This window comes from Miniopterus natalensis, chromosome 10, assembly GCF_054644295.1.
Source record: "Miniopterus natalensis isolate mMinNat1 chromosome 10, mMinNat1.hap1, whole genome shotgun sequence".
In the NCBI taxonomy this organism is placed as follows: domain Eukaryota; kingdom Metazoa; phylum Chordata; class Mammalia; order Chiroptera; family Miniopteridae; genus Miniopterus; species Miniopterus natalensis.
In genome coordinates, this window is record NC_142090.1 from 6,941,521 (window position 1) to 7,007,115 (window position 65,595).

General features: G+C 52.3%; 2 protein-coding genes and 1 pseudogene across 2 annotated transcripts; 1 reads left to right on the forward strand and 2 right to left on the reverse strand.

Moving 5' to 3' along the window:
- Positions 1 to 24,167: 24,167 nt before the first annotated feature.
- LOC107523819 (small ribosomal subunit protein uS14 pseudogene) lies at positions 24,168 to 24,570 on the reverse strand (annotated as a pseudogene).
- Positions 24,571 to 35,637: 11,067 nt separating this feature from the next.
- On the forward strand, positions 35,638 to 50,745 carry EPHA1 (EPH receptor A1). Its single transcript, XM_087820972.1, has 18 exons — positions 35,638 to 35,735; positions 36,720 to 36,784; positions 41,062 to 41,343; positions 42,466 to 42,862; positions 43,101 to 43,256; positions 43,516 to 43,860; positions 43,988 to 44,115; positions 44,338 to 44,488; positions 44,948 to 45,041; positions 45,246 to 45,301; positions 46,121 to 46,246; positions 47,098 to 47,283; positions 47,440 to 47,501; positions 47,623 to 47,829; positions 47,975 to 48,124; positions 48,397 to 48,590; positions 49,965 to 50,120; positions 50,202 to 50,745. The coding sequence occupies exons 1-18, from the start codon at positions 35,648 to 35,650 to the stop codon at positions 50,278 to 50,280; spliced, it is 2,922 nt and encodes a 973-aa protein (XP_087677098.1). The 5' UTR covers positions 35,638 to 35,647; the 3' UTR covers positions 50,281 to 50,745.
- Positions 50,609 to 59,232, reverse strand: ZYX (zyxin). The gene is made up of 9 exons (XM_087820971.1): positions 59,025 to 59,232; positions 58,407 to 58,594; positions 58,179 to 58,271; positions 57,528 to 58,076; positions 53,460 to 53,580; positions 53,148 to 53,317; positions 52,849 to 53,027; positions 51,967 to 52,087; positions 50,609 to 51,184 (listed from the first exon to the last, which is right to left on the reverse strand). The coding sequence occupies exons 1-9, from the start codon at positions 59,230 to 59,232 to the stop codon at positions 51,080 to 51,082; spliced, it is 1,734 nt and encodes a 577-aa protein (XP_087677097.1). The 3' UTR covers positions 50,609 to 51,079.
- Positions 59,233 to 65,595: the final 6,363 nt, after the last annotated feature.

Genomic DNA, 65,595 nt, shown 5'->3' on the forward strand with positions numbered 1-65,595 from the left:
TTTTATTATTATTATCATTTCAGAGAGAGGAATGGAGAAGGAGAGAGAGAGAACTATAGATCGGCTGCCTCCTACAGGCCCCCTACTGGGGATCAAGCCTGCAACCCAAGCATGTGCCCTGACGGGGAATCCAAACAGCGACCTCCTGGTGCATGAGAAGATGCTCAACCAACTGAGCCACACCAGCCAGGCAGAATCCAAACTTGAAACTAAGCAAAGAAATGTGACCAGACAGCATAGCGAAGCAGAGGAAAACATGTCAACGTTTAATTTAGTTTTACCCCAGTGAATATGCTATTGATCTAGGACAGGGACAGACTGCCCAGAGCTCTGTGATTTTAAAGTCCTTCCTTCTGGCGTGTTGCCCTCCAGAGAGAAGCAGGGCTCTGCGGGGGCCTGGGCCTGGGCCTGTCGGTGCAACAAAGCAACACGGCTCCCCATCTGGGAGACGCCGCAGTTCTGAAATGATCCACAAAGGAACTGTTGAGCTTCCCCCATATCTAAAGAACTTCACATTCTTTGTAGCCACTCTGCAATGTGTGTCTCTTTCATGCCTCTGGTAAAAAAAAAACAACTAGTAATTTAACATGCTATCATGTTCCCAATTCTTTCACCCATTAGCACCTGTAAATACTTTCATCCACTGTGCCTCAGTGATTCTTCCTCAGTGTTCATCGCCACTTGTGTTCTGATTCTAAAAAGGATTCTCTCAAACAGATATGTGTGTGCCGATAGGCATTATCCCACAGGAGCCGAAAGGTGGAGGCAACCCAGCGTCCACCAGCAAATAAGTGGGTGAACAGAATGCGGCATACTCATGCGATGAACTATTATTCTACCTTAATAAAGAAGAAAATTCTGACATATGCTACAACACAGATGAAATTTGAAGACATTACGCTAAGTGGATTAAGCCAGTCACAAAAGGACATCTACTGTATGACTCTACTTACGGGAGGAACCTAGAATAGTCCAGTTCAGAGACAGGGAGTAGAATGGTTGCCAGGGGCTGGGAGAGGAGGGGAGATGAGTTGTTTAATGGAGACAGTCTTCATCGGCAGGATTAAAACATTCTGGAGATGGAGGGTGGTGATAGCTGCATACCAGTGGGACTGTACTTAAGGCCACGGAGGTATACAATTAAAAATGGTTAAAATGGCAATTTTATGTTACGTGTGTTTTACCACAATAAAAAAAGTATCTCCTCAAAGAATATTTTCTTGACACACTATAAAGTCTTAATCTTTTAATAACATCCTTCTTGGTCTACTAGAAAAGTACGTTATCCTTTTGCCTGGCCGGTGTGGTTCAGCGGTTGAGGATCCAGGAGATCTCGGTTCGATTCCCGATCAGGGCACATGCCCGGGTTGGGGGCTCGATCCCCAGCAGGGGGCGTGCAGGAGGCAGCCGATCAATGTCTCTCTCATCACTGATGTTTCTCTCTCTCTCTCTCCCTCTCCCTTCCTCTCTCTGAAATCAATAAAGACATATTTTTTTTAAAAAAAAAGAAAGAAAAGTATGTTATTCTTTTACAGAACAAAGACTGTGTCTTCTCCAGCCCCCACATCTCCCACAGAGAGGGCACTCAGGAAATACTTGTTGAGTGAATGAGCTTGGATGCTCTTCCTTTTAAAAATAATTTCTCTGTGTCACCCTTCTACAAATTGAATTACTGACATATTTTGCTACAGATGCTTTCAATATTTGGGTATTTGAGGAGACTGAGTCAGCAAGGTTTTACATAAACGCTGTGATAACAGAAGCAGGGACCTGTGCCTCGCTCGGCAACGCTGGGAAGAAACAGGCATGTGGTGTGTGCCTACCAGAGATGCTGCAGTCTTACTGGTCTTGCTACTAGAGGTTGGTGATGATCTCCCCCCAAAATGACAGACTAGTAAAAACTCAACTACAATAATACATGTAGCAAAAAAATGTCAAACAAGTATGAAGTAAACTGTAATGTTTTTTGACTCACATAATACTCACTGGCTGTAACCGGAGAGGTGCAGCTCGCCCCAGCTTCGTAGTGGATTTCTCTATTACAGTACCGAGGAGTTAGAGCCTAAATGCTTTCCAATTCTTATCTTTGGACCAGCTACTTTTCCTTCTCTGTTTGAAACTTCCCAGCAATAAGGACAAGAGTCACCTTGAATCTGACCCCTACAGGATTGAACGGATCCTACTTTTGGTGCTGACCCAAATCACAGTGCTCCCAACAAGTCTGTCAGTAGGGTGAGAAGCTACTAACCTCAAAAAAATCAAGTCTAATTACTTATTTTATGAAAAGGATAGTGCCCCTTGGAGGCAGAAATCCACATTTCCTCTCAAATTCTGTTGTCCTTTAGTTCTGATGTAAGAGGTGTCACATTTTAAAAAATCACCTTGAGCAAAATAAAGAACAAATAGTATTATGTAACTGTTGCATCTTAGTTTATTCAACCTCTTGTTTAAAAAATATATAGTGTAATTTTACTAAAAGGAAACGAAAAGTCCTCAAAAAAACCTGTCACGACCCACAGTTCTCTGCCACCCTAGCCTTGGGTTTCCATCATTACAGTGCAGGACAAGAATTATTTATAGTTAAAAGACGTGTCAGTTGGCTCAGCTTACTAAAGTTCAAAATGCATTTGGCTGCCCTCTGCTAAAGCCTAGTTTGAAAAGCTTTTTTATCTGTTACCAAGGCCAACCATCCAAACAATTGGAACTTGGATTCATTATAAGCCTGTGACTGAGGCCAACCCCAAGAGCAGCCACCAGGAGCCACCTCCTGGCTCTCTCCCTGCTGCACTCTTCTGACCTGGCTTCAAAGGTTCAGTTCCCCTCACAAGTCTCCTCCCATGCAAGCCTTTGTCCTTGCGACTTTTCAAATCTCAAGATGATCCCCCTTCACTTCAGTGACCCGCTCAAGAGTGGCCAGAGACACGGGCCAAAAATCTACAGGAATTCCGAACAGGAGGCCATCGGTGACATCCAGAAGTGTCACAACAGATTTGGGAAACCAACAGGCTGTTGTGAAAGAAAGACGGAAACTCCCCAGTATCACGAATTTGAGACATACCAAATCTGCAGCCAAACACTGTACAGAGCCAATGCCAGACAACCGTGCCTGGGTAATTTCCACTTCAGAATTCCCTCGGCGCCAGAGGCAAAGAAGAGCGATCGTGCCCGACTCAGGACCCCGTCGGCTCATCACTGGTCTGTATTCCTCTGACTGGTTTATGTACGTTACACGGCAGGTCTCTTAAATGTTTAGATCCTACTTTCCCACCCCCACTGCACTTGGCAGGAAGATACGTAGCTAGACCTCCAATGTCTAGATGTTCGGTAAATTCCTGGGAAATGTGAAAGAAGCACGGCAGCAATCCCTGCTCTCTAACGACAGCTTTGGAAACTGAAGGCTGGGTTACACCCGCGAGCCAGCCCAAATCTCCGGAGTGTTTGAATTAGTAAGAGAATATCAACTGGCGATTCAGCTCCCAGCAGCCACAGGTACTTCTACGGGTGTATATGTAATGGATTTTTGCATTAATAATCTAGTTAATTATAATCGGATAATGCATTCAGTGACTCGGCAAATATTTACTGAGCGTCTCTTCCACTTGCCAGTAGGGAACAAACCAGACACAAATCCCTGAACTCTTGGAGTCTACATTAGAGCGAGGGGAACAAATAATACAAAGTATAAATAAGTAAAATAGATGGTGACGGGCTGAGGAGGAAACCAGCGCTGGGAATAGCAGTACGGAGGACCGCGCTTTAGAGTGGCAGTGACAACGCCCGGAAGACGTGAGGGAGGGAGCCATGCCAATATCTGGGACGAGCATTCCAACCAGAGAGGCCACCAACTGCAAAGGCCCTGAGGCAGATGGATGCCGGGCATGGTCAAGAAACACTGAGGAGGCCCAAGTGGCAGGAACAGTGTGAGAGGAAGCTGGAATAGCAGGAGATGACATCAGGGATATGGGATGGGGGACAAAAATCATAGAGGGCACCGTAGTGCATTATGGAAACTTAGGCTTCTACCCCAGGTTGAAAAGCAAATGGAGAATCATGACAGAGATATGAGACATTTTGAAAGGATCCTGCTAGCTGACAAGCTGAGAATATACCAGAGGCTAATGAGAGCGGAAGCTGAAAAACCAGTTAGGAGGCCACTGCAACAATCCGAGCAAGAGCTAAGAGTGGCCTGCACCGGAGCCGGAGCGACGGGGAGGTGACGGGCGGCAGAATGACAGGTTCGTGTTGGAAGCAGAGTGAACGAGTCTGACCCTAATTTTTCGTGTCAAGGGCTGACTTTCAATAGATCGCAGCGAAGGGGCTACTTGCTACATATAAACACCCCCCCCCCAGGTTAAACAGTCTGGCATCAGAGTTGCCGAGCGACTGAAGGCGGGATGTAAAAAGGTTTGTCCAGAGCAGCTGGAAGAATCGGAGCTGTGACACTGCAACAGGAAGGACACAGAGCGAAGCGTGTGGGAGCAGGAAAATACTGGGCGCTGCATTCTGGATCTGTTTGAAATGCCTGCTAGACGTCCATGCGATGCTTCAGAGGGGATGTAAAGTGTGGCGCAGAGAAACAGTCTGAAGGTCGCCCACTTAGATCCAGCTCTGCAGAAATGGGGCCTGTGACGGGGGCTCTTTTTGAGGATTTGCTTTCAGGAGGAACCTGTAGGGAACTGAAGGACACCAGACAGGGCAGGGGAAGAAGCTAGGCCCCCAAAAATGAAGTGGTTTGGGGGTGACTCTAGACTCAGTTTGATACTATGGGAGATCTGGAGTGAAGATTGCAAGAAACCTGAACCTCTAAATTCTGTCAAATCTTTACCGACAGAGGCAACCCCTCCTTATCAGAGGAAGTTGGTCATCCCACCCCACCCATGGCAGGTGGTATTTACTTCCCTTTTTAAAAAAAATATATCTTTATTGATTTCAGAGAGAGGAAGGGAGAGGGAGAGAGGGAGACAGAAACATCAATGATGAGAGAGTCATTGATTGGCCGCCTCCTGCATGCCCCTAACAGGGGATGGAGCCCGCAACCCGGGCATGTGCCCTGACCGGGACTCGAACCCCGATCACCTGGATGCTAGGTGGATGCTCCACCGCTGAACCACACTGGCCAGGCTTACTTTCCTTTTTTAAGTATCTTCTACCAAGAGCAGGCATTACTTCTGTAAACATATTTGAAACGAGCTTGTTTTTAAGAAATAATCTGTTATCAAGAGAGGCAAATACTACAGAGACAAGGGAAGATGAGAGCTGAGGATATCGAATGGAGGGATCAGGAACTCATGTGTGTCCTTTAGAAACACATTTCAACAGAATGGGGAACAGAAGACGACCGTGAAGGGCTGTGGGGAGGGGGGAACTCTGGGCAAGTGACTAATTAGCAGGATGATCACTTGAGTGGGTAAGAGAGCCGAGTGGATCTTTTTCAAGAGAAAAGTTAAGAGGTACATTTGTTGGAGAAGGGAAAGGCAATAGGGAGGGAAAGGTTGAAGATTCGCGCAGAAGTGAGACTCTGAGCAGGGAGCAGAAAAGAAGCCTTGAAAAGCCAAAAGCGGGACGCGTCTCCAGGTGCAGAGGAGAGAGGGAGGGGAAAGGGGAGCCGAGGCCGAGAGGTGTTAAAGCCGACAGAGGGAAGTTTAGGGGTCTCAGTGCGAATGGTTCCAGTGGTAACGGAGCTTAAGGGAGGTCTCAGCAGATCTGTGGCGGGCAGAAAACGCAGTCTTCCTTCTTCAGCACATCACTCCAGGATCTGGTTCGTTTTTTCTTCTTAAAATCTCAAGGGTCAGACAGGTGGAGGGGAAACTCTCCACGTCAAGATTTCCGTGGGTCTCAACGTCAGCAAAAAAGAAATCGCCTCTGGGTGCGTGGACCTTAACATGTACAAAACCAACTAAGAGGCTGGGCTACTGTGGAGAGCGCAGACAATACATAAACCATAAAGCACTAGCCCTCAGAGGGCCCTCAGAAGGCCGTCTGCAAATATCCGAAGCCCGGTAACACTCACTGCCACGCACACGCACGAACCCCCGCAGGCCCTGGGAGGACTCGGCCATCGGGGGCCCCTGCAGGGAAGGGCAGAGAGCCGCACTGCGGGATGTGGCTGGAACACAGGTAGGTGATAAAAAAGGAAATGCGGTCTGAAGCGCGAGGCCAGAGGACAACTGAGGGTGCAAAGATCTGCCCGAGTCCGACTGAACAGACACAAATGGCCTGCTGTGTCAGGATCCGCGCGTCCGGTGTTCAGAAGGATAATTTTAAACACCGAGAGGGAGACCGCAGGGGAAGTAAACGTTTCCTGAGTCTCAGCCACATCAGGTCCCACGGGGAGCACAGCCGTATCAGGGAACACGCCTGCTGAGTGTGTAAACCAGCGATGCCAGCCACTATTTCAGGACCTTCGATCTCCCCTTGAAATCCCGTTTCATTGAAGTTCCTCTCCTCATCATGAAATGTGGCAAAGAGGAAAAGAGCATTAAGGGTGGTGGCAAAGGGACTGAAAGAAGCAGTGTCCCCATGCCTTCTGCATTAGAGTCTCTGAGGGTTTTCATCCGTCGCGACTGAAGATGCCCCGCACCTGAAGGAGCAGCCCCTCTCCTCTCCAGCACAGTTCTCAGCCTGGGGTTGCACCAGTAGACTGGGGGTGGACCGCTGTGCGCAAAAAATCATCACCTTCCATTTACACTCCCGAGATGGGAAGACACCCACAGCGCTGAGCACCAGTGACAGAAAAGAGGTGCAGAGGATGGCAAAGGAGATGGGAGCCAGGAGAGCCTTGATGTGTGCCCGAGCGCTGGGGCCGTGAGAGCCCGAGACAGCGAGGAGGGTCTTCTCGGCGGGTCTTCCTGGAGATGTGACGAGCAAAACCAAGCCAGTGAGGAAGACAATGGTAGGGAGTGTCCAGGTAACAATTTTTAGAGGGAAGGAGTGGAATTTCTCATATGTCCTCTTGATAGTATTCCCAGTGGCATTCCAATTTGCAGGCCTCTCTTTGATAAATGCTTGGGGTGCCTATGAAAAATAAGATGGTACTCAAGCTGGAGAACCTCACGGAGCTCAGCAGCATCCCTGGCACCAACCCAGACGCCTTCTGCTTCAGCCAGAGGAAGACAGGGTGAGTGAGGGCTGCAATTTTCACGCAGCGGAAGAGACCGAGCCAGCTGGAAAGCCATAAGGTGGCCGCGGTAAAGAAGTCCCTCTGCAGGGCTAGGAACTGGATACAGGGTTGTACGGGAAGGCCTTTGGATACAGGAAAACATAAATTCTCTCACTGATCACCACCCATTGCAGACAAAAGCGAGAGACCCCAGGCTGATGAATAATTTATCTTTTGCAAGGTGACAATGTTTGTAGCAAACACTGCATGCCCAGTGCTGCAGTGATGAGGCCACTGTTCACCACAGCCACGGCCACCAGGCACAAAAGGACTGAAATGATACCCAAGACGATGGCTCTCTTTGTCATCTCCGGAAGTCCTGGAACCATGTCAGCCCCATTCACCACCCCTGTGGACAAAGCGGGTGCCCAGACTTCAAGATCTATTCCCATAGGGCTGCTCTGAAAGTCCTGGGTGATGGCTGTCCCTCCGGCGGCCCCAATGCAGAGGGCGGAGTAGCAGATGCAGGCGATCTGAGCAGGGCAAAGAGGTTCTTCCCAGAATAGATGCAAATATTGTTAAGGCTCGGTTTCCAAGGTCCTCCCTCCAGCCCTTGAATTTGCCTGCTCTCTCTCTGCCTGTTTTCTGCCCGTGTCAACCTTGGTGTGATAATACGTCAGGCCCTCGCATTTAGCATCCCTCACACGGCAGTCGATACACTTCTTAGAGCTGACACCTGAGGCATGATCCTCGCTCTGTGGGCAACTGGTGAGCAAATCCATAGGGTGCACCCCCTACGGACACTACAAATCTCTGCCCACGCCTAAGAAAGAACTAAGGCGATGACAATTGTTATTATAATGACTGTCTTCCACTCCATCTATCCTGCAGGGTCACACGTAGAGTACTAGGGATGTAGTCTGGGCCCAGGGAACTAAATATTAGACCATCTACTTTAACCAGAGGAAGGCAGAGGAAGCAAAGGCCACATTTGCCACAGGAATGAAGTTCAAAGAGAAATAAACAGATACACAAACCATCAAACCAACAAGCAATCAGGTGAGCGCTTACTAACCAGGTGAATGTTAGCACATTAATGTGTTGCAGGAAGGCAGACAAGCAGAAATTGTCCTGAATCAACTACGGCAACACTGCCTGGCCGGTGTGGCTCAGTGCTTGAGCGTTGACCCATGAACCTGGAGGTCATGGTTCAATTCCCAGTCAGAACACATGCCCAGGGTGTGGGCTCCTCGATCCCCAGTAGAGGCGGCCGATTGAGGATTCTCTCATCATTGAGGTTTCTGTCTCTCTCTCCCTCTCCCTTCCTCTCTCTGAAATAAATAAAAACATATATAATAATATATAATAATATATAATAATATAATATAAATGTATGGGGTGTGTGTGTGTGTATATTTTATGTATATATATTGCCATATATATATATATATATATATTGCTTGATCCTGAGTGGTCAATGTTGCTTGATCCTGAGTGGTCAATATTTTGGCAATTGACCACTCAGGATCAAGCACCATGACAGCGAGGGAGAATTTCAGGGTACATTCGCCTCCTGACTAGCATCATATCTTGCCAGTTCATGCACAGAACTCCACAAAGAGAGAGCAGTGTGCAGAACATGCAGCATCTCTTTCCAGGTCCAGGTGGAATTGTCCCTCCAACACAGAGGCTGAGCTCTAGTGACCACTGTGCTCCTGGTGAAAGGAAAGGTGAACTAAGGTAACTCACTCTGCCTTTCTTGATGCAAATCGCCAGGGGAGAGAGTTCCCAACTGCTCTCTTCCCTGCCCTTGTTCCTCTGGGTGGCATCTGGCTGTTTCCTACTGGAAATAGGAGCAGTGAGGCAAACCCTGGGCTCCTGGCTCTAGCATTTGGCCAGCCACAAAGCCCTCAATATGGGGAACTCATCTGGGCCCATCTATCTCCTACATCTCTGATGGCCCATACAAGGGGAAAGATGTGCAGTTAATCTTCCATTCATTTAACAATTTACTAAGCATTTCCCATATGTCATAATGACCCCGTGAAAGGCACTGGGGCTGCAACAGCGAACTAGGTATCTGCCCTCACAGTGCTTTCATGCATTCATCATAAACCACAAACATTTACTGGGCATATACAGATTAAGTTAATCCCAAAGAGGAAATAAGCATTTGTGTTTAAAATATGTGTTGTGTTTTATGGTGATTCTTTTTGTTTGCGCTTTTGGTTTCGTGCATTTTTCTTTCTCATTTTCGAATTTATCTTCTTAAGTGGAAGCTGAGTCTGAGAATTTAAAAATTTTCACAGCTAATCTTTATGAGTGTAATCATGAGAGTGGCAGAGGCAGGGATCCTAAGTAGGTTCTCCATATGGGAAAACACCCAACTCAGAACTCTCTGTCTCAGAGGTATTTTAAAAAGGGAGGATTCCCAGCCTGTGGTTCTGAATGTCATGTGTCATCCTATCGCCACCCTAAGAATTCTCAGAGGAGCTCAGCAGCCGTCCCTTCGTGGTGGGACACCAAAGATGTTTTCTCGCGTATTAGAAGGAAGGAGGCCTGGCATCAGTAAAGGAGGGGAAGATGTGATTGTGTCTAGGGAATAGATAAGCTTGGCTGCAGCAGAGGATTCACCTAAGGGAATGGTGGCCTATCAGGCTGATGAGGGAGGCTTGGGAGAAATCACAGAAAGCCCTGAAAGTCAGGATGAGGTAGCGGGTTCCGATTGGTCAACATGGAGCCACCAGATGTTTCGGGACTGTTATGAGTTAGAGCCTAGAAAGGGAGGTTGAGACCATCACCAATGAAGACTTCTGAGAGAAGCCGCAAGGCGTGGCATAACTCAAAGGACTGCAGAAATGCTACAGAACACGAGAGTCCCAGCGGCATTCCCTTCCCACTCGAGACATCCCGGAAAGTTCTGGAGCTCTGCCAAGGGAAAGGCAGTCTCCAGGTGCTCACAGGTGAGTAGAAGGCAGACAGGAGACAGGCACCCCTGTCCTCGCTGCCTCCACCCAACCCTCTTGTGGCTTGAGCCTCAAGGCTCAGTCCCCACAATTTATTATTGCTCTCCACGTAGGAAGTATCAGTTCACACCGGGGGAAGGAAGGAAGGAAGGAAGGAAGGAAGGAAGGAAGGAAGGAAGGAAGGAAGGAAGGAAGGAAGGAAGGGAGGGAGGGAGGGAGGGAGGGAGGGAGGGAGGGAGGGAGGGAGGGAGGGAGGGAGGGAGGGAGGGAGGGAGGGAGGAAGGAAGGAAGGAAGGAAGGAAGGGAGGGAGGGAGGGAGGGAGGGAGGGAGGGAGGGAGGGACGGAGGGAGGAAGGAAGGAAGGAAGGAAGGAAGGAAGGGAGGGAGGGAGGGAGGGAGGGACGGAGGGAGGAAGGAAGGAAGGAAGGAAGGAAGGAAGGAAGGGAGGGAGGGAGGGAGGGAGGGACGGAGGGAGGAAGGAAGGAAGGAAGGAAGGAAGGAAGGAAGGAAGGAAGGAAGGAAGGAAGGGAGGGAGGGAGGGAGGGAGGGAGGGAGGGAGGGAGGGAGGGAGGGAGGAAGGAAGGAAGGAAGGAAGGAAGGAAGGAAGGAAGGAAGGAAGGGAGGGAGGGAGGGAGGGAGGGACGGAGGGAGGAAGGAAGGAAGGAAGGAAGGAAGGAAGGAAGGAAGGAAGGAAGGAAGGAAGGAAGGGAGGAAGGGAGGAAGGGAGGGAGGGAGGGAGGGAGGGAGGGAGGGAGGGAGGAAGGAAGGAAGGAAGGAAGGAAGGAAGGAAGGAAGGAAGGAAGGAAGGAAGGAGGGAGGGAGGGAGGGAGGGAGGGAGGGAGGGAGGAAGGAAGGAAGGAAGGAAGGAAGGAAGGAAGGAAGGAAGGAAGGAAGGGAGGGAGGGAGGGAGGGAGGGAGGGAGGGAGGGAGGGAGGGGAGGGGAGGGGAGGGAGGGAGGGAGGGAGGGAGGGAGGGAGGGAGGGAGGGAGGGAGGGAGGGAGGGAGGGAGGGGAGGGAGGGAGGGAGGGGAACTCTTTATGAAACAGCTTCCCACAGTTTCCTCTACCCAGCTTCACCCTCTCTCTACTTTCTGGAAACCCCCTGCATTCCTCTCCTGCAATTTGGAAATCTCTTTTACAGTGTTATTCAGCTTTTTCCAAATGAGAACTCCTCACCCTGTTAGTTCATCTCTGCCCCTCTTTCTCTCTCCTCTTGCCAAGACTTCAGCCTCCAGCGAGCATTATGACATAATGTATCGGGGCCTTTGCTTCCCAAGAACGTTAGACAATGCAGTTATTTATTTGAAAATTCCTTGTAAACTCTATTCTGCTCTGCTATTTATTACTTTCATTCTGACTAGCTCAGACGTATGGATCCCTCTCAACCGCGTCTAGTGTTTTTCTCAATCTTTACTTTCTTTACAGTGAACTCCATCAGTAAAAAGTACAAAATTAAAATTATGAACATGCATCTCACCATATAAATTTTTACTTAAGTATACACACGTACTACTTTACTAATATGTTATGTACATCATAAAACATACATAAAAATAGAAATTAGAAGGATAAGATAAAAATAAATGGAAACTGAAGATGCCACACTTTTCTTCTCTCAGACAGTGGGTCACTTTGCACACACTCTGGGATGCAAACACCCCAATTTGGAGACTACCATCCTATACACATTGGTGCTGAGGGTCCACCTCCTGAGCAAGCAGGAGCGGTAGGATTGTCAAAATTATGCACTGCAGCAAATTTCCTTTGTTTTCTTTCTCTGTCATCTGTTGGCCAGAAGCTAAAAACATTCCCACATCAGACAATTCATTTTAATCCAACATATAACACACATACAAAATCATGGACAGGACCTACATTGACCCAAAATTCATATATGCCCTCAACCTTCGGTGGGATCAAACTGGAAAAGCTGCATGGATGAATCAGACATAGCAGGGCATGAAGGAAGGGAATAGCAAAGAACAGCAGAGAAAGCAAAGAAGAACATTCCAGATGGGCCAACAACCACAGGCCGGAGGGAAGAACGTGTGGGGATATGGAAAGCAGCTCTACTGGACTGAAGTAGAGACTGAGCCCAGAGCAGAGCAATGAGGGGGGCAATGAACGTGCAGGGGTGGGGTGGGACGATCTATGCTGCCATTAAGAAAAAGAGCCAACTGATAACCATTAAGGTCTCTGTAAAGGGCAGACAGACCAAAATCATGCTTGGAGAACATTATTAGGGTTGTTCACATACAGAATGAGAGAGGCCTGTGAGGAAGTGAGGCCACCATCCTAGTTCAAGATGGTTTGAGACCCAGACTAGGGACTAGGAGCTGTGGAAGGAGGAGTGGAACAGAGGATGGAAACGGATTCATGGGACATGGAAGGAGTGAGACAGAAAGAAGGAAATGAAAAGAGAGGACAGCACCCAAACCTGTAGTTTTTCCACTCATGGGCTTGTCCATTGACAGTGGTCATGGATACCGGTAACTAGAGATGAACTACCTGCCTTTTCCCCAAGGCTTTCCAAAGCCTCATCTTCAGGGCCTTTCTGAGCTTAGCACCAGGATGCTGAAATGCAGACAGATACCCGTGTCAGTCACCGCTTCCCAGGCCCAGTGCCAGTGTTCAAGAAGACTGAAACCATAGCAAGCATCTCCTCGGACACTGACACCATGGAACACTACGCAGCTGTACAAACGGAGGATCCCTTACCCTTGGAGACAGCATGGCGGGACCTGGAGAGTGCTATGCTAAGCGAAATAAGCCAGTCACAGAAAGACAAATGTCACATGATCTTACTCATATGTGGAATCGAATAACCAAAATAAAGTGATGAACAAAATAGATCAAGAGACACAGAAGCATGGAACAGACTGATGAATCTCAGAGGGAAGAAGGAGGTGGGGAGAGGTTAACATAAAAATGTATATGCATATATGCATAACCCAGGGACACAGACAATGGTGAGTGAAGGCCTGGGGGGATCCATGGGGGAAAAAGGGGACATTTGTAATACTTTCAACAATAAAGATAAATTTTAAAAATAAAAATAAATAAATAAAAATGGTATCTCAAAAAAAAAAAAAAAAAAGAAAAAGCTCCCTTTTCTCCTCCAATGACCTCTCACACTACCTAAAATTTCACTGGCAGGTGCCATATTGGAGTCCAGGGGTGTCCAGTTAAAATGTGGGTTTCCCTGATCTGTTTCCATCAAGTCTGTTAGTCATTAACACCTTAGCTTCAAAGTGCTTGGCAAGCCAAAATTAATCCTTTCCTAAGAGGGCTCTGAGAAAAGTAGATAAGCCATAATGAAAAGAAGGGAAAGGCAGAGATGGGGAAACAGGGCCATCAGATCTCAGTGGATGTCACAGTGGGAGCTGGGGAAGCGAGAGTGAGTGGTAGGACAAGAGGAACTCAGGACAGAGCTCAAAACAAGCCCACAGGGAGGGGCTGCTTTATGCAGGATGAGCCACATCCCATAACAATGCTTAAGATAATAACAGCCAACCTGTTGGAACACCGTGCCATTTATGAAGCGATTTCACATGTTACATTTTGCCTCCACCCCAACCACCCAAAGTGACCCTGGTTCAGACCAGTCAACCCCAGCTCGGGGAGCCATGAGGAAAGACCCAGCTAAGACGGGTTGTAAAGGGGAGAAATGCCTGTGAACATGATAAAATGCAAAGCAAAAGGGGAAACAGGGTGTGGGTAGAGAAAAAGGAAGGGAGTCCCCTCTTCAGATGCCAAAGATCCTGGAGTCACCGTCCTCCCCCGAGACCACTTTACATGGGCTCACTCAAGATTCCACAAGTGAGAGGTCCATGTGTAAAAGATTAAAGAGAAATAAAAACCCCGGACAGGCCACCAAAAAAAACATCACACACAAAATAAAGACAAATGTAAGCAAGGATAAACATTTACAAAGGAGCCTGCAGGAAAAAAGAGGTTCAGCTACCTCTCGAATACAGCATGTGCTCGAAGAGCTCCTTCCTTTTCAATGAACTCTCCAAAGATTATCAAAGAGCAGGTAATCCAATGTATCACCGGTTTTGCAACGTAGCTTCAGTGGCTCGATTTTAAGTTCTTTGCATTTTTTTTCCTCGGGCTTCTTGAAGACAGCAGAGGTGAGTGGCTCCTGCATGTTTCACAACATTCTGGCTCTCCGAATCCTTGGGCGAAAGGCCAGCTTCCTGATGTCATCCAGAAGCAAGTTGAGGCCATGCCACTCACGCCCTGTTGCGGTCACATGTACCGAGTATCCCCTGTGTGTTCACAGCAACCTCCACGTACCTTGCACAGTCATCAGAGCATAGACTTTGCCAGAAACACTCCTTCCCATGACTTCCTTTCTACAGCCAACAGCTCTACAAAGTCCATGTTTTCTCCTGTTCCTCCGTAAGAAAGTTGAAGGAGTGCCTTCCCCAGACACCTGCTCATCCATCCCTCAGTGCTCCACCAGATATGTCTTAGAGAGGTGCATGTCCCATTCATAGTCAGCCACCAAAAGAGGCCACAAGAAGGACAATGTTTTTAACTGTTTTCAAGAGTCCTTCCAATATGCAACAGCAATCAAAACACTAGGAGTTCCTCACAAGAGTCTGGGTCACGTGTTTCGTTTCTAAAGGTGTCCTGTGCCTGCAAAAGAAGCTGATGAATCCTTTCCTGCAGCACAAATGGCAGCATGTTTTAGGACCATGCCTGGGTCCTTTGTAAAATGATGCTGGTGTCAACCCAGTTACAGCAGAAGGTTAGATGCCAAGTGGATGATTTTGAAAACACCCACTTGCACTTGGTTCTCTATACTAGTAAAGGATCTTTTTTGTTTCTATTCATGAGTTTTTGTTATTTTTTTTTCTTATTACATTTAAAAATCTATTGGATCATCTTACAGACATATAAAAATATATATGTCATTTGACAGGGTTTGTAAATCTTGGTGTCAATTCTTTACTAGACCTTTGAATGACATGCAGTATGTGAATACACGTAGTCCCCACTTATCCTCAGTTTCACTTTTGGGTGGTTTGTTACCCAGTGGGGGGCATGCAGGAAGCAGCCGATCTAACTCTCTTTCCCTCTCTCTTGCTCTCTCTGAAATCAATAAAAACATATATATATATATTTTAAATATATCTTTATTGATTTCAGAGAGAGGAAAGGAGAGGGAGAGAGAGAGCTAGAAACATCAGTGATGAGAGAGTCATTGATCCGCTGCAGCCCACAACCTGGGCATGTGCCCTGACCGGGAATCGAACCCTGATCGCCTGGATCCTAGGTTGACGCTTAACCACTGAACCACGCCTGGCTGGGCAATAAAAACATATTTTTAAAAAATACCAGTGGCATATCTCATAGAGCTAGAACAAATATTCCAAAAATTTATTTGGAACCACAAGAGACCCTGAATAGCCTCAGCAATCTTGAGAAAGAAGAACAAAGTTAGAGGTGTCATGCTACCTGATATCAAACTATATTACAAGGCCATAGTAATCAAAACAGCATGGTACTGACATAAAAATAGGCATATAGATTAATGGAACAAAATAGACAGCACAGAAATAAACCTGCGCCTTTATGATCAATTAATAGTTGACAAAGGAGGTAAGAACATACAGTAAAATGAAGACAGTCTATTCAATAAATGGTGCTAGGAAAACTGGACAGATACATGCAAAATAACTGAAACTAGACCACCTCTTTACACCATACACTGGAATAAACTCAAAATGGATTAAAGACTTAAATGTAAGTCACAAAACCATAAAAATCCTAGAAGAAAACACACAGTAAAATATCAGATATTTATCAATATTTTTTCTGATCTATCTCCTCGGGCAAGGGAAACAAAAGAAAAATTAAACAAATGGGCCTACATCAAACTCAAAAACTTTTGCCCAGCAAAGGAAACCAACAAAATGAAAAGACGACCCACTGAGTGGGAGAACATATTTGCCAATGACACACCTGATGAGGGATTCATTTCCAAAATGTATAAAGAACTCACACAACTCAACACCAAAAAACAACAATCCAATTTAAAAAATGGACACAGGACCTGAATAGACACTTCTCCAAAAAGGACATACAGATGGCCAATTAAAACTACAGTGAAGTATCACCTCACATCTGTCAGAATGGCTGTCATCAATAAATCTACAAATGGCAGTGTTGGCGAGGGTGTGGGGAAAAGGGACCCCCTCACGCACTGTTAGTGGGGATGCAAATTGGGGCAGCCATTGGGGAAATCAGTATACGGAGTTTCCTCAAAAAATTAAAAATGGAACTACCCTGTGAACCAGCGATTCCACTTCTGAGAACATATCCAAACAAACCCAAAAAACTAATTCAAAAAAATATATGCACCCCTATGTTCTCTGCAGCGTTATTTACAAATAGCCAAGATCTGGAAGCAGCCCACGTGCCTATCAGCAGATGAGTGGATAAAAAAGCTCTGGGACATTTACACGATGGACTACTACTCGGCCATAAAAAAAGAAGGAAATCTTACCTTTCATGACAGCATGGATGGACCTGGAGAGTATTATGAGAAGTCAAATAAGCCAGAGAAAGAAAAATACCATGTGATTTCACTTATATGTCTGATCTAATGAACAAAATAAACTAACAAACGAAATAGAAACAGGCTCGTAGGTGGTGAGAACACTGACAGCTACCAAAGGAGATGGGGTTGGGAGACTGAGTGGAAAGGGCTGAGGGATTAAGCAAAGAAAGAAAGAGAGAGAGAGACACAGACAACAGTATGGTAATTGCCAGAGGGAAAGGGGGGTCAGGGAGATCAAAGAGGGCAAAGGGGGCGTGAATGGTGGTGGAAAGAGACCTGACCTTGGGTGGTGAGCACACCATGCATTGTGCGGATGATGTATTCTAGAACCGTATGCTTGAAATCTGCATGGTTTTATTACCCGGTGTCACCCCAATCAATTCAATTAATAAAAATAAAAATTAAAAGTAGGTGAAAAACAAGAGAATGTCAATCCAGAATATCCAATATTCAAGTAATAGGGATTCTAAGAAAAGAATAAATGGAGGGCAGAAAAAAATCAACAAATCATTGAAGAAAAATTCCCAGAACTAAGGGGCATGTGTTCTCATATGAAAGGGCCCTCCACGTATCTGGCTTGTCATCATAAAAATTCAGAATATTGAGCATAAAGAGAAGATCCTACAAGTTTCTAGGGAAGGGGGAGACCAAGTTCAAAATATTAGGAATTAGAGTGTTTTCACACTTCTCAAAGGTACAGTACACCCTCAATTTTGCAGACCTCGAATGAATGGGCTTCAGATTTAACAGACAAAATTTCCAGCTCTTACGTTCTATGTGAAAATTAACACCCTGTTCATTTTAAAATGCTTTTAGCCGAGATTTGCTTATAATTAAGTTAACAGCTTATTTTTTTGTTGTTATTAATTCACTGTAATTTTTAACAAATTTTAGCAAATAGGCCATACGTTGGAAAAAACACTGTAGTAATTTCACTGACATAAATAAATATTACGTATCTACAACTATAGTCTACATATTTAAATCCAAGAATCCTGGCTCTTAAACAATGTTCCTTGGCGAATGATTAGCACATGATGGCACCGCATCGCACATGATAATCGGTTCTGTTGTCACCCGGGGTGACTTTCTGCAGCAGTTTTAACTGGTGCCGGGGGGATGTTCCGGCCTGAGCTAAGCCATGCCCCAGTCGTGTGCATGTTTACTTTCGGCCACAGGTGAATGCACTCATTTACTAGACCTATTCATTATAAATTTAAAATTGCTGTAATACATATAGAAAACTTTTCTGTGCAATTAAACTTTTCATACATACTTAACTTTAACTACACAAATGTGTCTACATAAGTGAAAACAGGGAAACCAATTTCTCAATTTTTTAACATACGCATTCAGAAAACCTACTTTATTGTATAACGGACTTTCGGCTTTAACAGACACCCCCTAGCCCCAACTAGTCCGTTATATCGAGGTTTTCCTATAATTTTGGAAGCTAGAAGGAACAGAATGATTATCTCTAACCTAGAATTCTCTATCTGGATACTCAAGGGCAGAGACAAAATAAAAACTTTTCAGACAAGCCAAATCTTGAAAAGAGTTTACCTCTTATGTGCTGGTTTTCTGGGGGCTCCTGGAGAATATATTTCTCCAGAGCTAGAGAGTATACCATGACCAAAGAGGACATGGGGCACAGTCAACACAAGATCCAAAATGAGAGAGAGGCAAAGACCAAGGACAACTGTCAAGGCAGATCTCAGGATGAAGGGAGGTGCACCAAGCAAGGGGACAAGTCCACATGGGGGCAGCTGAGAGAGGCTCCGGGAGAAAATTTCGGGCAAATGAAGTCTTAGATACCGATGCATCCAAAATTGTTGAGAAAGGCCCTAGACAAGGTTTGGTTAGAGCGTCGGCCCACGGAGTGAAGGGTCCCTGGTTCAATTCCAGCCAAGGGCACGTACCTCGGGGGCAGGCTCGATCCTGGGCCCCGGTGGGGGATCAGGGAGCGTGCGGGAGGAAACCAATCCATGTGTCACATCCATGTTTCTCTCTCTCTCTGAAAAACTATGGGAAAAATGTCCTCGGTTGAAGACTAAAAAAACAAATAAAAAAATTGTTGAGGAAGATTTAGAACGTTGATGAGTTTGAGAGCAAAAGCAAGCCAAGCAAGGCAATTATTCATCCACCAGAAAACAAAAATACGTACGGGAAAGAAAAGGTAATTGTTTAATTACGTAGCATTTGCATTGTCATGAAAAGAAAACGTGTTTCTCTACTCGCCACACTTCAGACGCCACACCTGCAGGAGATTGTCTCGCACCAAACAATTCTCCAGCTCTCCAGACACCGACTGGGGGTCCTACCCCTCAGTTCGGACACTAACTACTCAGACTCAGCGCAGACAGCGGTCAGGGGCTCAGGCCCGCAGCGCTGCCCCCAGTTCAGGCACCAGTCGCCAGGCCCACGTTGTCGCCAGGCCCACATTGTCGCCTGCCCTTCCGACCAGCCACCTGTCCCACACTCCCTCCCCAGGTCCATCGATTTGCTATAAGCTCACAGAACTCAGAGGAACACTTTACTTACATTTATTCAGAATGGACAGGTGCCCAGGGCAAGGTCAGGAAGGGTCCCACAGGGCGCTTCTGTCCTGGGGACGCTGGGGTCGCCGCTCTCCGGGATGTGGACTGTTCAGCAACCCAGGGGTGCTCTGAACCCCTCCGAACCAGGTTTTTATGGTTAGGGTCCCTTACATGGGCACGGCTGAGTCTGCCGCTGGCCACGGCTGCGGTTAACCCAACCTCCAGCCCCTCTCCAACCTCCAGGCCTGGGTCTTCCTGGCAACTGGGAGCCGCAGCGGCCAGTCACCTCGGTAGCAAACGAAAAGACACTCCTGTCACTCCCGAGACTCCAAGGCCTTGTGTTCTTGTGTCAGGAGCTGGAGCCCTGGACGACGCGGGTGGAAGCGCGCAGGGCCAGGGATAGGCGGGGCTCCTGTGCGTGCGTGTTTCCCTCCGTGTCCGCGGGCTGCACCTGCGGGAGGCCAGCCAGGCTCGAGCGGGACACAGGATCTTCCGTTTCCACCCGCAGATTCGGGCCGCGAGGCCCCAGCCTCAGGCTCCCGGCCACAGGGAGAAAACGGCATTTTCACATTCGCAGCAGCAGATTCCCACCGCGACTTGCCGCCCGTTTACAATCCCGGGCTTGGTTGAATCCTGGGATGCGAAGGGCCAACTGTGGCTAAGTTTTGGGGGAGTCAAAAGTTATATGGGGTCCTAGCCGTTTGGGCTCAGTGGTTAGAGCCTCAGCCCGAGGACTGAAGGGTCCTGGGTTCGATTCTGGCCAAGGGCACGTACTTTGGTTGCAGGCTTGATCCTGGCCCTCCTCCATGTCTCTCTCTCTCTCTCTCTCTCTCTCTCCCCCTTCCACTCCCTCTGAAAAGCGATGGAAAAAATATCCACAGGTGAAGATTAAAAAAAAAAGTTATACAGGACTTTTCGACTCTTGCAGGGTCGTTCCTCCAATGCCTGTGATGTTCAGTGGTGAGCTGGATTAGAATAAAAGATGCCCCTTTCACACAGGAAATTACAAGGATTTTAGGAGCTTTGTGTCAGGAACCAGAGACAGAGACCAAATATACAGGGTGTCCCCCCAAAATGTATAATGTATATACGCAGTAACAGCTGATAGCTCAATTTTGAAAATGAAATGTATTTTAATAAACGCCACCTTTATAATTATTCAAAATCTGTGTATACATTTTGGGGGCACCCTATATATCTCTTATATCACAGCCATGATATTTTAAAAGCTGAATATTGGTTTAGCCAACATCACAATAAAACTGTGCTGAAAAGTGAGACGGAAAGGGGCTGCCGTGGGAATGGGGCGAGGAAGGCGGCAGTTTTCATATCCCACAGGGAAAAGTGTGCCCAAGACTGAAAAATCGAAAGTAAAATTTAGAGACAAAGACGCGTGCCCCTCAACACACATCAGCTGAAGGAAGTCAAACCAGTTGTCTTGGGAAAGAGGGGCAGGAGAAAAGACAGGAGCAAGAAGCAGTGATTTTCAAAACAAACTAGTACAAACACCTGGCTCTTGCAACTAGATGCAGGCGGCCCGCCAAAGGCCCGCCCCGCCGGCTGTTTATTTCGGTGACTGCTGCGGGTGGAAAGCGGACCCAGGGCTTCCCACCGAGTCCCACCCGGGCCCTGTCCCTCGTCTCCGGCTTGCTAGGGATCAATCTAGACGGGTCAAGGGCGCCTGTCACTCTAAGCCGCTTGGCTGGTGACTTGGCTTCACCTTTTCAGGTCCAGCTGGGCTGGGCCTGGGAGATGGCTCTCTTTAGTCTCTTCCTGAGATGGAATCAAAACTAGCCCAGGGCCTAGAGGGCCAACTACCAATTTACAGGGAGCCCAGAGGCTGGAGGAAGGAGCTGGAGGCTCCCCGGGGGATCTAGGCTGTGAGAAACCTCAGGGCAAATGACAGTGTTTGTTCAAATACATTGCAAGGAAGGGGAGAGGGGGACCTACAGATTAAAAATGATTTAGGAGACATAAAAAAAAAAAAACACAAACACACACCTAGGTGCATATATAACTGATGAAATCTTAAGAAAGAAATGAAAAGAGGCGACAGGAGAGGGCTGCAAACAAAAACAGCCGAATTATTCCCCTCGGATTTTGTACATGGCAGTGCGTCCTGGAAGCATGGATTCGTTTTCCTCTAGCAATTAGGTACTGCACTGCTGTCCTCCATAAACAGAATTATAATGATCTCATATTACTCATGACTGTATTAAAATCTCCCAAGTATGTGTTTTTCAGAACCATTTGGGCAGAAGGCAGCATCTGAATCATGTCTCTACAATGGCTCAATCATTTCACCAAGAAAAAAAAAAAAAAGTCATAATAAGATTTCCAATTTTTAAATGGTGATTTTTTGTCTTGATTTTCCCCCTCCCCGCCCCCCTTCGCCTCGCTCGTCTCCGGATCCCTGCACGGCCCCGCCCGCCGTGCACCAAGGGGTTAGGCAGGGAGCTCTAGGGCAGGAAGACGCCTCAAACTGAACCAACGTTCCTTAAAAACTAACCCGTGGCTCGCACCGTGCTCAGCACGTTTGCACACACCGCTTTCTCATTTAGCCTGATTTTAGGATGCCGTAGGCCCTCCAGAGTTTGCTCCTTACTATTAGATACACTGTCTATGCCTTCATTGCCCCCCCACACACACATGCACACCCCAGGAAAATACAGTGAATCTGTTACAGGCCTGCTTTGCCCCGAATGGGACATCAGGACACCATGTCTCTTCGCCGATTTTCCATCGCCTATTGGGGCCAAGAGAAAGCAGCTGAATCGACTTGTCATTTTTTCAGTGACTAAATCTCACATTTCTGAACCAAGAGTGCTGTTCTGAGTGACAAGTGTTTTCTCACCTCCCTGTTTCTCCTGTTCCCCAACCTATTTATTTACCACCGGTTGGCAATGAGTAAATACACCCAAGGGGGCAAACATTGGAGAGAATTTAAAAATATCATGGCTTTCCAAAGGCAGTTACAAAAATAAAGTGCTTGCCTTAACATCCTACAAGTTTAACTTAACTTCTAGCTATGGTGTTGTCAAGGGCAGATAACTAAGTCGGGGGTGTGCAGGAGGCAGCTGATCAATGGCTCTCACCAATGATATTTCTGTCTCTCTCCCTCTCCCTTCCTCTCTCTGAGAGCAATAAAGATATAATTAAAAAAAAAAAAAAAAAGGTATTTCAGCAAAATTTACACAGCATATACAGCTGATATAAATTATCTAAACATACGCACAAAACCATGTTATATGTGATATACATATGGAGAGCACATGCACGGAGGAGAGGTCTAACGTTCACAAAATGAGCTGGTAACAAGAAGATGGAATCAGGGATGGTAGTCAAGGTGGGCTTCTGCTTCATTTGTAATGCTTGGATCTGTATAGAGAGAAAGTATGCAGGGACCCATTACATATTCAAAATTCCTAAAATAAAAATATAGAAAACAATTGCTAAGAAAAAAAAAAAAAAGTATGCCCAAGCTCCCACAGTTGTCACCCCTGTGCTGGTGGCCTGACCTTCGGGGCGGCCTTCTACGGGAGCAGCCTGGACTCCTTCGTCCTGCACGGAGACCGGGGGGGGGGGGGGGGGGCGGCGGGGAGCACCTACTTAGGGTGGGATCATGCACTGAGCGTGCACCAGTAGGGAGTGGCCATTCCAACCAGAAGGTTCGCCACTCCAGGGAACAGCCTTGCACTTGTCACCATGAGCCACACAGGAGGCCCCAAACCTTCACCCAGCTTTTGGGCTTTACACAGGAAAGTAAGGCCAGTTCTACGCAGCCAACAAGATAGGACTGCTCCAAACTGAGCTCCCTCCCTCTGGTCCAGGCCAAGGCTCTATGAAGCATTCGGGGACCCCAGACACACAACCGAAAGGGGGCCGGGGCATCAGAGGGAGAGCTCCCGGGCCCTCTGCCATCACCATGCGGTGGAGGGCTGAGTAACCTCTGAAGAAGGCACCGCACCCCACAGTCCCTGTGACCAAATCATAGCGATCTCGGGGGTTATTGGTCAGCAAAGTGCCCCTTCCTCCGTCTCACCGGGCTTATTGTCAACAGCAGGTCCAACAGACAGCGTGGAGCTCGCCTCCGGTGAGGCGGCTACAGTAGAAAGTACAATTACACAGCCCAGTTTGGAGGGAGACTTTCTAAACATAAAAGAGACATTTGTGCCCAAGGGTCACAGCTATTTCCCAGGTCCCGGCGGCGTGGGGGGCAGAGACCGTGGGTGCCCAGCCAGCCTGGCCTGCGATCCCCACGCTCAGCTCTCCGAGCCTCACGCCCCCACACAGCTGTGCAGGTTCTGCTCCCACCGCTGGCGGGCCCTGCTGTTGCTGTCTGTCTGTCTTGGCTGCTGCCCACGTCCTCCAGTCACACCCACACCCCCAGGCTCCCAGACGGGGAGGAGCGGGCCCACCTGGGAGGAACATGGTCTTCCCACCTACCTGAGAGGAAGCCGAGCCTGCGGCTGATCACACTGGCCTTTTCCTCTCGGGAGACGCCCTGGAGGCAGGCAGCTCAGGGCACCTGAGGAAGCCTCCCTGATGAAAGGCCAGTGCCCCGGGACGGCTCACACACCTTCGCTCTCTCCAAACCTAGAGCTCCCTGCCATCCAGGCATCCAGTTATGTGACATTCCTCGGGGCTCCTTTATTTTTTCATGCAGTCTTCCCAGAGTCCCCAGAACCTGGCCATCACCAACGAGCCCTCCACACAAACACAGAAAGTGAGCGTTAAATGTAGTGCCAGCGCAGGTCCTGGCGTCACACCCTCTGGGTCTGAAGGTCACCTTGACCATCGCCAGCTGTATAACCTTGAGCTGTAGATGAGCCTTCCCCATGGGGATCCCTTAAAGATGAAATGAGTGTGCCTGATGGGCTTCACACAGCTCTGGCTCACATGAGAACTCCGAGAGCGTGGTCCATGTCTGTCCCAGGGCCACCTGGGGAGGTGTGAAGATGGAGCCAGGCTCACAACTATCCCCTTTTTTTTTTTTTAACTGGAGTCCAACATGAATACTCTTATTTAACTGGGGAAAACAAGCCACAAATTTTAAAAATGCATCCACTGAGAAGATAATAGTAAATTTTTAAAAGGAGATTTCTAAAACCACGCGACTATTCCATTCACATTAAAACTCTCTTAGTTGAAGTTTTTATTTTATGGACAGAGCTAGCATTCTCCGGTAAGGCAGATGTCCTGACTGACCCATTCAAGGAAGTTCACTTAATCCAACTTAAGGAGGCCTGAATCCTTCGTGCGCTGATGAAAACACTGGGGGCACACAGTGAGTCTGCATTTCTGGATCAGGCCCTGCTGGTTTGAGCAGACTCGGCAAGAATGAGAACCCCGGCCCGAATTTTCTTGGGTGGCTCCGGTAGAGCTGCTGGTGACCCATCGGGCTCTCCCAGATGCCACGAGGCAAAAGGAAAAAGGCAAGAGTGGGGATTCTTCTGAAATTATGCTGGATTGATTTTGATTTTGTTTCTGGGAACTTCAAGTAACTAGTATTTGTAGAATCATAGATCTTAATACTGGCAAGGCCTTTAGAAGATCATGTGGCCCTGCCCAGCTTCAGGTGACATTTTCTTATTCCCACCCCAGGCCAGGAGAGCTCAAGCGACTTGCCTAGAGTCTCATAGCTAGTTATGGATGGGGGCTCAAAGGAAGCTAGGATGTATCCAATAAAATTAGACATCTGATTGCTTCCTTTGTCTGTGCATGTCCATGGTTCTTGGTGTCAAACTCTCCACCCCCTAAGGACCGAGAGAGTTTCTGGACAATGACTCTGCTGTCCCTACAGGCTCAGTTATAATGAATGCTTCCTCAAGTCTTATCAATTTTTTTTTAAAAAAAAAGGCTATAATTATAATAATAACAAGGTCAATACCATTCTTCTGTTATCCTATCGGCTTTCTTTTTAGTTCTGAGAATTGCGAAATGACAGCGAGGGGTGGGGTTTTTTTTTTGGTTTTTTTTTTAATCCCCACCTGAGGATATTTTTTCCATTGCTTTTCAGAGAAAGTGGAAGGGAGGGAGAGGGAGAGAGAGAAACATGGCTGTGAGAGACACATCAATTGGTTGCCTCCAGCACATGCCCTGATGGGGGCTGGGGATCAAGCCTGCAACCCAGGTACGTGCCCTTGATGGGGAATCAAACCCACAACGCTTCGGTGTACAGGCCAAGGCTCTAACCACTGCGCCACATCGGCCAGGGTGGATGCTGACCATTTTAACCCCTGTTTTGCTCCCCTATCTTGACGTAGTCTCCTGTCCTCTCTCAAACTTTTCGCTTCCAAACCTCTCTGGTTCCCTGCCTCTCACTGGCCAACCCCACATCAGCCTCCCCCAGCCGGCACGCCCCACTCGGCCAAACAAAATCCTGATTAACGATTAGATTCAAAGTACAGTTCTGCATCCAATTCCAACGTGTAGATTTTTTTCCCCCCAAAACCACCAAGCAATTCTGCAACACCAGCTGGGTGTCCTACAACTCAATTCTGACACTATCTACTCAGAGGTGGCACCAGATCCCACAGGTTACGGGCTCAGCCCTGCAAGACTCCCCTCTTCCACTTGGGATGCCAGTTGCAAGTCCAGATGGACACCCATGCTTCTGGCCAACTGGCTATCAATCGGAGGTTCCCACAACCCCCTCCTGGGCTTCAATTCATTAGCTAGAGCGGCTCACAGAACTCAGGAAAGCAGTGTACTTACTAGATTAGCAGTTTATTATAAAGGATGTAACTGAGAAACAGCCAGATGAAGAGACGGACACGGGCGGAGCGCAGGGAGAGGGCTCAGAGCACCCATGCTCCCTCCAGGTGGGCCGCGCTCCCCCACATCTACACGTGTCCGTCCACCTGGATGTTTTCCACGCTTTGCCCTTCCAGGTTGTGCTAGAAGCTTCATCAGGTAGTCAACGGTTGGTTAAACCAATGAGTGATTAATTCACTCTCCAGCCCCGTTCCTCTCCCCTCCTCAGGGGTCAGGGGTGGGACTGAAAGTTCCAACCCTTTAATGGCTTGGCTGGGTTCCCTGGCCCTCGGCCAGGTCCCTAGATAACCCAGGACTCTTGAAAGTCGCCTCATTAACAAAACAAAAGACACTAGCCGCTCTCATCACAGGAAATGCCAATGGTTTTTGGAGCTCGGTGCCAGAAAAGGGAACTGAGACCGAATATATATTTCTTACTGCAAATCACAACATCACACTGATTTGTCACCATTATCTCTAAAGCACTTCCCCGGGGACAGCATCCAGCACACTTACTTTCACATTGAGAAATGTTTTTCTTTTGATCATAAATAGGACTCTATCAGTATGGTTATGTATGAGTTGGTTAACTCCCCTCACCTCGCCAGCTAACCAGCCAACACACCCTGTTATGCGACTAGTGAAATGTCGCTTATCTCTCTCACCAGCTGCCTTATTATTTCTTACCTGGACCCATGCCTCTCAGGCTGTCCCCTCCCTCTGCAGCCATTCCTCCCATGGCTACCAGGGCTCCACACCACCGTCCGGCCCTGGCCTGGCAGCTCAGCTGGTTAGCGTGTCATCCTGACAGGCCGAGGTTGCCGGTTCGATCCCTGGTCAGGGCACATACAAGGATCAGCCAATGATGCATGAATAAGTGGAACAACGAACCAATGTTTCTCTCTCTCTCTTTCTCTCTCTCTCTAAACTCAATACATAAATAAGTCACTGTCTATTCACATGGTTCCCATGTTGAAAACTTTGGCTGCTGAGCCCGGCCGGCGTGGCTCAGCGGTTGAGCATCGACCTAGGATCCAGAAGATTGTGGTTCGATTCCCGGTCAGGGCACATGCCCGGGGTGCAGGCTCGATCCCCAGTCGGGGGTGTGCAGGGCCAGCCGATCAATGACTCTCTCATCATTGATGTTTCTCTCTCTCTCTCTCTCTCCCTTCCTCACTCTGAAATCAATAAAGATATATTTAATAATAAAAATTAAAAATAAAAAACTTTGGCCGCCTTTGGTTACATGGAGAAGTGAGTTCAGATTCTGCCAGCTGGTCACCAAGGCCAACTCCCCCTGCCCTCCTGAGCAAGTCCCCCTTCCTCCCTCCTCCCTCCTCACCCCCCTGGGTTGTGCATCCCTCCAATCAGCTGGCACAATTCTCTGCCCAAACTCCCTATCCCTATAAAATATGAGGGCCTCCTCGTAGAATCCCTTCCTGACCCTGTTTTAATTTTCCTCCCAGTATTTCTCACCATCTGAAAAATAGGTTTTGTTATTTATTTGTACACTGCCTGGCTCCTCTCCCTAGAACGTTGTAAACAAGTAAGGTGAGGTTTTATCTTTTTCTATGTTTTTATTTACCCTGTCTCCCCAGCACCTAAGGCAGTGCCTGGCTCATAATAGGGCCTCAATCCATTTTTGCTGAATGACTGAATAAATTGCTTTATTGTAGTCATACTACCCACAGGGCCCCAAGCAAAAGCCGCTTTTATCCCACACTGTTCCTGTCGAAATTGGCCTCCTGTGTTTTCGTGGCTGTTTGCTTCTGCCTCTGCCTTAGGGCTTCCCTGAATTGCCTTCCACCTGGGGGCACCTCTACACACACACACACACACACACACACACACACACACACGCGTGTGCCCCTATAAGGTAAAGGAACCATTGCATGCAGGAAACTGAGTCTCAGAGAGGTTAAGAAAAATGCCCAGTCTTACCCCTGGGAGGCAGAAAGCCCCAATTCTACTCCAAATCAACCCGAATCCGGAGGCTACCGAACATCCTTTCCAGTAACCTTGGTGCCTCTCAAGTGTCTTAATTTGGCTCTAAGAAAAAGCACTTTCCAGTAACCATTTAAAAAGAAAGAAAGGAGGGAGGCTCGGGGAGCAAGGAGTAAAGAAAAAGAAATAATGCTGCCCTGGCCGGTTTTCCTCAGTGGTTAGAGCATCAGCCCGTGGACGGAAGGGTCCCGAGTTCGATTCCGACCAAGGGCACGTGCCTCGGCTGCAGGCTCGCCCAGGATGGGGGACAAGCAGCGGGAGGCAACCAACTGATGTCTCTCTCTCTCTCCTTTCCACTCTCTCTGAAAAAGCAATGGAAAAATATCCTCGAGTGAGGATTTTAAGAAAAAAGAAACAATGCTGATACTTTTCTTCGCGCTCTGCCCAGAGGGCAAGGCAACTTGGGCAGCATTAGGTTCAATCAGAGTGGAAGCAGCTCTCTCTAGCTCATACCTAACAGACAACATCCCGAATAATGGTGCCCTTTTCCCCTCAGACAGCCTCTCCTACGTGACTTGGTTTCTGGTTGTTTGTGTGTTTTTTTGCATGCCTGGTACTGAGGACTGAAAGTAGGACAAGCCTCTGGTCACACCCACACCGTTACAAGGCCCTCCCTCCTCTCAGAGGCCACCTCCCCATTTTCATGACAACGGGCATATGTGATAATGCCTATCACTTTCGTATCATGTTAGTAAACAGCCTCACGCTATTCTAAGATTTTTTTATAAACAGTAATTAGGCCTGTTGGATACACACCTGGAATTTGCAGTTACAGATGCAGTTTCCTACTTCCCTCACCAGGTGGCGTCGAGATTTTGATGACCCAGGGCCTGGGTCCCTTCCAAAGTCAGGGATCTATTTGGAGAAACAGAAATAAATGTCTTGAAAGAGGTAGTTGGCATCTGTATGTGTCTGTGTGTTTACATCCATAACAATAACTTTCTAACTAGAACCTGTTAGGAGAAATTACAGGTTGCCCTCAGAGAATCCCTTCGTAAAAGCACTTCTTCAAAGCAAAAATATAAAAGGAATCAGATTTACGCCCTATTAAGAGAGCTCATACTTACCAAATACTTCTTTTATAAGACAACAATGGAATATTTCCTCCAGCCCGTGGGACCAGTAACCTAAAACTGTAAGTGTGGGTTATGCCAATCCCCAACCCGGCCCTCTCTAGAGGTTAGTTTTCCAGCCTAGACTAGCGATAAAAATTGTACATTTTTTCAAATAAACGAAGTTAGCCTGATCCGGAAGGCAAGGCCCCCTCCTCTCTCGTACCAGCCAAACTGAAACCGGCTTTAAAACATGGCTGCTTTTCCACTTTTTCTCTTCCTGTGGCCTAGCCAGTAAACGTTTTGACAAGAACCAACTCAAAGCTCACCTGGTGTTGAACACGTGTCTCAACTTGTTCTTATTAAATCTCTGACGTGCCCAGTTCACTGAGCCACACTTGTTCTCACCCTTCCTCTGCCTCCCTTCGACCTGCCCCAGCGTTAACGCAGGGTTTTCACTCCCCAGGCAGTCGAGCCAACAAGTTCAGGTGGAGGCCCAGTGGTTTCTCCTGAGACACACACTAATATTAGAAGGAGGAATTTTGAATCCTGGCCCATTCCTGGGACTGACGCCCCTCCCCATTTTCATGTCCCCGCTCCAGAACTCAAATGAAATCCCGGGATTGCGAATTGGTTTCATTTTTACTTTGGAGTGAGATCAGTTAAGAAGGGGGATGCGGCCCTGGCCGGTGTGGCTCAGTTGGTTGGGGCATCGTCTGGTGCCCGGAAAGATCGCTAGTTTGATTCCAGTCAGGGCACATGCCCAGGTTGCAGGTTCAATCCCCGGTCGGGGTGCATAGGGAGGCAACCAATGGATGTTTCTCTCTCACATCAATGCTTCTCTTTCTCTCTCACTCACTCTCTCTCTCTGAAAATCACTAAAAACGTATTTATTTATTTATTTATTTATTTATTTATTTATTTATTAAATATATTTTTATTGATTTTAGAGAGAGGACGGGAGAGGGATAGGAACATCAATGATAAGAGAGTCATTGATCAGCTGTCCCCTGTATGCCCCCTACCAGGGATCAAACCTGCAACCTGGGCATGTGCCCTGACCGGGAATCGAACCACTATCTCCTACCTCCTAGGTTGATGCTCAACCGCCGAGCCACGCCCGGCAGGGCTAAAAACATATTTCAAAAAAAGAATGGGGGTGCAGAAGGTGTTGAGGTAAAGGTTGCACCTAAACACACACTTGGATGTAATGCATAATCCCACGCGAATTCCCATGTCACCCCCTTGGTCTCCCCCATCAGCACCAGAAGCCCTCCAGTCTCCTCCTCTGTGGCTGCTCCCCCCCATTCTTTACCTTGGGTCTCCCCCACTCTGTGGGCCGTGCAGGAACGCAGTGCAGGCTCACGGCTTCTCCACCGCCTCCTTGCCCCTGAAACAGAGTACTCTGGGGGATTTTAATATGGCAAATACAGAGACAATTAAAAAAAAAAAAAAAGCAAATGCAGAAAAAATTGCAATATGTCCCCAAAGTGTTAGAGTGGCATTTATTCCCATAATGCCTCAGCACCTAAGTGGATCAACAGGGATTTCTCTTAGCTCTTTCTTTATTCTCCCTTTGCCTCTGCTTGAGACCCAAGTTTCAACCGAGCATCGCTTTTAATTCAGGGGCCGATGCCGCTCAGCCTCCTTCAGCAAATGTTTCCTTTGATCCTGCAGACCCAGCTCGCAAATAACCCTGTACAGGAAGACGCGAATCGCACGGTGGCCCCAGGAGCTTTGCTTGCAAACCTAATCATACTCTTAGTCGCCTCCTACACTGTGAGGCAGGTGTTTTAGCGCCGTGTCTCCCACTTAGCAGATGGGGGGGCTGAAGCTCAAAAGGGCTAGTGATTTGCCCAAGATTGCATGGCTACTAAGTGACAACATCAGGACCTTTGCGCTTGACATCCCAGAGGGAAACCTCAAAATAGTCCTATTTCTGGCAAGTAGAGTTGCAGCTACTTGCACAACGTCAGGTGTGTTCCTCGTGGCAAAGTGAGGAGGTGGGGGGGAAGGAGGGAGGCAGAGGGGGATCACTGGGGCCCATGGCATTGCTCACAGCCGGCTCTGCGTAAATTTAAGCAATTAAGGAGCCATAGGGCTAACAAAAAGTCTCCTTTACAAACGGAAGTGCCTTCTGGGAAGATTAAACCTCTTTCGGAGACACCCAGACTAGCCGGATAAACCACGGGAGTTGCTCAGTGCAGCAATTCAAGTGCGGAATGCTTAACCACAAGTCAAGAGGTCTTTAAAAATAAGGTGTTCTTTACACAATGGGAGAGCATATAGCAATGAGAATGAATCAGCACCGACCACATGAATAAATCTCCCAAACAGAAGTAAGTGAAAGAACTCAGACGCCAAAGGATACGTATCAGATGATTGCATTTTACAGAGTTCAAAAACAGGGAACCCAATCCATGGTGTTTTAAAGCGGGATACTGGCTGCATTGGGTGGGGCGGGTGGAGGGGTGGAAGGGGGAGGGATGGAGGCTGGGAGTAAGACAATAGGGGGGCACTCACTACATCCTTTGCCTCTGAAACCCTGAGTATGGGCCACAGGCCTCAGAGTCAGGCAGAACTGGGTTCAAATCCTGGTTCTGCAACTGAGTGACTCTGAACGAGTACCTGAAGGTACTCGTTCAAACCCTGCGCCTCGGGTTTTCCCATCTATAAAATGGGGCTAATGATACCTTCCTCAAAGGGTTGGTCTGAGGAGTCAGTGAAACAATGCATGTGAAGGGCCGGCAGCCTGCGTAGGCGCCATAATAAATGGTAGCTGTGAGCATCCCGCCCCGGCTGCCGGAGAACAGATAGGAAAGAGCGAGGCTTCTGTGGTGCACGCGGGAGGGCCAAACTAGCCCAGTGATCAAAGATGTGCAGAGTCCACAGAATGCCCACAGAGAGGGCTGTTTCTCCCCTCCCCACCGCCCACGATGGCTCCTGAATTGTGTTGCCTACAAGTGCAGGCCAGTCCTATGTAGCCCATACAAAGCCCTTTTGGTCCCATCCATGCAGGCTCTTGCTAGGACATGTGACATTAACTAATTTGCACCGATGCTCTCCGGCAGTTTACTGGATTACCCTGCTGGTTAAGCAGAGTGTTAACCAGAGCCTATGACATACAAGGCCTTGACCCAGGCTGAGTGGAATCTGTCTTCCCCCAGGCCAGCAAGGAGCCAGGGATGTCTCCGGCACCCACACAGGGATCACTGGTCAGCAAGCAGAAGGAGCGTCCACAACGTGGATGAGACCGACAGGAAGCCTGGGCAGGAGGAGGGGTTCACTGCAGAGGGCACGGGAAACTTCTGGGTGAGGAAAGTGTTCTGTAACCTGACGGAGGCGCTGGTTACCAGGGCGGACGCATTTGCCAGAACCCATTGAACTGTTCGCTTGGAATGGATGCAATTCATTTTATGCAAATTATCCTATAATATAATTGCTTTTAAAAGAAAAAGAAATGGATGTCTTAGTCACTCTGGGAGTGACCTGGGAGGCCTCAGTAAGGACAACCTCAGCACTTCGTACATGGCCTTGTGGGGGCACAAAAAATAACTTTTCTCCCACCTTCTAAGTTCTAGCTGGGCTCAAAATCAAATTAACATGAGAATTTTCTAGCCAGTGTGGCTCAGTGGTTGAGTGTCATCTGATGCACCAAGAGGTCCCCGGCTCGATTCCTTATCAGGGCACATACCCAGTTGCCTGCACCATCCCTGGTAGGGAAATGCAGGTTTCTCTCTCCCTTCCTCTCTCTCCAAAAATATCAATAAAAACATTTTTTTAAAAAAAGTTAACATGAGACAGATTAACAGGAGAAAATATTCAAAATTCATTATAGATGCACATGGGGGAAGGGGTGCCATAGATATGAGATCTAAAGACCCATTGGGCAGTTAAGGTTCACATGCCAATTTGGACAAAGGGGGGGCGGGGCAGAGATTTGAGATTTTAAAGGGGAAGCAGGCAGTTCACAGGTAGGTGAGAAAGACCAAACATGTGACAAATGAATTCTTGAAGGACATGGGGAAATTCAACAGGCAGGCTCAGCCACGGGTAGTTTATGCCCATTGTGAGGCTGAGGTGATCTCTCTTCCTTCGAGCAGGTTTTTCTATCAGAATTCCTTGAGGCAGGTAATGGGGGAGGGTCAAAGATACTTTCTGTGTCTTTCCTTTCTTAATAACCAACCTAAAATCAATATCCCAAAAAGCATATTTTGGGGTGGTGGACCATTGGTCCCCCTTAGCCCCATGGTTCTTTTAGCACATTAGCATCTGTCCAGTACTCACAGTTAGCACAGCACTTTCTCCTCTTTGGATCATCACACCCACCCTAGGAGGTGGGCACAGTGAATCCCATTTTACAGCTAAGGAAACAGAGGCACAGCCCGGCTGGAAGAGCCGGCCCAAGTCTTCTGACTCCGAATCCCACCATCTTTCCTGGAAGTGGCCTCAGAGATGACCCAGGTCAAGGAAACTCGGGTCCAGGGCATGTAAATAACTTGACAAAAGTTGCGCTGCTAGTTAAGGACAGAGGCCAAATGGAAGGCGTGCCTCCTCCCACGACAAACAGAATGAGGGATGTCAACTGGGATCCTGCTGAATGCGGCTGGAAGGTGGGGCCCCCTCTGCAACACTCCCTGACCCGGATGGAGCCGAAATCTTAAACAAAAGCAAGGCCCCTCTCACTCGGCCTCTGCCAGCCAGGAGCAGCCCCCACCCCACCCCCCTTGAGTCCCCAGAGTCTTGTAACTCTAACAAACTACAGCAACGCACACATGCATTACCTCACCACAGTCTGGCTGCTTTCCTAGCAGCAATTGTCCAAAGCTTGCTCCATTTCCCCCCTTCTGTTGGCTGCGCACCCTTCGCCCATTCCTCCCGGCTGAAATCACAGAGCTCTGACCCCAGCGAGCCTGCGGGGGGCCTCCGCCTCCTCCCCAAAGCCCTTCCATTAGAAAGAGGCCCCTGGTGCAGCTTGGTTGGATCCTGTGGCCCCTCTGTGTATATATTCTAAAAGTATGTGTATGTGGGGAGCAGAGGGAGAAATATGATCATGTGTACATAGGGGGGGAAATCCTGGGAGAATCATAGGAACAGTTGACAGGGGTAAACTCTGGGGACAGGAATTGGAGGGTGGGAAGAGGGAGAATTCGACTTTCCCTTCTGTTTCTTTTCTGTTTTGCGTAAATTTTCCAACCAATGTACATGCATTCCATTTATTTTTGTTTTATGCCAGTGAGGATAGCCTGGGTGGGGACATTTTGTTTTATGTCAATGAGGATAGCCTGGGTGGGGACATTAGGAGCACTTTTCTTCTTATACTTAACTGTATTTAAAAAACAACAACACAACAACCACCAAAAAGAAACCCTCAGAGAACTATTAATTTTTGAAAATAAAATAAGCACCTAGAATGCACCACCTCCCTCCCTCCCTGTGACCGAAACATGCAACAACTTAAATAATAGAAAAACTGGGAATGATTCACCCAAACGAGATGGGGCCAGGGAGGGGTGTAGAAAGCCAGGGCCCCGGGAGTGGAGGCGGCTGCCCACTCTCAGTGAATGCATCGCTCTCCCCTTTGAGCCACTGTCACCCCTTGTCTTCCACCTCCACGGGGGTCCACTCCTGCCTGACATTTTACTCACCGGCGTGACTCGCTTCATGCCCCAGCCCCGACACTCCTCAGACTAATCCTTTGTCTAGGCCAAGGCCAGGACTATCTTACCCCGCGCTTTGATGTTTTTCAGGCTTAATGCAAGGAAAGTAGAAACTAAATACACAGCTATTAAATATAATATAAGGCTCTCTCGGCGAAGTTGGGAGGTCTGTGGGTTGACACCGCCAGGTAGGGCTAAAAGCAGGCGCTCCCCTTGTCTGCTCCCTGAAGTGCAAGTCGAGTTCAGACTCCTGGCGTGTTTACCAAGACCTTCCCGCTCTGGCCCACACCTGCCTTCCCGCCTGGCTCCCAGGCCAGTCCTGCGCCCAGCAGTCCAACTGGTCCACGCGCCACGCCCAGAGCGCACCTGGAGGCTCCCTGCCTCCGGGCCCTCGCTCAGGCCTTTCTCAATCCCTGCCACGCAAAACCCAGCTCACACCCCCGCTTCCTGACGACTCACATCAAGTGCCCCCGACACACCCACGCACCCACCCACCCCTGCTGAGCTGGCTGCCCCTGCCAGCCTTCCAGGTGCTTCTCGGAGGGCGGACCCCGCCCTGCGTCGTGGTTACCTAAGCCTTTCCCAGCCCTGCCTTCCTCCGGGGTCCGTCGCGGTGCTGGGCCCTTGCAGAAAGGGAGCGGGAGGGACACGAGGCCGGGGTTCGAGTCCCAGGCAGACTCAGGCCAAAGGCTGCACCCAGACTAGGTTGGCAGGGGGTCAGGGTCAGGACCCGGCGAGCCAGTTCCTAATCCCACCCAGTAGGCGGCGCCCGCAGCCTCGTTCCGGCCCAGACGCCTCTGGTTTTGGAAGTTAATTACCTGTCGAGCGAGTTTCCTCCCTGCCCTACTGTCCCTTTAAGAAGGTGATCCAGGTGAGGCCCGGGCTCCGCCCCCCGGCGCCGACCCCGCCCCCGCCCGCGCCAGGCCCGCGGAGCGCTCCGCAGTCCTCGCGACCCGGCGCCGCCGTGCGCGCCACTGTCCCAGGTCCCGGCCCCGCGCGCGCCATGGAGCGGCGCCGGCCCCTGGGGCTCGGGCTGCTGCTGCCGCTGCTGCTCTGCGCCCCGCTGCCCCCGGGGGCGCGCGCCAAGGAAGGTACAGCCCCGCCCCCGAGGCGCCCCCTCCCCTGGCCCGCCTGGCACCCCCCTCGGGGAGCCGGCGTTCCTGAGAGGCCTTTTCCTCGCGCCCCTCTCCAGCGCTCTAGTTGGATCGGCCGCCGGGGCATCGACTGGCCGGGCCAATCTTTGCTCTTTGACCCCTGGCAGCTGCTTTCTCTGGCCAGTCACCCCCGCCCCTGCTGGGCAGCAGTTTGCGCCTGGGGGTGGGGTGCGAGGGGCAGCTTCCAGACTCCCACCCCAGCAATGAGGGGGGACGGGGGGGGGGAAGCAAAGGGGGGGGGGGCTCGTGCTCAGGGAGTCCCAGCCTCAGGTGCCCAACCCAGAGATCTGAAGTCGGAGGTGGGAAGTCGCCTCATTGTCAACCTAAGCTGGGCGACAGGGACACCTGCCCATGGGGGAAGGGTTGGAACTCGGGGTGCAGGGGGGCAAGCCTTCCAGCTCTGCTCCCCCAACTTCCCAGACTCAGAGCTGTGCCTTGTACCCCAACTCCACAACTCCAAACACAGGCAGAGCAGGCCTCTTGCCCGTGGTGAGAGCCTCCTGCCCAGGAGCCACCTCTAAGGTTGGGCGTCTGCATCCTACCCACGCAGGCCCCCAGAGGCTGAGCCAACTGTCTGGCCACGCACCCTTCCATTTCTGCAGCTGACGGGGTCCCCCACGGAGTGAGAGGGTGCAAGCCTGCTGTGTGGCACCTCTCCCTAATGCTTCCTGCCTTGACTTTGGTCAAAGATCCAGCCCTCCAACCCTTGCCCCGCTTTGCTTTCCTCCTGTCACACTCCAGAGGACAAGAGGCTCTTAGTCCCAGGAACTCTTCACTCCCCTTAAGCCTCAGGAAGTCCCAGCTGCTAGGAACAGGATGCGGGAGCCTGGGGGGCTGGGGCCCCAGAATGAGGAATGTGTGTGCTGCACGTGCTGGGGCCTCCTCCCGGAGGTGACAGGCCTCTTTCCTCCCCACCTTCAGTCACTCTGATGGACACAAGCACCTCACAGGGAGAGCTGGGCTGGCTGCTGGATCCCGAGGATGGGGTGAGTGTCAGGGAAGGGGGGAGTTGAGGTTGGCTCAAGGCTGAGGGCCAGTGGGAAACGGGGCGGAGAGGCGGGCGGAGGAACGGAGGCAAGAGCAGGAAAAACTGGAAGCCTCTCCTCTGGGAGGGGAGGGGGAGGGGAGGTGACTCAGAGAGCCTTTTGAATGGGACTTGGGGGGTCAGGCTTCACCCCATGATGAATGCTTCAGTGCCTGGCTCCCCCCCCCACCTGCCCCCGTGAGGGAGGGCTGAGTACCTCCGCGGACCGTCTGGGGAGAGAGCTGACCATCCTGGTGATAGTTGAGGGCTAAGACCAAAACAGAAAAGTACCCTCAACCCGAGGTCCATTGATCCCCCCGGAGTTGCACAGATAGGCTCCAGGGGGGCAGGGAGTCCCACAAAAGTGTGTTCAAAATTGTGTCTGTGTGTGTGGGCATCTTTTTCTGGAGAGGACAGGCAGGGTTTTCATCGCATTCTTCAAAGGGTGTGTGAGCCCCCCAAAGTTAGAAGCTGCCTCAGCAGGGGTCCCCGCGCCTGTGGCACCCCCTCCATCCGTCCCAGGGCAGGCGGACCGTGCCTGCCTGCTGTTCAGGTCTGCTCCGAGTCCCCTGGATATGCCTAAAACCCAGGGAGCAGAGGCAGGATCCTGTGAGTCCCAGGGGACTCCTCTGGCGCCTCTGCAACACTGTCCAGGAACCATGGGAGGCTGGCCCAGTTGCCTTGGCCTCCAGGTCTCCGGCCTTGGGCTTCTCTTCCCTCTGGTCCTACACCCCGTTCTCTGGGTGCCCCCTTTTCCCTTTCCTAGTCCAGTGGGAATCAGCCTCTATTCTTGGGGTTGGGGTGACTTGCTTTCTTTCCCTCTGGGTCCTAGGGTCCTGGCTCAATCTCGGCTCTCCCACAGAGTAGCCTGTAATTATAATTAATAGACTAAACCATAATGTATCCTACAGGAGGGGCTGCTTGGAAAGTCCTGGATCAGGCCAGCCCTAATAGGCGCCTCATCTCATAAACCGGCTAATCACCCCACAATGAGGGCTGCAGGTCCACCTGCTGGCTCCCACGGGCCTTTGCTGTGCCCCTGCCACCTCCACCCAAATTACTCTTCCCTCACCGGGCCGGAGTGGAAGCCAGGCGCCTTTGCCTTCCGCAGCTCAGGCTGAACAGCACCAGGAGGGCAGGAAGACAGCCTTGCTCACACACTCCCACTGTCCTGCTGTGCTCCTTCCTCCCCCTCATCTTTTCAAAACACACACTCAGGTCCAGGCTCCCCAGAATGTACCCACGTAGCAGCCAGCAGCGCCTGAGTGGTAAGTGAAAGGATCCTTGTGGCTGATCCCGGGCAGCTGGTTCTCCCCCTGGCTCGCCGCTGGAGCTGAGAGGCGAGTTACAGCTGGGAACATCTGCTTCTCCTGGCCCCAGCTGCAGGCCAGCTAATGAGCTGCACGTTAACCACCCACCGCCCTCCCACCTGCCTTCCGCCACATGCATGCCTTCCACTTGGCTTCCTCATCACAGCTGCCTCTTCAGAACAGGCTCGGGGTGCCTTCCGTCACCCCAGCTTCAGAGCCTTGCCACTCCTGGCCTAATCTGTGAACTCCCTAACATAATGCAGAACTCTGCACCTGCCCCACGCCACCCCAAATTCCTGGTTTCTTGCCTTTTCCCGGAGCTGAGAGTAGCCAGGGGCGCCTGTGCATCATAGTGGAATGACAGCCCCTGGGAAAATGAATTTCTCAGGTAAGGGCCTCCTAGTCTCTTCTCTATAAAATAAGGGGGTTGCAACCAAAGTATCAATGGAATATTTTATAGAATTTTGGAGTTTCTTTCTAAGATGTCTGGCAGGGAAAATACTTACAAATAGCTAGTATTTTTGGAAAAGGAAGAATAATGAAATGGGACACTTGCCCAGTCACCAGAACATGCTATACATCAACTGTCGTGAAAGTTTGTCATTGCACAAAAATACTCAGGCCAATGGCACAGAATAGAATGTTCAAAAACAAGCCCACATGCGTGAGATGTTAGTATGTGGTAACACTGGAATTGCAAATCAATGTGCCAAGTGTAAGCTTGTCAATAAACAGACAATTGGATGTCTATAATTTAAAAAAAAAAAAAAAGGCAAATTTACATCTCCCCTTCACACTATACACACACACATAAAGATTCTAGGGAGATTAAAATCTAGACCTAAAGTCAAACCTAAAAAAGTATTAGGAGAAAATATAGAAGATCTTCATAAGTTTGGGGTGGTACAGCCTCCCAAACAAAGCACACAATCCCAGAATCATACAGGGAAAGACTATAGATGTTATTATAGAAAAATTTAAATATGTGGCAACATCAAAGACATCATTAGTGAAGTAAAGTGGCGTGACAGACAGGGAAAAATATTTGAAACCTGCATTTCAAGCAAGTGATTAATGTCTATAATACTTTTTTAAAAATCATCCAAATGAAGAGTCAAAAGATAATAATGACCACCCCAATAAATTCAGTTATAAATCAATAAATATAACGATAGAATATCAGGCAACAGGTAATTGCGTAAAAATACAAATAGCCCAGCAAATTACCACAAAACTTAAAGACAATAAGAAAAAAAAAATACGAATAGCCAGTGAACAAAAGAGAAACATACAACCTCCTCTCAAATGTCAATTAAAATGGCAAGAAGCTGTGTCTTGTCTATACGACTAGCCAAAAGTAAGAAAATTATTCATATCCAGTGTTGATGAGCTTTGGAGAAAATGAGCTCTCAGGCATTATTGGTGGAAGTAGAAACTGATAAGACTTTTTGGAGGACAATTTGCCAATATCTTCTTATAAAATGCATAATATGTTTACCTTTTGATATAGCAGTTCTATAGAAATCTTATAGAAATCTGTATATGTTTACTTAAAAAAAACAACAACTAAAAGCTACCTAAATGCACAACAATAGGTGAACGATTAAATAAATTCTGGTAAATCTGTACAATGGACAACAGTTTTATGGCTTGATAAAAAGAATTAGGCAGATCTATATACACTCATATGGACATCTTTCAAAAAGCAAAATAGTAGCTTATAGAATAACGCTTGTATGTTTTTAAAAAACATTTATGTTGAACACATACGTTCAACATAAAAACATAAAAACATTCAGACATTTCTCTATGGGCACTGAAAATGGTCTGTAAAGTTTTACTCCAAACTGTTAAAAGTGGCTTCCTCTGGTAGAGGGGTGGACACATGGGAAAACTTTCACTTTTTAATATATGTAAATTTTTGTTGTTTGACTTTTTATAATAAGCACATAGAGACATAATAATTAGCAGCATACACTCAGGAGCCTAGGGGGCCTGGGTCCACATCCCAGCTCTGCCTTGTAATAGCTGAGTGCCTTGGGCAAGTCATTTGACCTTGCTGTGACTCAGTTTCCTCATGGGGTGAGCTTATAATTGTTTCCCCATGGTGAGCACGATGTAGGACTAGAGGTCATTAACTAAGTTTAAAATTCTCTTACTGTAAAAGAAATTAAGGGGGCTGAACTGGATGGTGTTTTAGAGTTGCTGATTTTGATGTGGCCGTTCCTGGAACACATGTTGGAGAGAGTGAGATTCCCTTATTATTTTTTAAATATGTTTTTATTGATTTTTTTTTTTTTTAGAGAGAGAGAGGAAGGGAGAAGGAGAGAGGGGAACATTGATCAGCTGCCTCCTGCATGCCCCCTACAGGAGATAGAGCCCACAACCTGGGCATGTGCCCTGCCCTGACCAGGAATTGAACCAGCAGCCCTTCTGTGCATTGGACGACACCTAACCACTGAACCACACCAGCCAGGGCAGAGATTCCCTTACACAGAACAGTTCCTTGCTGCCTCTTGCTCTCCAAAAGCCTAGGGGCCTCAGCATTAAACACAGTCTCTGAACAAGTAGGCAGAAAGGCTTTGTGAATGGGCTTTTGCTAGGAAAGCCTGCCCTTGGGGTACTTGAGAGCTCCGCTGATGAAGTAGGTCAACACTGCTCAGATGCTTGCACTTAGGATGGGCTCATGGAAGGGGGGAGGGCTGTCTAGGAAGGCACAGGGGGTGTTGTCTTACCCCTCCTACATCCAAATAAATCCCTGACCCTAACACTTAACCTCCTATCCTGGGGCTCAGGGGTGGGGAGAGGGCAGGACAAATAGCATGAATCTGGGAGGCTCGGATGCCAACCTCCTTGCCATCAGCTCTAGAAAATCGGGGTCTGGGGAGCAGGAGATACGGGGAGCCTGACTTTGACTTTCTTCTGGCAGTGGAGCGGGGTACAGCAGATGCTGAATGGGACACCCCTGTACATGTATCAAGACTGCCCAGTGCAAGGAGGCGGGGACACCGACCACTGGCTTCGTTCCAATTGGATCTACCGCGGGGAGGAGCCCTCGCGGGTCCTCGTGGAGCTTCAGTTCACCGTGCGCGACTGTAAGAGTTTCCCTGGGGGAGCCGGGCCTCTGGGCTGCAAGGAGACCTTCAACTTTCTGTTCATGGAGAGTGACCAGGACGTGGGCGTTCAGCTCCGGCGGCCCATGTTCCAGAAGGTACTTTCACCCCTCGGTGCCAGTTGGGTCCTGACCCTGATCCCTGCCTCGCTGCTTTCCATGTCCCCACTCAGCTAAGAAAAAGAGAAGGTGCCAGCCCTAGCCGGTTTGGCTCTGTGGTTACAGCGTCGGCCTGCGGACTAAAGGGTCCTGGGTTCGATTCCAGCTAAGGGCACATATTCAGTTGCCAGATGGGCTCATGTGGGAGACAACCAATAGAGGTGTCTCTCTCACATCATGTTTCTCTCTCTAAGAAAAAAAAAAAGAGAGAGAGAAGGTGCCAGAAACAGGAAGAGAATCTAGGTGTCAGAGAACGAAAAGACGGTGGGACTAGAGTTCACAAGAACTGGATTCGAGAACCTTTTTTGCTGTGTCCCGACTTTGGGCCCATCACTTAACCTCTCTGAGCTTTGGTTTCCAGTGCCAGCCTCATCCATTGTAGAGGCGTTTGCAGGCATCCACTGAGGTAACAGCATGCCCTGGTGGGGGCAGGGCAGGGCAGGGCAGGGCAGGGCAGGGCAGGGGAGTTTCAACTTCTTCCATCCGTACCCAGGACGTCCTTGCATGCCCATCCCTATGAGCATGGCTAGAGTTGTGCAGGAAGATGGTTCTCCGCAGGCTATCTCCTGTACCATCCCTTTCTTTTCCTACTCAAAAAAAAAAAAAAAATGCACTGGAATGCTGAAGAGTTAGGAGATGATTAAAGGATGTGCTCACATTTTTCCCCAAAGAGACAATGTTGTAAAGTTTGTTGTTCATGATAAATTAATTACGACACACTCTATAGCTGATCAGCACCCCATGGGCACTGAGGCGGGACCAGAGCCTGGAACAGCAGACCTTACATGACCTGTAGCTCCACGGCCTGGGTTCGAAACCTAGCTGTGTGGCCTCAGACAAGGTCTCTGACCTCTCCCAGCCTTGGTCTCCTCATCTGTTGGACGGGATGGCTGCTCGTCCCACCTCTCAGGGTCATTGCACCGACTCAGTAGCACAAGGCACTCAAATGCTCAGCTCGGTAGCTCACATGTAAGAAGCTCTGGGTTTTTGGCTGTGTGATTGTTAAGTATTAAACAAGCAATCTTTTCTGTTGTGTGGCTGCCCCCCCCCCCTTCTTCCCAGGTCACCACTGTGGCTGCAGACCAGAGCTTCACCATCCGAGACCTCGCATCGGGCGCCGTGAAAATGAACTCAGAGCTCTGCTCCCTGGGCCACCTGTCCCGCCGAGGCCTCTACCTCGCTTTCCACAACCCCGGGGCCTGTGTGGCCCTGGTGTCCGTACGGGTGTTCTACCTGCGCTGCCCTGAGACCGTGCACGGCTTGGCCCAATTCCCGGACACTCTCCCTGGACCCAACGGGCTGGTGGAAGTGACGGGGACCTGCTTGCCCCACGCCCAGGCCAGCCCCGGCCCCTCGGGAGCACCCCGCATGCACTGCAGCTCCGATGGCCAGTGGTTGGTGCCAGTGGGGAGGTGCCACTGTGAGCCTGGCTATGAGGAAGGTGGAGAGGGATGCCTTGGTAAGGAGGCTGGAGGAGGTGGTGACAACCTGCAGGGACTCGGGGGAGGGGGACAGTGTCCAGGGTGCCAAAGGAGGGAGGGAAACCAGGGCTCCATATCAGAGATTATTTAACTAAGTGGGTGTCTGAGGGCCCCAGGGAGACACATCAGGGGTGTTTCCGCTACAGGGATGGGGGAAGGGTGCGATTCTACCTGTAGAAACGCCGCTCAAGCACAGCTCTGTGACTCTCTCCCCAGCCTGCCCAAGTGGCTCCTACCGGGCGGATGTGGACTCACCCCATTGTCTCAAGTGCCCCCAACACAGCTCGGCCGAGTCTGAAGGGGCCACCTTCTGTATCTGTGACAGTGGCCACTACCGAGCCCCCGGGGAGGGCCCGCAGGTGGCGTGCACGCGTGAGTCCTGGGGCAGGGCCTGGCCATCTGGAGGAGGTGGGGTCTTTGCTCAGCCCATGGTAGGGTTGGAACTGCCCAGAGCTTATCAAGTATTGGGCACTGACCGACTGGGGTGTCGGACCCTTCAGGATTCCTCTGCTCCCCTGGAAGAATGCAGAGCCCAGGTTAAGCTACTTTCCCCACAGTAACAGTAAAATGTCCTGGGGTGGTGGGGAGCCAGCAGCTTTGGCTCCTCCTGATGGCCCCTCTTCTCCCACAGGTCCCCCTTCCATCCCTCAAAACCTGAGCTTCTCTGTTTCGGGAACTCAGCTCTCCCTGCGTTGGGCAGCCCCAGCAGATACGGGGGGGCGCCAGGATGTGAGGTACAGCGTGGTGTGTTCTCAGTGTCGGGGAGCAGCGCAAGGCGAAGGCCCCTGCCAGCCCTGTGGGGGGAATGTGCGCTTCTCCCCCAAGGCCAGCGGGCTCACCACGCCTGCTGTGCGAGTTGATGGCCTTGAACCCTACGCCAACTACACCTTTTGCGTTGAAGCGGAAAATGGAGTGTCGGTCCTGGGCAGCTCCCAGCCTGCCAGCGCCTGGCTCAGCATCAGCATGGGGCACACAGGTGAGGGGCCTGGGCAAGGGTTGGCCCTGGAGGAAACCACGGGAACAAATTGATGGGCAGGAAGCAAACGAAAACCTACTCAAGTTATTTCCTTTCTTCCAAATCCACTGGAACCCTCTGGATGTAGAGTCTCTATCAGGCCTAACCCTGAGGCTGGTCAAGAAGGAGCCCAGGCAGCTGGAACTGACCTGGGCAGGGTCCCGGCCCCGCAGCCCCGGCGGGAACCTGACCTACGAGCTACACGTGCTGAACCAGGTGAGGAAGCAGCTGAGAGTCTCCGGGTCTCCGTGTCCGTGACTTGCACACCCCAACATCCTAGCAGGGGTGCAGGATCGCTCTCCTGGGACAAAAACCTACACAGATCCCTGCCAGGACTGTTCCCCAACCCATCCCCTCCCCATGTGCTCCCAAGATCTCCCCGCCCCTCCTCCAGGTCTGGCTCTGCCCAGCCCAGTCAACACGAGTCCCCACCCACAGGATGAAGAATGGCACCAGATGGTGCTGGAACCCAGGGTCCTGCTGACTGAGCTGCAGCCAGACACCAAGTACATTGTCAGGGTCCGCATGCTGACACCGCTGGGCCCTGGCCCTTTCTCCCCTGACCATGAGTTCCGGACAAGCCCGCCAGGTGGGTGGCTTATCCTTTGTTCTGCCCCAAACACACAGACACCTGTCATCCCCGTGAGGCTTCTGAGACCCTGTTCCAGTCGGTGACCCTTCCTCTCTCTCCACACACACACACGTGTGCACACATGCGCCCACACACAGGCAGAAGCCGCTTCAGGGGAGACTCGCACCAAGCCCCCTCCCCATAGTGATCTCATACACACCTTCCGACGCTGGGTACCGCCAGCCAGCATCCTCAACTCTCCTCAAGGCTCAGAGAGCGCCCAGCCTCAGCAGCCCGAGCTGACAGTCCCTGTGGGCAGCCCTTGCCCGCTGCTCCCTCTCTCACACACACCTGTCTCCCAGGAAGGGGACACACACCTGAGGCTCGCAGAGGGCCCTGCCCCGGGGCTTGCCCTTCTGGTCTCCATCGTCCCTGTGGACTCTGGCCCCCCAGACCTCCTCACCTTGTGTGCCACAGTTTCCAGGGGCCTGACTGGAGGCGAGATCGTGGCCATCATCGGGACGCTGCTAGGTGTGGGGCTGCTGCTCGGGATCTTTGTCTTCTGCTCCAGGTGCCGCTCCTGCCCCTCCCCAGCCACTATCCTGGGTCCCCTGTCTAATCAGAAGCCCCCGAATGCAGCCCCAACATTCCCTAGCACCAAAGCTCCACTGTGCCCCCACCGTCACCCTGCACCCTGGAAAACTCAACCAGAGGCCATTGGGCCCCTGACGTGGTCCTGGGACCCCAAATAAACCATCCCCACCCCTACCTACAGGAAACATCGGCGACGGCAGCAGAGGCAGCTTGATCGTGTCACCAATGTGGACGGAGGTGAGCTAGGAGCACCTGTGCACGTGTACGTGCGTGTGTGCATGTGTATGTGCGTGTGTGCATGGGCGCATGCATATGTATTGGGAGGTGCCCCTGGGACGGGACCGAGGAACCCAACTCTGGGGGCACAAGTGAGCTCTATTGTCTTTAGGCTTCTCGTGTTTTGCTACCTAATTAACTTTGGTTAATTAACTTTGTGCTGATGGTGCCCCAGAGGCTCTGTGCAATTACCTGCTAGCTGCTGGTGCCACTGTACCAGCACCCGGGCTCTGTGCAGCCTCCCCCAACCTGGCTGGCCAGGCCTGGGCTGAGGCCGGGTGGGAGGGGGACGGACGGCCTGGCAGGCTCCCTGAAGTCCTCCAAGGCATATGGGCTTCCTGCTGGTCACCTCATTAGGTGCCCCCAAATCAGGGAGTCAGCAGTCCATCCAAGTGACAGGGTGGGAGTGAGGTCTGTCTGGGAATGCGAACGAGGCGTGAGTGATCGGAGGAGCCTGGCGCGCAGGGGCGAGGGGGAAGGGTAAGGCCTTTGAAGCCTGGGTCACGAGGGATGGGAAGCCTGGGTGACTCGAGGCCACGACACTCTTGGGCCTGGGTTCCAGCCCACTGCTCTGGGCCTCGGGACGTGAGGACACAGGAACTCTGCGCATGGACAGGAGGAAGAGAAGCTGGCGGTGGAGGCTCCGTTGCTGAGATTAGAGACTTTCTCCCACTCCAGCCAAAACAGGACTCCTCGGGGAACAGAAAAATGAGGCCCCCATCACTTCGGAGCCCTGAAGGTGGCGCTCCTCTGGCTGAGCCTCCCCTGTTCTCTCCGCAGAGGACAAGCTGTGGCTGAAGCCTTATGTGGACCTCCAGGCATATGACGACCCCGCCCAGGGGGCCCTGGACTTCACCCAGGAGCTCGATCCCTCCTGGCTGATCGTGGACACTGTCATAGGGGAAGGTGAGCCCAGCTGGCCCCTCTGGGTGGCAGCACCGAGCCGCCTCCTTCTTGGCGTTCCCCCGCGGAGCCCAGAGCCCAGCTGGCCAGAGCGCTCCCAGATGAGTTCCCTCTGCCCAACCCTGTGTCCTTGAACAGCCGTGGTTGTCTTCTAGCCCCCTTATCGAGTGTCCTGGAGCAGCCCCCGCCTCATACACAGTCTGTCTCTGTGGTTTCAGAGTTTCTGATAAAGAGCATTGGACACATTGTCCTTGTCAATAGGGGGGTCACTGTGCTCAGGATTGGGCTCTTCGCAGATGGTTCCCAAACAAACGTGGGAGAGGTTGAGAGCCTTCCTCACCCCCCATCACACCGCACCAGGGCCCAGTGTCCTTGGGCTGCCCCGATCCCTTGGGTCACCAGGGAAAATGGATCTGAGCAGAGAACAAAGCTTGGCAGTGTCCATGCTGATTGCACGGCCAGGCTGGCCAAGCTTGACCAGAGGAACTCACGGAAGAGAATGGCAACGGTCAGCCTCCCCGGTCACTGTGCTCTGGCCGTGGACCAGCCTGCCCTTCATGAACACACCCCAGTACCATGCACAGCCCCCACTGTCCCAGCATTTACTGAGCACCTGCTGTTTGCCAACAACCGTGCTGACCCAGGAGACAGTGCTGAACAGGTTGCAGAAATGCACTCCTGTCCCCGACTCCTGTCCCCTTCCCTAGGAAGTACAACCCAGCCTTTGCTCCAGAAAGGACACACCAGGTTTCTGATCCAGAAAAGAAAAATCTAGGGGACCAAAGGATGTCATCCGTCCCCTGTGGGGAGCCTGACAGTGCATCGGGCCATGACCCTGTTTTCTTTCCACCCAGGAGAGTTTGGGGAAGTGTATCAAGGGACCCTGAGAATCCCCAACCAGGACTGCAAGACTGTGGCCATTAAGACCTTGAAGGACACGTCTCCAGACGGCCAGTGGTGGAACTTCCTCCGAGAGGCAACAATCATGGGCCAGTTCCACCATCCACACATTCTGCACCTGGAAGGCGTTGTCACAAAGAGTACGAGGATTGGTCTCCAGAGTGTGGGTGGGGGAAAGCGGGTGAGACCACCAGAAGTGGAGGGAAGCTGTTTTGCCCAGGGTAGGAAATCTGGTTATGGTGGTTTTGGGTGGAGATGGGGTGGAGGCTGCCATGGTGATGTGTTTTGTGTCTCAGGAAAGCCCATCATGATCATCACGGAGTTTATGGAGAATGGAGCCCTGGATGCCTTCCTGAGGGTGAGGAGGGCAGAGGGCCAGCTGGGAAGGGCGATGCACCATGGAGCCCCGAGTGTTGGCTCCTGGTCTGGGAAGAGGCAGCCCTGCCCATCCTCTAACCTTCCTGTTCACCCTGCTGCAGGAGCGGGAGGACCAGCTGGTCCCCGGGCAGCTGGTGGCCATGCTGCTGGGCATTGCATCTGGTATGACCTACCTCAGTGACCGTAATTATGTCCACCGGGACCTGGCCGCCAGGAACATCTTAGTGAATCAGAACCTGTGCTGCAAGGTGTCTGACTTTGGCCTCACCCGTCTCCTGAACGAGTTTGATGGTACCTATGAAACCCAGGTGAGAGCACTCACCACATACACATTCGCAAACACAATTTCATGTCATGAGTACTGGCACACATGTACAACAAACACAGGACGCGTGCTGGTGTGGACGCAATGCTCTGGAACTCATCACCTTTCTGTCCTACATGCCCTATTAGGGAGGAAAGATCCCCATCCGTTGGACAGCACCTGAAGCCATTGCCCATCGGATCTTCACCACGGCCAGTGACGTGTGGAGCTTCGGGATTGTGATGTGGGAGGTGCTGAGTTTTGGGGACAAGCCCTACGGGGAGATGAGCAATCAGGAGGTGAGCCCGGGTACTAGCCATACCAGTCTTCTCCCAAATCCTCCCATGGCTCTCCCTGTACATATCCTAATTTCTTCTTCCTGACCCAGTTTTCCTGCCCTTCTGTCCCCTCTGGTCCCCTTTGCCTCACACCCTGTTCTCCTTACAAGTGGTCAGGGGTGGGGGTGGGGGGAGGTTAGGGATCCTTTGCAATGATCTTGCATGAACAGATTCCTTATGGGCTCCAGGTTAGCTTCCTGCCTCAGGCCTCTCTTGCTCTCTCCCCTCCGTAGGTAATGAAGAGCATCGAGGATGGGTACCGGCTGCCCCCGCCCGTGGACTGCCCTGCCGCTCTCTATGAACTGATGAAGGGCTGCTGGGCCTATCACTGTGGCCACCGGCCCCGCTTCCACCAGCTGAAGACACAGCTGGAGCAATTGCTGAACACCCCCCACACCCTTCGGACCATGGCCAACTTTGATCCCAAGTAACCACACAGGGGAGGGGGACAGCACTCGGAGGGTAGGCCCAAGAGAATGGGGATGGGCGGTCAGACACCTCCACCAGGTGCTGGGCCTGCAAAGCTCCAGACGGAGTCCAGCTTAGGAGGCCTGACCACCGTGTGCACCCTTGGGGAGTGGCCACCTTGATGGAGATGCGGTCCCACCCTTGATAGCTGTAATTTGATAGAAGATAGAAAGCAAACAGTGAGGTGGGAAGCAGATATGAGCAGGGCTTACAAGCTGACACCTGCTCCAGGGAGCTTGGTTTTAGACTGGGGTGGGGAAGACAGAATCTGGCAAGCGATAGACAATGGGATGTGTCATGACTTCGAGGGGCAGCTTTGTGGGGTCTGGGAAAGCTCCCAGATCACCTGCCCAGCATGGGTTTGGGGAGCTGAGGGCAAACTGATTGCAAATAGTGCAGGGTGACCCAGCACCCAGCTCAGGGCCAGTGGCCAGAGATGAAGCTGGAGAGATAGGAGGGTCAGTATGCAAAGGACCAGCTCTGCTGAGAAGTTTGGACTTCGACCTGAGCACAGAGAACTATTGACCCGTTTTTAAAAACTGTCCAGGGGAGGCACAAAGTCAGAATTGCATTTTACCAAAAACATTGGCAGGATGTGGAGAAGGCGGGAGGCAGGCAAGGCTGGACTTCGCATGCTTTATCAGGAAAACCAGCCCTGGCCTGCCGGCCTGTGTATCAAACCACCATATATAACCTTGTTTCTGGGGAGAAAATGTTTCAAGCTCCAACTTTTGAAACTGTCTTTCGGAGCACAACTCCCTCATACACTGGAGACTGCATGTGCTAATCTTTCTGGAATGTTGGATATTTTCCCCCCAGTAGATTTACTTTGCTAATGGTTTTTGGCTCTGGCTGGCTTTAGTACAGGAACACTCATTGTATTGTGGGTGTCAGAGTGCAAGAGTAACAGCCAAGGTTGGAGGTGGCAAGCAGGGGCTGCTCCCAGAACTCAAGGGGCCACCCTGGAGAGGCAGGACCACACCCAGGCCCCCGCCTCTGCTCTCCTGCCTCTGCTTCATCTCAGCTGGGATAGTGGATACGTTCCCAGAACTGGCTGCTCCAGGGGAGATGGGCTGGTGGTAACCTAGAGTTGGGAACCTCCCCCAGGACTGTCAGCCTGCCCGCTGCTGTGAGCGCACCAGGAAACAGGCCAGGAAATGGGTTCACAGACAATGGCCTGGCTAATCCACAAAGTCTAGATAATCTCTATGCCCAGACACGAGCTTGGATGCTGGCCCCAGATGCTCACAGGCTGAGCCCTGGTTTCAGGAAAGCCAACTGGAGGACAGCCCCTGCCTCCCGCTGTGTGACTGAGGTAGCCCATGTCCCACAGGGTGACCCTTCGCCTGCCCAGCTTGAGCGGCTCGGACGGGATCCCCTATCGAAGCGTCCCCGAGTGGCTGGAGTCCATTCGCATGAAACGCTACATTCTGCACTTCCGCTCAGCCGGGCTGGACACCATGGAGTGTGTGCTGGACCTGACAGTGGAGTAAGGAGCCTGGGGACCCGGCTGGGGAGGGTGGCTGGGGTTTGAGCCCGCACACTCACCAACCCCCTTCCTTGACCACAGGGACCTGGTGCAGATGGGGATCACGCTGCCGGGACACCAGAAGCGCATTCTTTGCAGTATTCAGGGATTCAAGGACTGAGCCCTCCCCTCCCCCACCCTGTCCTCAGGAAGCAAGGGTGGGGCCCGGGTCACTCACATCCCTTCCCTCAGCCTACCAGGCCTTGGTGCTGCTCCCGCCCACCCTTCCCTAAGGAACTCACATCTGGAGCCTGGGAGACTTTTCAAAAGGACTGTTGGGGTAGAAGTAAAACCATAGTGCTGGGAGGGGGTTGGGGGAGGGTTTAATATATATATACATACACATATATATTTTTATAAATAAACAGGAGCTGAGTTTTCACCTTGGCCCCGGTTTTTTAATCCCTCCATCTCTTCCATCTGTAGCACAAAGGAGTCAACTGCTAAGAATTCTGGAAAACAAGGTGTTTTTATTTATAGCTGTAGCCACAACCTGGCAGCATGGGGGTGGGTGGGAATGTCCAGGCCAGTGAGCCCAACCCAGCCCAGACTCCCTGGGGCTTGGGGACTCCTGGCCCTCAGCAAGCAGAGTAGAGGCTGCTCGGGGGGCCAGCGGTGCAGCAGTGAAAGCAGCAGCGCTCAACCTGGCGACCCTCAGGTGGGGTACCTGGAGGGTGGTGGGAGGTCCCTGCAGGATGGGAGAGAACTGGAAACCCAGCGCTGGGACTCTGCAGCCTGGGTCCAGTTGGGGCCCTGAATCAGGGTCCTTGGTATACTGGGTGAGGTTTGGAATGGAGGGAGGGGCTAGACATAAAAAAATAACTCAGGGGGCGGGGCCAGTGGAGCAGCAGGGTGCTCTCAGTGTGGGTGGTCGGGCTGATGGGGAATGAACTCCCTGTGGAGAAGGGGCCAGTCCTCACTCAGGTCTGGGCTCTGGCTGTGTGGCACTTCCGGCAGAGCACGTGGCCGTCCAGGGGGAAGCAGCCATTGTCGTCCGCCTCAATGGACAGCCCCTTGCCACAGTCCTAGGAGGAAGAAGGACTTGCTGGTGGGAAGGGCCCCTGTGCACCCCCCACGCTCCCACATTTGCACTAGGAAGGCCAAGTGCTTCATGGCTCAGAGCTGCTGTCCTCATGGTCTGCATCCCCTGCCCAGCGACCCCCACCCCCACTCATCCCCACTATCACTTTTGCCCCCTAGGCCTCCTGTGGGAGGATGGGCAGTGCCTAGAGCTGCACCCACCCCAATAAAGGACCCGGGGCTTCTCCCACCTGTCTCAACTCTGTTCTGACTCTGTTTTTTGTGTGTGTGTTTTTTTAAATTTAAATGTCTTTATTGATTTCAGAGAGGGAGAAAGAGAGACAGAAACATCAATGCTGCGAGAGCCATTGATCAGCTGCCCCTGCACACCCCCTACTGGGGATGGAGCCTGCAACCCCGGGCATGTGCCCTGACGGGGAATCAAACTGTGATCTCTTGGATCATAGGTTGATGCTCAACCGCTGAGCCACACTGGCCTGGCCGGTCCGCCTCTCCTTTGTTCTGAACCTGAGACCCTAACCCGGCCACCACAAAGCACCGCACCCTTCCCCACCACTGCTCGGTCTCCTATCTCAGTTTATCTGTAACTCAGCAACCCCACAGGAACCCCACTCCGCCCTTCCTGCCCTGACCAAGGCATCGAGCGGGGCGGGCCTGGGCACTGCCACTGATCACCCTCAAAACTGCAGGCTGGCACTGTCCACCACAGGGCCAGGGAGCAGTATCCCCACCCGTCCCAGCCTTCGGGGGCCACGGGAACACTGACCTCACACTTGTAGCACTTCATGTGGAAGTTCTTGTCCAGGGCGACCACTCGCACAGTCTCCTCCCGGCCAGGCTCAGGCATGATGGGCTCTGCACAGACAGAGCACCTGGGCGCGTACTGCCTGGAGGGGAGCAAGGCGGCGCGTGTCAGGATGCGGAAAGGGCACACGGCCTGCCACCAGAACACGGGGAGAGCAGGCACCGGTGGCCTGGCAAAGGGCCGGCTTCTCTGCCCATCTTGCCCCCCATCTCGAGGTAGAGGAAGCCCAACAGAAAGGCCTAAGACCAGCTGCCATAACTGCCCTTATCAAGGGATACGTCCCATCCCTGGACCCCTGACCCTAGTCACCCCCCACCCACAGGTGACCCTGCCTGACTGCTGGGGGGTACAGAGGGACATTAAAGCCTTGGCCACCCAAGGTGCAATTCTGAAACGCACACCTCAGACACAGAGGTGGGGGCCAGATTCTGCAGGGCCCCTGTACCGCCCTTTAGCCACCTTACGGGATTTTGCTGCCGGCCTGAGAAAGTAGCCACCTTGTAAGCACTTCCTAGGGGGAAACCAGAGTTCCAAACAACTCTCCAAAGGAACTTCTAGAACTTGGCCTGTGTGGAATAAAGTCACTCCAGCACATGTTGCTGAAACTAAGACCACAACTAAGAGAAGCCTCAGTGAGCCAAGGGCCAGAGGGCTGGCCAGGAGCAAGACATTTCCTAGGCCCAAGGCCCCTGGAACCGGTCCCTACCATCTCCAGACAGGACATGGGGCCAGAAAGCAAGACCAGGGGTTTGGAGCTGTCTTGGGGTCAGAGGGGCAGCCTGGCTCCCAGACACACCATGGCTGGCCCCAGAGAAGAGCCCCGAGGCTGTGGTGGGCCCTTACCTGTGGTAGTCAGGGACGCAGTGGGGCCGGTTGGCCTGGTCCACGATGAAGGAGGTGCCCTCCAGGGGGCAGGCGCAGACCACACAGGTGAAGCACTGAGGGTGGTAGGCTTTGCCCGTGGCCCTCAGCATGCGGTCAGTGATGGGCTGCCCACAGGTGTTGCACTTCTCCAGGGTGTCCTGAGGAGGAAGCAGGAGGAGACTGGTACCCACCAACCGGCTGCCAAGGCCGGTCTGTCCCATGTCTGCCCCACCCCCGGCCGAGCCCTGGGGTGGCCCTCGGCCCCAAACCCGACTCACAGTGTAGCAGCCCTCACAGTACGGCGCCCCCTCCAGGCTGTAGAACTGCTGTCCTTGCAGCTGCTGCTCACACTGGTGGCAGGTAAAGCAGGTGATGTGGAACAGCTGTCCCAGAGCACGAACTGCGGGCTGCGCACGTGCCAGGGGCTGGTGACACCGGCCACAGGACTCTGGGAAGGCCAGAGAAGATAAATAAACATGAGGAAGCTTGTCAGGGATCCACTGGCTCGAAGAGGGAGTAGGGCCACAGGTATGGCCAGCACAGTAACAGAGCAGGGGACAGATGTCCCAGGAGGGAGGGGGTGGGCTCACCACTGACAGTCACGGTCTGCCGCTGAGGATTCTCCATGTCCTGCATGAGCTGCTGGGTCAGCTGCTCCAGCTCCTCCACCTCCTTCAGAGACAGAGGTCCTGGGGCCCCAGGGGAGCGCACCTGAAACCCCAACACCCTCTTTATACCCTGTCAAGGGTCACCCCGTCCAAGAACACTCCCCAACCACCTTATCCACTTTCTTCCAAGAAGGACTAACTCACCTCCCATTTCCCAGGTGCTCAGGTTTGACCCCGAAAGCCCCTCACCGCCCCTCCCAGACCCCAGCACCACACGAATAAGGGGAAGGGGGTGACCCTTCCACCCGCTTTGCCCAAACCCCCCTGGGCAGCCACAGACAGGCCAGAATGACGGAGCAGACGGAGGCCACGCACACAGCAGCTCAGGTCACTGAAGCACCGAACACACTAGACCACGCACCAACTCCACAGAGCATGCTCGGACATGGCCCCCCACGGAAGAGGTCGGCGCAGGGGCCTGCGCGCTCAGGCGCGCACACACCTACCCGGCCCGCCTGCTGCTGAGCAGCCCTGTCAGCGTGAGGATACAACACAGGCAGGTTAAACCAGAGCTGTCTGCAGCAGCCCAGCCCCCAGCCCTCTACTCGAGAGGTCCGGGTCCCTCCTGAGACAGGGGTTCCTGGTCCACCTGGCCTCACTTCTTCCCCTGGAGGCCTCAGGAAGGGCCTCTCCTAGGCCAGCCCATACCTGGGGATCCCACTATGTAGGGGATCCTGAGAGAGCTTGGGGGTGGGAGTGGGGTGAGGGGGTACTGCAGGGACCTGGCAGGTACCAGGAGGAGGCGCCACGGGGGCTGTGACCTGCACCAGCATCGCCATGAGATGCTCCGACAGGAACGCTGGCTGGTCTTCTCCGTTACTGGAGAAGTCCACGCAGGACTGTGGCCACTGAGTGTTCTACCTGCCCATGCCTCCATCCCATAACACCTGGCGTCTGTCTCCCAGCTACCTCCTCCCACAGCCCCCTTCCCCTCAGCCCGGGCCCAGCACCCTCACTGCGCCTGCCCAAAGCAGACACACAGAAGCCCAGGCTCTTAGCCATTTGCAGACTCCTGCCCTAAACTGTATCCCCCATGAGCCACCCCCCTCAGTGTAGGCTCTACCATTTTTTTCCTCTCCCAGTCTTCCCCTCCTGGCATCTTGGGGACAGAAGGACTCCGCCAGCTCTTGCTCTCTGGTGCTATTGTAAATGCCTGTCCCACTCTTTGGAAGTATGAACTATTCGTGTACATCAGCTCCTCGTGGGTATCCCTGCTCCTTCAGGACTCACTCACCAGTCACTTTTCCCTCTCTGCCTGCCAGCGTCGATGCCACAGCTTCAATGCCCATGGCATTCAGACCTCTAGCTCCTCAACCCCAGTGGCCCCAAACGTCCCTCCATCTCAGGCACCTTCTACCATGGGACACCCTGGACCTGAGAGTCATGAGTCTCTTTACCTCCAAGACCCTGGACTTGACCCCCAACCACACTTCCTCCCCCTTCCCCATGCATACCCACTGAAGAAACCTACTCAGACAGGCTTTCTTCTCCCGCCTCCCAGCCCTCCCCCTGTGCCTCCCCAAGCCTGGCCCCATGACCACCTATTTCTACTAGACTCTCCCAGCCACTCTAGCCACCCTGAGCCACTGTCACTTATCTGGCCCAATCTCAGCCCTGGCCACGCCACCCGCTTTCTGTTTCTGCCGCAGGGCTACAGAAATATGTACAGAGATCACCAAAAGCTGCAGAGTGAGTTCACCAAACACAAAACACTGCAGGGCCCTCAGCCAGTCTGTCGTCTGGCTGTCCTTCCTTCCCCACAGCAGCTGCTCCAAACCTTTCCATCTCCTCAAGCCCCTCGCTCCCTGGCTCTCACCAGTGACCTCACCTCCTGCATGACTGAGAAGATGGAAGCCGGCCAGCCCAAGCTCCCTCAGTGTTCCTCCTTTCCACAGAAACCCTGTGGTGACACTGACCTTGCTCTGGGAAAGCCACAGCAGGGGGGCCTCCACCAACTCTCCTCCAGGCTCATCCCAGCAGCAGGCCCTGCTCAGGCACCCCTCCTCCACCAACTTCTTCCTCCCGGCTCACGGCTCACGCACATACCTGAGCCCCCTCCCCTGACCTGGAAAAACGACACACACACACACACACACACTCAGGCCCTGCCCTAGTCCCATCTCTCTGCCAGCTCCCCAGGAGGCCTCTCCAGCAGCTCCATCTTCTCACAACTCCTTTTACCATCCCCGCTACGGGGCACAGATGGACCACCGCTCGGCCATCGGTGACTTCCAAACAGTCAAATCTGTGGCCTTGTAGTCCTCGACCTCTTCAAGCCCCCACCGAAGAGCTCCTCAGCCATCAGATCTGTCCCCCGAGATCCCACCGTGACCTGAGGCCCCTCTTCCTTCTGCCATCGTCTCCCCAAACCCCACATGACCAGTGTGAGCCCAGGGTTCCTCCCAGGCCCACAGCTCCTGCTGCGTCAGCCCTGGGACTGCTTCAGTACCACTGCCCCCGATGATGACCCCGAGTCCCAGGCCTCTCCCAAAACCCAGTCCTCCGTTTCTAACAGCATGACAGTCCGAGCTGAAGGCAAGTCCTCCTGAAACTGTTGCTCAACACGCTGACAGCTGGACCCCTCCTCTTCCGGTCCAAAGCATTTCCCCTTCTCCACTTCTCTATTTGGTCAGCATTACCGTCATTCATTCCCCCAACACGCCGGGCACTTATTTATCCCTCACCCCCCCCCCCCTCCTACCAACTGCTTATCAGCTACCAGGGCCTGGAGGCATTTCCTTTTGCGACAGCTCTCATTCCCACACGTCACTGACCTCCTACTTCTAGTCCACACCTCTGCTGTAAACAGTCCCAAAAGCTTCCAAAAGCATGGCAGTCACCAGTCCCCCAACCCAGCCACACACCCACTCGAAAACCACGAAGGACCTGCCAGGACTGACAGGCTCCCTTGGGCTCCCACCTACCCCTCTATAGCTCTAAAACTCCCCAGAGGAACCTTCCACTTTCTAGTTCCCGAACACTCTAGTGGATCTGTGTCCTTGAGCTTTGCTCATGCTACTCCCACCCCGGCCCCCTTCGCTCTCCTCTCTGGATTCTTAAGTCCAACCATCCTTCAAAGGACACCAGCGCCAGGATGCCTTCCCTAAGCGGCCGGCCCCATGCTCGCTCCCTGGCTTGAGCTCCTGCAACACAGGATCCTGCACAACTCAGGGCACTTGGCATCCCCTCCTGCTGCGCCCGTGCCTGCACACACAGGGACAGACACTCCCGCCGCCCATTCACTCTGTGGCTGCTTGGACTAGACTTCAACTCTCGAAGTCTCCTGAACTAGAAGGTGGGAATGAGAACTTTTCAATCCGGGGCACTCAGGTGCTAGACAGAGACCCCAGCACTCTCTATGCATCACCTCACTTAATCTTCACAACCGCTGTACGGAGTGGATAGCGTTATTTCAAAGACGGGAAACTGAGGCTCGGCATTCACCTCACTTGCCTAGGATGTAGTGAGATGAGGAGCTGGGAATTCTATCCCAGGTCCAGCTGACTGCCTCAGGCTAACCTCTTTGAGAGATCCCTTCCGCCCCGAGCACAGAGCACAGTGCTTGGCACTCAGCAGATGCTGGCTCAGCCAGTGCAGGCACTCTTATCACCAGCTGGGCCCTCGGGCAGTGAGAGTGCTCAGAGAACAGAAATTAACTCAAGATTCCAAGAAGGAGGAAGAACCAGGGTTGGACTGGTGATGAGCTCACCCTCCCCTTTAACATTCAGGGGCAGGGCGTTAGGGATGGGCCACCAAACCCTCCACCTAATTCAGGGCCTGTGCTGCTCCCCACTCCCAGTCAGGCCCACCGAGCCCCAGCCCCTGCCAGGCCCCCTCCAGAAAAGCTCTTACCACTAATCCAAACCTAGAGGCTGGAAACTCGTATCCCACCCCCACCCAGAAACTCCTTTGCCCCCATTCTCTGGCTCCTGACTTACCCCCCTGCCCCCAGCACCCAGGTGTCTGCCTGGTCCTCCCACCCGCCCTCACCTGGTTTTGGTTTTGAGCTGGCGTGGGCACTGGATGCTGCTTCTCCTGCACTCGGGGCTTCTCCCTCTGCTGAGCATAGGTGAAGCTGGGGGGCTGAGGGGAGCCTGTGCCAGTGGAAGAGGGAGCTTGAGGGGGCCCCAGCTTTTGATTGGGCTGTGGCCCGGGTCCACTTGGAGCTCCAGGGCTGAACTTGGAAGCCACAGGAGTAAACTTGGGAGTCACTGGAGAAAACTTTGGGACTGGGGGACCTCGAGACTGGCTGTTAACCAAAGGCACAGGCTGGGGCTGGGGCTGGGGCTGAGGCTGAGGCTGAGGCTGAGGCTGAGACTGGACATGGAGCTGGACCTGAGGCTTGGCCTGGGGCTGGGGCTGAGGCTGGGGCTGCATGTGGAACTGTGCCTGGCTGGGAGCCGGAGCCTGGGGCACAGGCTGGGAGCTAGAAGGAGCCTTCCAAGGAGGCAAGGGTGCCGTGCCCCCAGCTGCAGGCTTAGTACTGGTCTTGGAAATGAACGGAGTGGCCACAGGTGGGGGTACATATCCAGATGACACCTGCAAGGGGAGGCAGAGGAGGAGGGAAGTGTGATTGCAGGAGGGTGCTCTGTGCCCTCCGCAGCTCTGCCCCCGCTTCTTTCCTTCTCTCCGGTTCCTTACCCGGGCTTTGAAGGGATCATTCTTGGTCATGTCATCCAGCAGCGAGGACAGAGAGTCTATCTCCAGATCGATACTGCTCACCTTCTCCCTGGGCTAGAGGGTGAAGGGTCAGGGCGCCCATCCCAGCCTTCCACCCCACCGCCCCCCGACAGGGCATAGGCGCAGGGGCGCGCCTTCCTCTCCTTCCCTCGGGGGTCCCTGCGCGGCCGCCCCCCCCAGGCTCCCTACCTGCGGTGGGAGCGGGGCCGGGGCCTCGGGCCCCCCCTCCTCCGGTGGAGGCGGTGGGGTAGGGAAGATCTCCTCCTCCAGGGGTGCGGAGGGAAACAGGTCGTCGATTGGGGGAGGGGGCGGTGGGAAGGCACCTCCCAGGGCGCCCTCGACGTCCTCAAGGAGGGGAGGGGGCGGTAAGGGGAGATCTGGGGTACCAAGGAGAAAGGGGGTGGTCAGCAGGGGCCCCTCTACCGGCTTCGCTAAGTTCCCCTCGCCCAAGAACTCTCCCAAGGGTGCCGGGGCATGAGGGGAGGAAAGGGGGGCGCAGGGCGCGCAGGGAGCACGGGGTCAGGAACGGCCGGGGGCTCGGCGCAGGACTGGGGGCAGCTCCCGTTACATTTCGGAAAGGGGACCCCGAGGGGAGACTCGTGCCCCACGTTCCCACCTCCCGCCCCCAGGCGGGGGACTTGGACGGGTCCCAGGAACCCTGGCTCCCAGCCATGAGCTCCACGATGAGGTAAGAACATCTGCTCGGGACAGGGTGGCTGCGCCCTGCCCCCTCCGCCGCAACCTTTCCAGATACCCCCAACCCCGAAGCCGCTGCCCCGCAGCCCCCGCCCCCGCCCGGCCGCGTACCTTCCGGGGGCGGCGGCGGGATCTCGCCCACCCGGCCCATCTGTGCGCGCTGGGCCCCGGCGCCCGGGAGAGGCTCGCTGTCCCCGGGCCGGAAAGGGTTCACTTTGGGCTTCGGGGCCACCACCGGGGCGAACTTCTTCTGCGGGGCGTAGAAAGCCGGCGCCGAGACGGAGACGGAGATCGCGGGGGACGGGCGGGGGGCCGCCATGGCCGCGCCGGGCTGCGGGGGGTGGGTGGCCGGGTTACGCGGCGCCGAGCCGGGCGCAGGACCCCGGGGCGGGCCCGGCTCCCCGCGGCGCCCCCGCGTGCCCTCCCCGTGGGTGGCTGCCCGCGCCTCACCGCGGGCCGGAGCGCGCGCGCCGCGTCTCGGGGGCCGCCTGGGCGCCTGGTCCGCGCGCCGTGCGTCCCGGTCCCGAGCCGCCTCTCGCCGGGCGCTGGAGGGACGCAGAGCGCAGAGCGCAGGGCGCAGGGCGGAGGGCGGGGGCGGGGAGAGCGCGGCGCGCAGACCATACAAGGAGCGGCCCCGAGAGGGGGCGGGGAGACGCGGGGCGGGCGGGCGCGGCAGGAAACTCCCCCAGGAAGGGGCCCTGGTCCTGCCCCGGGGCCCGAGCCCCAGCCCCAGCCGAGGTCCCCCCGCCCCCGCGCCCGCCGCCGACCACCCCTCCCCGAGCCCGAGCCTCTGATGTCATTTCCTGACTTGCCCCCCTCCGCGCCCGACCCGCGGGGCCCGAAATCTGACTCACCGTCCCCGCCTCCGGGATAAGCCGGCGGAGGTCAGGCGGTGCCCCCGAGGTGCCGAAGCAGCCCCTTTGCGACTCCACCCCGGCCCTGCGCCCGCCTCTCGGGGCCCGCGGGTACCTGCCCCGCCACCCCCTGCGGCGGCTGCGCCTCCCCGCAGCGCGAGCCCCGCGCCCCAGGTCCCCCCCCCCCCCCGCCGGGTCGGTGCGTTTGGCAAGACTGGGATGGCACTGGGCTCCAGGGTGACAGGGACGGTGAGGGGGCACTCTCCTTGCCCACAACAACCCCCCCAAGGCCCTAACGCGATGGAGAGGGGGGGCGAGCTCGAACCTCGAGGGTTCTTAGGGGATCCCAACTTCAAATCCTGGGCAGCCCCTTCGGGCTTCTAGGAACTCGCATCACCCGCGCCCCCGCCTGCAGATCTATCTGTTACGATTTGGGGGAGGGAGAGGCGGGCACCGCGGAGCCGGAGACTGAGGTTGGGGGGCCGGGGAGCAAGAGCGTGGACGCGGGCGACGCGTCTTGGGCGGCTCTTCAGCGCCCTCGGTGACCCCTCAAGGAGCCTTAGGGCAGCGGCTGGGCGGCCCTCGGGGGAATCGGAGCCTGAGCTCGGTGGAGCCCCCCACCGGCCCGACTGGATTCCTCCGCCTTGGACTCAGCCCCAGGCTACGCGAAAGGGACAGACCCGGACTCCCTGAACACGGAAACGAACCAAGGTGCCTCTCGGATTCTTGCACACCCAGTGCTTACAAACCACGGAGTCATCCGGCCTTTCGGCCTGTAAATCCAATATATCGCCCCGAGGCGCCGCCTTTTCTCTGCCGGCTAAGGCAGTTCCCTTGTCCACACCCTCCTGTTTCCAGGTCCCTGGGCCACAGCCTACTGTCAAAGAGCATCTGGGCTGCGCTGGGGAGACCATCCAGACTCACCCCTGGCATATCCCAGGAGAAAACAGCCTGGGAACTTAAGGGAGGGGCCTGGGTCACACCCCGTCAGCCCCAAGGTCTAGGCTAGAACTGTGCCTTGAGAGCTCTAACGTCAGCAGAGCTCACCCCCCTACACCTGGTGTCAGGTGAAGCAGCGCTGGAGACAGGCATGCAGAGGGAGGTCAGGGTGCAGAGACTAGTCTGAGCGTCCAAGCTAAGGGGCAAGTCTTCATTTCCTCCGTGTGCGACAGAGTGATGATATTTAATCCACTTGCTCTATGGCATTCCATGGAGAAAGAAATGCAATTCAATATCTGGAGTGTTACATAATACTTGGTATTAATAGTCAAGTCCCAGTTCGGCCCAGAATGGAAATTCTGACAGGTTAACCTAAGGCCGTTATTCTGTATGTTCCCTTCCGAGTTGCCAAGCCAATCTGCCGTGGGCCACGGGGTATGTAATGCCTGCTTCTTCCACCTTATCAAATACTTAATTATGCCTAATACTGCATCTCTGTTTCCTTCTCAGACCCCACTGATCTATCTTTTCTCCGGCGTCTTATTGTCTTGGTCATGGGTGTCTCGCACTGCCATAAACATGTGTGGCCACGCATGATGCAAAGCAGGCCCTGCAGACCTTCGCTGACAGGTATCAGCCGGTCCTGGGCCTGTCCCTGTGAAGATCGGCTAGAAACCTGGTGCTGGATTTCCTGAGCATGTTGGAAATGGTGTCTTGGGCTTTACAGACCCAAAGTCTCACTGCCAGTCTTTTAAAATATACCCACTTGGGGGGAGGCGGGGGGTGGAAAGTTAGGAAGATGGTTTCCAGATAGTGTCATAAGAAAAAAGCCACTTACAGTCTAAATGTCTCCTTAAGGAATGTGTATGTGCAAAATGTAGCGTGTTTAATTGTTAGGCAGCTGAACCTATTTATAAATCAAGAATAGAGAGTGCGTAGGCGGGCTTAGTTGTACTGACAACGAAAAGCATTTGGGATGCAGAATATTAAAGCTAAGCATTTGCAGCCAGCCATTCTAAATACAAGTAGAAACACCCGGGTATTCCAGGGGGACAGGCTCGCTAGGCCGGGGTGTCTCTAGCGGAGCTACAGGGCCAATGGTGTTAAAGCACACTCTGCGAACAGGGGCGCCCCTGATGATTTTTAGGCGTTTTTCTTAAGTAAACAGTTCTAATTGATCTCAGGTAGTATGTGCAAAAGGTAGCAAGTACACAGATGTTCTCACCTAATCATTTCCAACAGCTTGGGGCCAGGCAAGAGAGAGAAAGTAAAAAAAACACACAAAAAAAACCCAAAAAAACAGGCAGCAAACTTAGCTACCTACAACATCGCTACACACCTCTGAGAATTTATGTCCACCAGGTACCAGAAAGTTTTCTTCAAGGTCACACAACATAAAGTAAGCAGTTAGAAGCAGCCAAGAAAAAAAAAGGAAGGAACAGGGCAGTGGCAAAAAAATGAATTTTCTGAAATGAAGACAGATGCTATCATGAGGTTCTTTCCGTGTACTGGCTGCAGATGGACAGAGGGTCAATTTTGTGCGGGACACTGGGCTTGGCACTCTAACAACTGCAAGATCAGCAACCACCAAACCAACAGCGTCAGCAATAATAATAGCGCACACCGCGTGAAAGCCTAGCGCATGGCGCTAGGCACAGTGCTAAACACCGTAAACAAATAGCCCCCATTTATCCTCACAACAAACCTGTGAGGAATGTACGTTATGATCCCATTTTTCGGTTAAGGAAACTAGGCCTTTGCTGTTGCTTTTTTCACCTCTGAAACTGCAAAACGATAAAAATAAAAATTTTGTAATGCAAATATTTTATTATTTGAAAACACCCCTGCCCCCCACTTATATCCTTGCAGTCCTCACTTCTTTCAGGAGCCCAGTCTGGTATATCAACAACCTCTCCAGTTCAGCCTCACATCCATCCCTCACTTTATGTCCTTGGGCACCACCATTTTCTCTCCATCATATGGTGCCATCAAATTCTGTTTGTCTGCCTGTCTGTATGTTTACATAGAGACAGAGGCAGAGGGAGGGAGAGAGAGTTTTGTAAAATACAACTTTTCCATAAGGATTCTCCAAGTATTGTTAAAACTGGTTGGTGTTAGGGTATAGCACTGGAGAAGGCAGAAAGCTTTTATAACTGTTGACCTCCCCCCCCGAAAATGTATAACTTTTATAATTTTAAAAAAGGAAAGAAAAATGACAGAGCCATCATCTGTTTCCTAATATCAGAGTGTTTTCTTTTCCACTGCCTCCCAAATTTACTCCCCTCCTAGTCCCACCTGCGTTGCTGGTCAAGACAAAAGGCGCTCTCACCTGTGGGGCTGCAGACATAGTGGAGGGGTCGGGTGGGAATGGGGGTGGGGGACGGGGGAGCACCCAGTGAGACCCCGGGATCTTTGTGGCAAAGCCAAGGAAGAACAGCTTCCTGCTCTGCCCCAGAGGCCACCCCAGCCCAGCCCGGCCCCGATGGAAGGGAAGGACTGACGACCACAAATGGTCCCTTTTCCCTCCTTTCTCCCAGGTAGGCTGACCTGTGCACTTTTCTGATCCATTCCCTTCCCCAGCCTCAGTTCAACCAGTAAATACCGAGAACTTCTATATTTTAGGCACTCCGCATATAATTAATATGCCTTCAAGAAACTCTCCATCTAGAGTCAAAAAACACTTAAGTAGATATTTTAGTATAATCAGCTGTTAAGATTAGAAAAATAGTTCCACCCACCCAGCAGTGCTGGCCCGGTGTGGCCACAGCAATTACGACAGCTGAGTGGCCGTCTCGCCTTCAGACCTCAGTATTACGGCCCCACCAGGTCCAGGCAGCCATGAGCAGAGCCTGCACAGGGCATCTAGGGAGCAGGGGTCCGTCCCTCCCAAGGTCTGAGCCAGATGGGCACCCAAAGGCGCTGCGAGTGTCAGCAGGGCGGCAGAGGGTGGAGGCCGCGGGGGAGGGCAGGGAAGGCAGATGGTCCGCTGGCGGGCAGCCAGCAGCCGAGGGGGTGGGGAGGGGCAGGCAGGAAAGGAGGCCCAGGGCACCAACAGCAGCACAGGCAGGATGCTGGCACCGAGGCGGCCGCCAGCGAAGCATCTGCTACCTTTTGCCTCCCTTCCCTAAGCCCAGGGGAAACCAAAATCAGACAGAGCCTGGCCTAGAAGCTTGGGTGTTTGTCACTGAAAATAGCTGGCTAAGTCACTAGGGGAAGTAAACAACTCAAGGAATGGGGGGGGGGGGGGCAGTGTAAAGATGGGTAGATAACCTAGATGCTTGAGATTAGAAGTACTTATGTTTCTCCAGCAGTTTCTGCCATCTCCACTCCTTTTAATATGATGGGCTTACTATGAAGACACCCACCAGAGTCACCTGACACAGGAAGCGGGTGCACCTTCGCAAACCCTGAGGACTCCTCAGGCACCCCTTCCTGCCACCTAGAGATGTCACGAATGGGTACCCGGTCTCAGGAAGCAGGATGGGGATCCACCCAGAAGAGCACGTCTTCTTGTGTAGATGTCTCAGCATGCTTGAGCAAGCTGGGAGGCAGGCCTTTGTACCCCCGTGTGTGGTGCTAGCAGGGGACATTAATGCCACAGAGCAGCCTACCTGGTTCCAGGTGAGTTACTGTGTGTGCCCAGTAGTAGCATAGCGCAGGAGGCCCGGCACAGCACCTGCCACACAGCCAGGGCCTGTATGCACTTACTGAGTGCCACTGAGTCCCAGAATCGTTGAGATTTCGTACTTGATCAAGGAAGGCCCTGCGTTCTCTGAAGCTTAAGGGTTTTTGAATCAGCTTGCATCATTTGTTTACTCACTAAGCATTTATTGAGCACCTACTATGTGTAGACGCTTTTTTGATGCTAGGGATATAATATTGAGCAAAACCAGACATGACCCCAGCCCTGACGGAGGGCTCATGACCTTGGGGAGTCTACAAAGGGACATAAAAATCAGTCACAAACAAATGTAAAACTGCATCTGTTACAGGGACCTCGGGAGAATGATCCCTGATGCCTGTGATGAAGTGCATGTTGGGATGGAACCTGGTTGTGGAGCTCAGGGACGGGATGGGTGTCCAAGCTGAGATCTGAAGGATACATGGGAGTTAACTGGGCAAAGTGGGAGGGGAAAGCATTCCATGCAGAGGGAACAGCATGTGCAAAACCCTGGGGTGGCCATGAGCACGGCCATCATCAGGTAAGCACAAGGGAAGCCAGGCGTGGCGTGTGTCTGAGAGGGAGGTGCACACCTGGGCTGGGGAGGTGGCTGTGCGGAGATGCAGACCATGTGAAAAGGTTTCGACTTTGTCTTGAGAGCAGTGGGGAGCCACTGCAGAGTTATAGGTTGAAGAGGGTGGCATGAAAATGCTTGGGAATTTTGCAAAGTCTCACCATAGCAGCAATGTGGAGAACAGCAGGAGGGTCGAGTACAAATGTGGATAGACCTGTTAAGAGGCTATTGTACAGCTCTAGGTGAAAAGGGGGGTTGTAGAGATGGACAAAAGTAGATGGGTTTGAGGGCTCTTTAGGACATGAAATCATCAACAGAACCTAGCGATGGATTGAATTCGGAGTGGGAGTCAGGGCGGGGTGGGGGGATAGACATCATGGACCTGGCCCAGCTTCCGGCTGGTACCTATCTGGAGTGCATTGCTCTCGGCTGAGAGGTGCGGGAAGGCTGTGCTTCTTTCTGGACAGGCCAAGAGTGACAGGGTGTACGGTGGGCAATGGGATATCCAGGTCTGGAGCAGAGAACTGTGCTGAAGATCCATGTGTGTTAGTTATCTGCCTCCAAGTAGTAATTCGAATCTGTTATTGGCTGAAAAAATCACCTAACGAGTATTGCATGGGAAGTTGAGAGGGCCTACGATGGGTTTTGATGGTT

Excerpts from the sequence above, each read along its gene's own strand:
- EPHA1 (XM_087820972.1), top strand. The coding sequence starts at position 35,648 with ATGGAGCGGCGCCGGCCCCTGGGGCTCGGGCTGCTGCTGCCGCTGCTG. Across the intron at positions 36,785-41,061 it reads TGCTGGATCCCGAGGATGGG|TGGAGCGGGGTACAGCAGAT; the intron begins GTGAGTGTCAGG and ends TTCTTCTGGCAG. Across the intron at positions 43,861-43,987 it reads CATCAGCATGGGGCACACAG|AGTCTCTATCAGGCCTAACC; the intron begins GTGAGGGGCCTG and ends CTCTGGATGTAG.
- ZYX (XM_087820971.1), bottom strand. The coding sequence starts at position 59,232 with ATGGCGGCCCCCCGCCCGTCCCCCGCGATCTCCGTCTCCGTCTCGGCG. Across the intron at positions 58,272-58,406 it reads CGGCCCCGCTCCCACCGCAG|CCCAGGGAGAAGGTGAGCAG; the intron begins GTAGGGAGCCTG and ends TTCACCCTCTAG. Across the intron at positions 53,318-53,459 it reads GCAGACCGTGACTGTCAGTG|AGTCCTGTGGCCGGTGTCAC; the intron begins GTGAGCCCACCC and ends TGGCCTTCCCAG.